Source organism: Onychostruthus taczanowskii, unplaced genomic scaffold (assembly GCF_017590055.1).
Source record: "Onychostruthus taczanowskii isolate IOZ18803 unplaced genomic scaffold, ASM1759005v1 scaffold2, whole genome shotgun sequence".
In the NCBI taxonomy this organism is placed as follows: domain Eukaryota; kingdom Metazoa; phylum Chordata; class Aves; order Passeriformes; family Passeridae; genus Onychostruthus; species Onychostruthus taczanowskii.
In genome coordinates, this window is record NW_024499239.1 from 21,873,443 (window position 1) to 21,934,390 (window position 60,948).

At 44.4% G+C, this 60,948-nt stretch overlaps 1 protein-coding gene across 3 annotated transcripts; it reads left to right on the plus strand.

Annotated features, from left to right (window-relative positions):
* Positions 1-20,050: 20,050 nt before the first annotated feature.
* Positions 20,051-58,374, plus strand: MXD4 (MAX dimerization protein 4). Of its 3 annotated transcripts, none has more exons than XM_041402682.1 (6): positions 20,051-20,189; positions 20,705-20,873; positions 30,182-30,211; positions 51,396-51,510; positions 54,519-54,678; positions 55,597-58,374. In XM_041402682.1, the coding sequence occupies exons 1-6, from the start codon at positions 20,126-20,128 to the stop codon at positions 55,743-55,745; spliced, it is 687 nt and encodes a 228-aa protein (XP_041258616.1). In that variant the 5' UTR covers positions 20,051-20,125; the 3' UTR covers positions 55,746-58,374. The 3 variants fall into 3 exon arrangements, with proteins under 3 accessions (XP_041258616.1, XP_041258617.1, XP_041258618.1); XM_041402683.1 differs by having other exon boundaries at positions 20,774-20,873; XM_041402684.1 differs by having other exon boundaries at positions 20,777-20,873.
* The last annotated feature ends 2,574 nt before the right edge of the window (positions 58,375-60,948 follow it).

Here is a 60,948-nt window from a genome sequence, read left to right on the forward strand (position 1 = left end):
TTGCATTAGCACGTCTGGATATCTGGCACTGGAAGGTCCTGCACATGCTTTTACAAAATAGCAGCATTCTTACAGCAGCAGCATTTCTTCCAAGCACCGTCACTGACGGGTGCAGCTGGGATGGGCAGCCCCTGCAGCTGGGTGAATCAGCAGGAAGTTTTCAGGTGACTGAGACCTGTTTTCCACTTGCCTTCCTGCAGCCAGGTTGCTTTTTTACCTGCTCACTTCTGCACGTTGCCAAGTGATTGCACCGTGACTCCCCGATGGAGCACTCGCTTGAGCGGGGGTGGATATAAGGGCAGCTGTCCCTGCCTGCGAGCTGGGGGCTCACAAAGGCAGGATTCCTGACTTCTCAAGTTATACTGGGGGGCTACTGGGCACACAGACATCATGTTGAACATACAAAATTACATCTGTAAGTAGGTTTGCTCTGCATAGGCTAAATAAATAACATCTGTGTTACAAGAACCCCCATGTGATCTCTATCCCATACTACTCCGTTACTCCATCAGCTAGTCTTGTATTTGCCTTGGAAGCAATACAAAATCCTCAAAGGAATTAATAGCCAGCAACTGCAGATCACCAGAGCAATTTATTTTTCGTTCTTTCCCCCAACAGACTGGAGAGATACGTGTCTCTCTTCTTCCTGAAACCTGGATTTGAAAAGCTCTGTGTTGCCTCATCTTCTCCTAACGTTGCAGAACAACAGCATTAGCAGTAATGAGCAAATCTCAGCAGTACCTCAGGACAAACACTGGGACAAATGGAAAGACCACCTGGGTGTAATGTTGTAAGAAGCAGATAGCAAATGGTACCTTTTTCTTATAACTATTACATTAGAAAGGATAAATTCAACACTTCAGGGTTTTCTTTAGGTTTTTGACATATACAAATAATTTCTTGTTCCTCTTCAAGAAATAAGTGATACCAGGAGGTATTCAATAATACTTAAAATACGGACCTTGGCTGTTTGTTTTTCTTTCTGTCTAAGCCTCTCTTACATGAGCTTACCTTTGCACAGAAGCAGTACAGAAATCTGTGGGGAAAAGAAAAATAGTGCTAGAGGCTGCCAAAAAGTGTGGGAACAAGTCAGTGATGAGTGAGGAACGCAGAAGGAAATGCATTTATGAAGCTGTTGTCCTGATTTCTCTATGCTTGAATTCATCTAAGAACAGGACTTCTTCCAAAAATACAGCTACTCTCAGCCTTTGACCCCCAAATACTGGAGCAGCAGGTCTGGGGTAGCAGCTATGAGCCCTGGCACCTTGATCCCAGCATCAAACCTTGTGGTCATGGACAAATTACTTCTGCCTTAAATTTCCAGCAACATCTTTTGTTTTCAGTAGCACATATTGGTGTTAAACTCTACAAAATCTGCTCTTACTATCTTGACCTCCTATATGGAAAATACACTTCTGAGAGCCATGGGATGTTGTTCAGTTGCCATAGCACAATGGCCAGAACTTTTCTGGCAGTGGTAAGTCCAAGCCAGTCTGTTTTTCACTGCCAACCTGCTCACACACCATGGTGACTTCACCCAAACTGGAGGGTGAAAAGAAACCAACACCTACCTTTGTTTTAAGACAGCCCTGATTAGAGCGTCTTGCAATGAGTTACTTAAACCAAGACAGGCAGAGACTTTTGGAGAGGAGGATGGAACCCCAACAGAAGCTGGAGCTGTGAAAGGTAATTAGGAAAAAGGCCTTTAAATACCACAGGTGGGCAATAGCTCAGCACCAGGAATACAGATCCTGCTCTTGGCCTCCAGAGCAGCAGAGATCCCAGGCTGTGACTCCCCACATTTAGGCTGTTGGGTCTGGTCAGGATATGGCTTGGATCTGCAGGTGAGGTCTGGACTGAGGTTTTGACTTGTTGCTATTCAGAAGAGTTCCCAGAGACAAATATCTTATGCTGAGTAACCTCCTCAGGTTTGGAGTCTGAATTTGTGTCCATGAGGAATGTGAAGTATTTAGCAGCTCAGTCATTAGCTGCTTCCAGGAGGATGTGTTGCTGGCCTCGCTCCACAAGGTCCCTGGGGATGGGCTGAGCTTTAACTTTGCTAAGTGTTTTAGAGAAACACTGGACACCCTGGGGCTGCAGAAAGCGCAGTTGGGGCAGAATCCTGCACTTCCTCATACAGAAAAGCCAAAATGGAAATTGATGCTAAAGGAAGAAGCTCTTGGAGCCAGTTCTGGGTTCTCATGAAGCAGGAAAGCCCCTCATGTTCCTGCCCTCACACATCCTCAGCACTACTTTCTAAAGGGATGCATTTCAACATTTTTTTCAGGCATCAGTGCTTTTTATACTATCGCCTGCATTGTTACATCTTTTCCTTCTTTCCAGTGTAACCTCTGTTTCAGAGAGTTTGAGCTGCTGCTCAGCCGGGACTGGAGAAATGGCCACAGAGACATACAGTTTGTGACAGGTAATTCTGATTTATGCCACTTGCTGCTATCACACAGGGCTTTGAAAACAACGTGTCCCAATGCAGCCACATGTATTTTCCTGTCTGCTGCTCTGTGAAGCCTGGAATGGCTTAAGGCTTTGTATGTATCCTACTCTGCCTGGAGCAGAGTATCCTGCTAATGCTAAAAGGCATTTTGACAACCTGTATTCAGCATTCTCCTTCCTGCAGGGGATCTCAGCAGCAAAATTGTCAGAGTCACTGGTCCAGGCTGAGTAGATATGGCTACAGACTGTGCTAAGGGAGTTGCATTTTCCCACTTCTGGTTTACTGGGGGAGCTGGGGCAGCTGGTTTTCCTTTCAGGTGGTGCCTGGAGCAGAAGCAACTGACCTGGGAGTGAAAGGCCTAAGATGTCACATGCTGTTCCCTCAGCTTGAAGAACAGTATCTCATTGCTTTAGTAAAGAACCAGTCCCAGATAATGCCCTGGCCTCATGATGGGAGAGCAGGAATCCCCGTGGTGTGATGGATCTGGCACTGCCCCCAGAAATGGCCCACGTGGATCCCACCAGGGAATGGGCATTGTACAGGAAGGGAAGTCTCAGAAATGCAGCTCCCTGGGAGATTAGAGAATCACCCAAGACAGCATTTTGAAGATAGTGTGGAAGAGCAAGAATGGTGGGAACTCCTCATGGCCAAGATCCTGGGAATGGGGCAAAAAGAGGGGAAAGAATGGGTGCAAGATGAGTCCTGCAAGGAGACCCAGAGCGGGGCTTCTGCATCCCCCTGCTTGCTGCACAACATGGCTGTGAGCAGCTGTACCTCAGGGGCAGGAGGGTGCCACGCTGACTCCAGGCACTGCTGTGCTCTTGGGGTGTTGTCCACTCCATGAAGAGGCTTTGGCAAGGCAGCAGATGCCATGTCCTCAATCCTGGGTGCAGAGGCAGGGACTCTGCCCTCCCAACATGCTGCACATGATGGCATCCAACCATCAGGGCACACATTCAGCTGTGGATGGGTGCCAGCTGTGAGGGCAGCCCCAGGAGGGGGACTCCCTGCTTTAGGGCAGGTCACCATGTTACCTGATTTGTCTCTTTCTGTGGTTTTGATAGTTTTGCACATATTTCCATTGTGCTGTGCTTTGCTTTTGCAGTCACGTGTCAAGAACAGTCAGGATACATAAAAACAGGAAAGATATTTAATCTTAGGGTCATGAGAATGACACTTGACTTAGCAAAGCTACTCATCCAGTTGCTTTTCTTCTAATATACTTGTTTTCTTTTTTCAGTACTGACAGTGTTTCAAGCATCTGGATTTCAGCCACAGCTCCTGATACAAACTTTTAGACAAGTGATAGGTCAAGGTACATTTTGAAGGGACTATGGTAAATTAACAAATTAAACCATCTCAGAAAAACTCAGGACTTGCTTTTGATATCTTTCCATTAATTTCTTCTTTTGTCTTGAAATACATCCTAGAGTCTCTTAAGCAAACTGGTGTGTTTTTGTTCATTGCACAATTTTGAATATTAATTCCCCTCTCGGATCACATAATTGGAATAATGCAAATATACCCAAATAACAGTTGCAAATTAAATGATGCCTAAGTACTTTACAATAAACAGATCAAGAAAAATGCATTCATTTTAACACCTGAATTCTTTGTATAAGCAGAATCAAGAGGCAGAAGACCTGAAGGAATGTTAAAAGTTGCAATAACCCTAAATCCCGGGTCATGCAATTTGAGCTCTGCCATTCGAAAACTATTGCATGTTCCACAAGCTGTGCTTTAAAAATGGAAGTCCCCAAACCTGGGCTGAACTTTGGTGCCTCTCCTTTAGAAATGCTTTCACTATCATTTACAGGGGGGATCACCCTCGTACAGCTCTCCCCACTTTGGCAGCAGACCAAGCCAGCTTGCATTTGTCACAAACAGGGAATGGCCCTGTCCCACTGAAATCTGAAAATGCCACTTGGCACCACATGGAGCTTTCCCAAAGCTGCATTGCAGGTGAGGAGCAGAACCCCCTTGTTTCAAACTCCTGCATTATCAGAAAACTTCTAGAGTTTCTCAGGCATTCATCACACCCCCACAATCTGTCCGGCTGAGTGAGAGCGCCTTGCAGCGGGATCGGGTTTTATCCGGCACCAGGTACACTGATAACCCTCCCTAATCAGGCGCTGATCTCTGCTCGGTGAAAGCTCTGCCTGTGGTATTTCTGCCGAAGCTATTTTTAAATGACAGTGTGATATTTTGTTTTCTTTCTCTCATTTGTCAATGAAGAACTGGCTGTGTTGTGCGTCTGCTCTGACAAGAAACTTCCAGTTATTTTTCAGCCCGTTCCAGCTGGGATGGAGGCAGGGCTGGAGAAAGTGCTGTCTGCAGGCAGGGTGAGCCCTCCAGGGAGCAGTGACCCTGCAGCCCTCTGCCTTTCAGGGTCCTCTGGGTCCAGCTGTGGGAAAAAAGCCTTCTAGGTTTCTTCTGACTCTGGTCCTGATGCTGCTTTAGGCTGGCTTTCACAATTAGGGTTACTTTATGTTTAGCTGAGTTGCTACTTTCATTAACGTTGGGGTTTTGTTTGGTTTGGTTTGGTTTTTTCTGTCACTTTAATTGCACTATGTTTTCAAAGAATTATGTTTTTAGGTTTAGGTCCTGAATGGCCTTAGAGCATGAGCACCTAAAAATTGAAAATTAAAAGCTGTCATATCCAAATGGTGTCACTGCATGGACAATTCACATTTCATCTCATCAAATGGCTTTCCCAAATGGAGATGTAGCAAGTTCCACCTCTTCATCCAAGCACCTGGACATCACTGCATGTTTCACAAAGGGCTGCATGTTTCACAGACCATTTCTCTCAAAAATGTATTATAGATTGGCATTAGCAACTTTCCATCCCTGTTGGTTTCTTCTGGATGAAGGAAATATAAAATACCTGCTGGAATTCTGCTGATTCCCAAGCCCTCCATCCTTAAGCACTGCTGGATGGCAGTTGTGCCACAGCTGTATACCAAGGTTTTCTAACCCATAAAATTCAGACACAAATGGCTCACAGAAGATAAAACCCTACTGAGAAATACAGGTTGTCTATGAGTGTGTGACTATCAGACAAAACATGCCTAATTAAGTCCTAAAAAATTACATTCACTGGTTTTGAGTCCTCTGTTTATACCTGGGCCCAAGATTTCTGTTTAATCCCAGGGATTCATAAGGATTCATTCCATCATCTTCCCTTACTTATAACATGTTCAACACTGGTTCCCTACAGAGCTAATCCCACAGACTTCATCAAGATTACTATTCAGGTAATTAATTCCATCTAAGAAAAAGTGTTTTGACTCAGTTGAGACCAAGTTTTCGGAGGAGAGCCAGTCCCTGGGATCAGTCCTTGGAGCAGAACTACATCTTAGTAAAGTTTGCTGCCCTGATTCAGCAGTTGGGGCATGAGGGAGAATTCCATCCCTTCTTAACCTGAGCTATGCCAATTCCCACCAGTTACCAAAACTGGTTTTTACACTGCAGAGTCCAGTAGAACTGGACTGAAACCAGTATGCTTTTTTTTTTCCCCACTGAGAATCTAATGATACTCTAAAATCCCGAATTTTCTAGTTTGTAATACAAAAGCCATTGGGAAGACCAGATACAGCCTGATTGGTTAGATTTTAAAGATATGTTGGAACCTAATAATTTCTGCTGCTTTTAGTTAAGATCCCTGAGGCAATAATAACGGAAGCTGTAAAAATATGTCCCTTATTCATCATGGCTTTACGTCAGAGGTTTACTGCTCTAATCATTAACTAGCCTGCTGCATTATCCATGAAAATTGCTTGGTAATATTTATGAAATGTGACCTTTGTTAATTCAATGTTACAAAGTGTTGGATTCATTCTGTTTGCAAGTGGAACAGATTTCCAAATCACTCTGCAATTAGTACAGTTTGATCTAACCAGCCTATCTCTGCATGGGGTAGGCTTCTACTGAAACAGCAGGATCGCTGTCAGAAATGAAATGTGCTTTCCGTACGGCTGGGACACCTGCTTGCACTACATCATCTTTGGCAAAGGTAAGTGCTGAATGAATATTCACAATAAGGGAAAACAGTAACCAGACTTAGAAAGATTTTTGTTGTGAGAAATACCTCAACAAAAATAAAAATGTTTGTGGCCAAAAATGATTACTATGTGTAAGGGGAAATAAAAGGAAAATGGGACAATGTTAGGCTGAAATAGGCATGATTACCCATTCCACAATGGATACAGATAAAGGAATTGCAAGAAACAACAGGAAGATTCAGGACCCTGATGGAGTCAAGATGCTTTGCTGCGCGATTCTCTAATCCACTCCCAAGGCCACCATTAGGCATGGACAGTAAGTCCTTCTCTACCTAAAAAGTCCACATTGCTGATCCTCCAATGCTACCATGAATTTCTGATTCTCACAGTCATACAGGACAACCTGCAATGCCTCAGCCTATGGGGTGTTTTGAAGGAACCAAATTTCACTGGAGCAACAAATGTGCCGGACAAGCACCACGCAGTGAAGCCATGTGGCACCACTCAGCAGCAGATCACTAGGAATGTGTAATATCTGCAGCATTAATGTCATATTCTTCCATTTCCCGAGCTCCACATGGTCTGTGTCCATTTTCAATTCTTTCAATGCTTACTCCAGCTGGGACTGTCTCATGTGACAACCACACTGGGAACAAACTGAGCATCTCCCTGTCTGCATTAGTCCCCTGAGCTTGTCCACTGGTGATATACAAAATTAGGGCTTGGTTTGATAAGCCAGGTTAAGCTCTGATGAAATCTCTATGCAGATGTGTAAAGTATACCAGTCTGGCAGTGTGTTTTATTTTCCTCTAGCATGACAGCTGACTGTGCTTTCCTTTGCAGGAAACAAACATCCTTTTGGTTAAAGCAGGAGCTGGAGAGCCACAGAGACACCTCCCTTATGTTCTCCTCCCAGTGTTGTGGAAACAGAAAGGAAGATTGGGACAGATTTGGGACAGGCTAGGCAGCAGCTCCTCATCCAGGGCAAGGTAGTGCAGCTGCCCTGCAGACAGCAAGGCTCTACCAGGCCAAGGCTTCTTAGGAGGAAGGTGCTCAGGTCCTCACAACAGTCCTGCCCTTCAAACTGATGTTTTAACACCTTTTCCTATATTTGAACTGGTAACCATATTAACGTACAGGACCTGAGTAATTTGATGTCAAAGCAGCAGCACAGGCTGCAGAAAACTCCACCCATGCCCTGCTCCAGTCAGTCTTCCAAGCCTGCATGCTGCCTGCAATCCTGGCCAGCAGTGCTTCATGAACCTGCCCTCTTCCTTTGCCCTTGACAATGTGCCAGAGAACAGAAGAGCTGCTAAGGAAACAAATGTTGCCTGTGAATGACATGGGTTTCTTGGCATCTGGCTGACAATTGTGGCCCTCATGGGCAGAACTTACCAGAATCAGGGATTCCTGCTTCCTCCATGTCACTCTGCTGTTTCCCAAGGAAAAAGAATACAGACACTGGAACAAGGAAATAGCAAGCGAGAAGCTAGAGACCTGTACAGGCTGTAATGATGTGGGAATTGGGGGAAAAAGGGCTCTGTAAGTACTGCTACCACGGGCTGCAGCATTCCCTGCTAGCAGCAGTGGGCTCCAACATGCTGCTCTCACCACCAGCCCACCTACCCTGCAGGTTCAGTTCTTTGGATGCCCTTCCCATTGCCCAAAATTGTTACCGAATGTGGGGAAATTTGGAAAGGGTTAAATCACGTGGTCTGAAGGAACTGGCAAGGAGAAGACTTGAGAGTGAACATATGAAACCAGGGAGAAGGGGAACAAGCAGCTGCACTGATGGGATGAACTCAGCCTCTCCAGGTGTCTCAGGAGCACAAACATGAGACAGCCAACAGACAGGCAGTGACTGTGGCACTCAGAAATCAGGGAGCAACAGCACAGCCATAGCTGCTCTCTGGCTTCTTGCTGGGGCTCCATTGCATGCACTTAGTGCAGTTGCATGTCCCCATGTTGGTGCAGAATGGATGAAGTCCTCGTTATCCCACAGCTCTGAGGCAGGCACAGATCCAAGGAAATAGGGAGGCTGGGAGAGAAGAAGTGGTCTGGCCAAAAACACGTCTAGAAATCCCCAGGGTCCTGCTGGAGAGCAGTGCTAGAGCCAGGTTCCTCCCCACTGAGCTGAGCAAGTTCCTCTCTGCAACAATCAACGCAATGTTTTCTCTTCTCAGAATCATGGATTGCTCCATCAGACAAAAGATTTTCCTCCTGCTGGGTCCTTCCTCAAAGATGGGGCTCTCTTTACCATCCACCGCTGTTCTGTTTCAGCAAAAACATGTGAGTGTTCTGTGAGCACACCCCTCATCTTTGTAATGTTTATGACATCCCAGTGTGAAATCCCCATTTGGTTTCAGGTCTCCTCTTTGCCTGTTTTTTCCAACCATGTCAGCATTTTTTGAGCTTCTGAAAGTTTAGGAGTTTCTACGTTTTTGCATCATTAGGAAATTGAAAGATGTGGTTTATCTACTTGTTTCCTGTGAAACACAAAGGGCCGAGAGCTTGGGGGAGTGTGTGGGTTGGGGTGGGGTGTGTAGATAAGACTCCTAGAGAGTACAAAAGTGAGTGTGCAGTATGAGGAGAGATTTTCTGCTGGGCCCACTGGGATAAAGTGAGGACTGCAACCACATTTGTCTGTGGAAATTGACTTCTTATCTGTGAAAATGACTTCTGGGAAGTACCCCTCACTTCCAAGGTGATTTGCTGCAGTTTGTTGCCGCTGCAGCTCTCAGGCTGCAGAGCAGTGGCCGTGGCAGTCCTCCTTTCTTGCCAAGGGCACTGCAGTGCTGCCCAAGCACCCTCTCCTGCAACATGTCACCAACAGCAGGGACATCTTCTGCTGTGCAAATTCTTTCCCACTTTGCAGTGTTTGCCACAGAAGGGTTTTGTTGACTAGGAGGTGCTTTGAACAGCTTGACAAGGAAGGGGCACGGCGTGTGAGGGATGGTCTGTCCATGAAGGCGTGGGCAGCACTGATGGAGAGTTTGGTGCTCCTCATCCAAGCTGCCCTTTCCCATCCTGTGTCAGCCCTGATGTGTGCTGGGACTGCTGGGCAGGGAGAGCAGGAGGAAAGCATGTTTTGATTCAGCAGTGCTCATTTCTACAACCAGCTTTCCATCTTCCAGAACAAGGCAAATTTCCTGTATGAAAATGTTTTCAGTTGAATATATCACAAAAAGTAATAATAGATATTTCAAGATGTAAACAGTAGCTCTTTTCCTCTAGAAAAAAAAAAGGCAATTACAGCCTTTGCGTGTTGTGTAGCTGTTTACTAACATGTAACATAACTCTAGGGATCAAAAGTGGGGGAAATAAACTGGATTAAAGGAAATAAGGCTTTTTTTTAACTGAAAGTGTTCTCCATAAAACTATTATGCTGAGAGGATGACTAATGTAACCAGTGTGTGTTTTGAAGCGTGTCATTAACACTTTTTATGCTTTCTGAACACACAAAGAGAAACCCCAGGAGAGAATTAATTTACAAATCTGATTAAGCATAGTGCCTAAGTGGCAAAAAGCATCATACAATAAATAGTAGACTCCACAGGTAAGCAAAGCTTTAAAAATGAAACAAACATACTCTCCAAAGAGCCTGGGTGTGTGCATTTTGGATAGTTTAATGTGTGTTTGATTAGATGTCAAAGGTACAGACAATTAAAACAGAGGTCACACTGAGGTAATAGTACTGACCTCTTTTTCCTTAAGCCATCATACTGCCTGCCTAGTGAAAAACATGTACCTGAACTTGGGAAGCAAAGGCAAGGATGCAAACAGAAGAATGAGACCAAAGATTCTACCTGCTGTCAAAAAAGATTTATGGATACCTTTTGTGTGGTTGTGTCAGCCTTTGCTCATGCACAGCTATAGTGTGGTTTGTGTCAGTGCTGCAGAACTGAGCAGTACTATTGCTCAGCAATCAGAGGTTACCTCTCTTCAGAGTTTCTGAGTTCACAGGACTTGGGATGCTAATTCAAATACCTTGTAGCTGTAGATCAGGGGTGTCTGCAAACTCCAGACAGATGGTTATTAGAAGTTAAAGATTTAAGTCTCATCAGAGCACCTCTGATTATTGTACCTATCATTTTAAATAGAAGAAATTACTACTAGTGGTCTTCTCATCCCCTGGATGACTGCCAATATACTTAGCACTTTTAAACAACCCTCAACATTTCATTTGAAAACAGAGAGGTGACAGAGTGACTTGGTGTAAGTTAGACTTTCCCACGTGAGGGACTGAGTGGTGAAATGCACTGTCGCAATACAGCTGTGTTGTTTGGTGCAGGTCCTACCTTCCACCATCCTTACCACATTTGAAAGGGTGAAAAAAGTAAAAATCCATCCCTGTGTTACCCTGATCTCAGTGAACAGGAGGACTATTTTATGGTGAAAGCCCTGAACTGGATGTGAGATATCCAAGTTATTACAGGTATCTCATTCCTCTAGTAATGAGATCCAGGGATTTTTCTGTGTTTCTACTTCCCTCTGCATAGGGAATGTTTATTCATAACAACTTTCTCATATCTTTATGTGTTTTCTCTGTGTTGACTGTAGGGTCTCCACATGAAGCAAAGCTCTCTTGCTTTGTGTAGATCATCTAGAGCAGTCTCCTGCAGATACCAAGAGACCAGCAACAATGAAGAAGAGGTGAAGAGCTGCCAGTATCCTGAGAAGGTAGAAAAAGGAAAATCCATTAAGTAATACCTTGAAACTTCTTTTCTGTGGGCTGATAAAACACACATTCACTTACACAATGCAGACGCTGTCAGAGAAGCAGGAAGTCATGTCCCTGGTGTTGAGACTTGTGCTGTAACTGCAGGGAGTCCAACACCTTGGATGGAGCTCAGGCAGAGAATCTGTGTCACACGAAAGGAGAGGAATGGAAACAGCGTGAAACCATCAGCAACAAAGGAAGGAGAACAAAAACAGGACAGAAGGGATCAGAGACATAGAGCCAAGAACAAGGTAAAAAAATAGACCTGTGGAAAGCTGGAAGGAAAACAAATAAACCAAGTAAGTTACATTCTCCATCCTGCCCTCTATTTTCTTCCATCTCACTAGCACCTTGTTACTGAAATTTTCTCTCAATGCTAGAATCAACACAAAGAACGTGGCACTCTACATGACACTTGAAGGGTAAACATCTGCCTGAGATTAAATCATAGAATCATAGAATATCCTGAGTTGAGAGAGACCCACAAGGATCATCAAAGTCCAGCTCCTGGGTCTGCACAGGACACTCCAAGAATCACACCATGGGCCTGAGAGAGTTGTCCAAATGCTTGTTGAGCTCTGTCAGGCTTGGTGCCGTGACCACTTCCTTAGGGAGCCTGTTCCAGTGCCCAACCACCCTCTGGGTAAAGAACCTTTCCCTAATATCCAACCTAAACTTCCCCTGACAAAACTTCAGGCCATTCTCTCAGGTCTTGTCACTGTTACCACAGAAAACAGATCAGTGTCTGTCCCTCCTCTTCCCCTCATAAGGAATTTGCATCTGCACTGAGGTCTCCCCTCAGTCTCCTCCAGGCTGAACAGACCAAGTGCCCTCTGCCTCTCCTTATACAGTTTCCCCTTGAGGCCCTTCACCATCTTTGTTGTCCTCCTTTGGATGCTCTGTAGTAGCTTTATATCCTGCTTATATTGTGACACCCAAAACTGCCTCCAGCCCTCGAGGTGAGGCCACCCTAGAGCAGAGCAGAGCAGGACAATCCCCTCCCTGTCCCCAGTGGCAATGCTGGACCTGATTCCCCCAGGACATAGCTGGCCCTCCTGGCTGCCAGGGCACTGCTGGCTCATATGAACTTTTGCATATATCACATTTTACAGACACAGTGCTGTATGGGTCCTGTAAGGCTGGGTCATGACCACTCCACACTACAACATCTGGTCCACAAACACACAGTGCAGTTTAAGTGGCGCTTTTTTTGGCATGCAACGTTGCTTTCAGCAAGTTGTGCCTTTTGTGGAGGCCATTTGTTTTCCCCTCCATGATGTCAAAGAAGTTTTTTGGGATTGTTGAACGAAGATCTTCCCTTTGCTGAGATTCAGTGCCTCATGCAATGCCTCAAACCAACACCCAGCTTGAAGGTTTAGCTGGGAAATATTACAGGGAAGCTGCACATAGGATCAGTAGCCCAGACCTATGCAGCCTTCCACCTATGATTCCTAAAGTGATCACTAGATCAGTCCTATCCACAAAGCTATAACTGGAGTCTGACAACATTTAGATACTTATTAGCATGATTGATTTCCCATTATCTAATTAATTGCAGATTTCACATTTTCACATTTCCTGCTTTGCCATGTGTCAAATAGAGTAAACAGCCCATCACCACAAAGTGATGGCACTGAATTTGTCTTTGTCCTGTACCTGGCATTTTTCCCCAAACTGTGGCAGAACTCCAACCAGGCACTGGCAACAGTGGCCCAGGAAGTCTCTGGGTGCTCCATCCCCTGCCTGGGCCTGGAGCTAAGCTGGAGGTGCCAAAGGCTCCCCAAGTATCCCAGCCCCATGCTCACTGTCCTCACCAACAGAACATTTTGCTGATACCCAACCTCCTTGTTGCAATTTAAATGCATTGTTTCTTCCTCTCTTGGTGCTGAAAGCCAATGATTTCCTGCTTGCAGTAGCTTTTTTTCTGTTGCATAAGGAAGTGAGCTTGTTACAGTCATTCCACTTGACTCTTCACTAAGTTTCCATATTCATACCAAGAAAAGAGTGGGAAATAGTCCTTGTTTTAGGTGGAATAAAAGACTTCAAGACAGTGTGAAATCAAGCCCATAATTTTTTATTCTAAACCATACGGTATAGATACGGTTCCTACAGAGTGCTCATCTAACATTGTTTCATTTCTCCATAGGAGTAATTAGTTGGCAATGAGAAAAATCATTTGATTAGGCCCACAAATGATTAGAGGCTAGTGCATAGCCTATTGAAATAAAGGAGAAGATACAAATTGATTTCAACATGTTTTGGGTCATCCCCAATCTTCCAAAGCAAATAGAGAGATAAGACAGCATCTGCTGAGTATTCACCTGCCAAGTCTTTGTGCTGATCTCTAATTTTAGGTCCTGCAGGCAAGTGTCCAGGTTATTTACCACCTGGGCTGTTTTGATCTTCTCTCAAATGTGTGTATTGATGGACGAGCTCTCTCATCTCCACCACGATAATACTGGCCCAACTATACCAGCAGCATGAGGCCCAGGATCAATACTGATTCCTCCCTCAATCAGCTGAACAGCATTTTATTTGCCTAATTATTAATATCTATTAAATGCCTGAACTGGAAAATCTTGACTAAGCAGCCTAAAATGAGTGAGTTGGACATGCTATAGAAATGCAGGGTATTACCATTACTGTGCAATATGGGATGTGCCTGCAATCTTCCCATCACAGATTCACTTGGTCCCATCACAGCTGATACAAATGATAGGATCCTATGGCAGCAGATTTGCATCAGCCACATTAGGTATGATATTTTCCCTACTGGGAACAGAACTCAACAATTTCCATATATAATTGCTGCAGCCCTATTAATATGTTACAGATATCTGTCCTCTGATAAAACCTGTTCTCCCATATAGGTATGCACGCACTTGGTTCCTGGAGAATGGGTTTATGGAAAGACATCTCAGGTAGAGCTCTAATTGCCTTCTCATTTCATTAACTGATTCACCCAGATTAAAACTCAGTAGATTTTGCATGTCCAAGCACCCAGGTGAGAAATCTCCATGCTTAAATTTGTAAATTTAACTTTTTCTTTCTTGATTCCTTCTCTGTAACGAATATGCTATAAATTAATGGCTGCTAACTACTTTGTTGGTCTCCATAGGATACATGAACTCATTCTTCCATATCTGGATGGATTTCCACACCAAAAACCAATAGAAATTCATTGGGGCTTCTTCCTACAACTCAGAAGTTATGACTGACAGATACACAGGATGAAGGTACCTTGGGTAAGAAAATGCTGGTTTTTTGCATTCAGAGGATAGATGTAATTGAGACTGTGTTACCACTGCCTGATTTTATTCATAAAGCTCACAGCTTCCTCCCTCCTTTAGTGAACATTCTGTTTGCTAAAGGCTGCCTGGTTTCAGCTCCATTTGGTAGCACAAATGCACACCCTTGCTCTGTTTCTCTGTCTGTCCTGGACTGCAGTAGGGTGCTAAGCATCAAGGCAGCTTAGAAGATGATCACAGTGAGGTAGAATATTCTTTTACTTCTATATGATGTTCTTGTGTCAAAGTTACCCAACAAGAAAGCCTGATTTTATCAGCTAAAGGAGAAATGTTTAATTTGCCAGCCCATTCAAGCAGTGACCTCAGGCAGATGCCCATGCCCCCCAAAAGCACTCGAACAAAGTGGGTCTGAGCCATGATTTCTTCAAAGCCTTTCTGTACTGCACTAGTCTCTATATTTTGTGGAAGCTTAATGCAATACAAGTGTACACAAGGCCCCTTGTGGAAGATTAATGCAATACAAAGCCTTTTTCCTACACCAAGGGAATGTAATAAGGCCACGACATCTCTGAGATTCAGATCTGAAATAACATAACAAATCCTTACTCTGCAGTATATCAATGCCATACACACCAGATTGGCCACTGGGATGCCCAGCCATCCTCCCAACCCTTGCCCTGCCTTTGCTGAGTGGTACTGGCCAGGTTTTTTTTCCCCATCTCATTTCTTTTTTTGTCTTTTAAAATGAAAGCAGCAATACCACTGCCTCCTGTAAAGCACTTTCAGCGTGGCAGTGTCAGAGGGAATTTTTGGGATGACGCTATTTAAAATTGCCAGGCATGTTTTAGACAGAGCAGGATGATGGAGTAAAGCAGTGTCTCTCAAGCTTTTCAATCTATGCTTCACTTCAATCAGTTAAGAATAATTTCATGGCTGCTCGCAGGAATGGCTGCAGGGCCTGGCGTCAGGGCACTGCACGTCTCGCTGCTCGGGGAGCGCTGCCGCAGAGGGGCATGCGAGCTCCCTGCAGCCAAACTCTCAAGGACACTAAGATACAAATGTTGTCTTTCATAATAACAGCAATTAACATGAAAAGACTGTTACAAGGGACTGGCATTCAGTTTGAAGTACTTTTCCTTTTTAGATTTGGCTTTCAAGCATGTGTGTACCACAGCAGTACGTAAGCCTGTGCAAAATCCCAAGCAAAATCAGGAAAAATTCAATTGCTTTGGGAAAGCTGGTGGTTCAAACATTGCAGCAAACAACTGGTCAAGGCCAGGCAGCAAGCTGGACTAGTGAGCTTCACGTAGAGAGCCCACCAAATGCACGGAAGCCACTCAGGTCCCCAGGAATCCACAGTATCCATACTATTTGTTGTTGTGACCCTTGGACCAAGCTCTTCTCCAAGCCAACGCCTGGGTGCAACTGAAGGGGTATGACAGGTCGAGGACCAACCCAGAAAGCTCACGGGGTGAGGTTGCACAGACATGACTCCTCCACAGGACACAGTCCCTCAACACTGCAGCAGCAACTCATTAACCCTGACACCCCACATATCTTCACGTGATGTAACCTCAGCTTCAAGGTGCGAAAGGAGCTCTCTGATGGGCTGCTCCTATCTTCAGGCACTTTGAACTTAGAGAAACCACCCCAAATTTAAAGTAAGCCACACATAAGGTGATGACTAAAAGCCACACGTGCACCAGTAGCAGTCTAGATACAGGGCCAAGCAGATGCAGTGGCACCTGCCATTGGAGATCAGGGGTGGAGAACTGCTTTACTTGGCAGAGTAAACAGAATCAGTGTCTCAAACTGGGCTGGGGCACCGACAAAGTTGTTACTTTTGAAACTTCCTCCAAAAGTTCCACCTTCAACTTTCAGGTGTTTTGGTTTCTGTATCCAGGAAACAGAGTTCATTATCTGAATCACAGGTAAGATGAGGAATAAATGGAATTTGAGATACTGAGTCAGGGAGATGAAACTTGTCAGTGCCAGCCCTGAGGGCAGATCCCCTCCTATGTGGGCAGATGAGTTAGTCTTTGCTAATTACTTAAACCTTGCAACATCCAAGAAAACAGAGGGATGGAGTCCAAGGCACAGTAAAGGGCTTATCTCTGGACACAGGGATATGATGTAGTATGGAATTTTAAAAGATAAAAGAAAGAAACATGCAGTAGATACAATGAGCCAAATCTGAGAAGCAGGGTAGGTCTAATTATTTCTTTAAGGCCATATGTGGGAAATAGTGAATGAAGTTTTTTGAATTATTGATCATCAGCTTCAGATCTCTGCCCTCACCAGAGCTTGGGGCAGTCAACAGCTCTGATGTCACTGATCTTACATGCCAAGTCATGCCACAGGACAGATTTTGGAAAAGAAAGACACTGTGACATTTAAAATTGTAAATATTACCATTCCAATCACCAAGTGCAGATGGCAAAGAAACTGCAAAACAGCTCAGCTTTTAGGGTGTGGCTGCTGATGGCTCTCCCTTCTGCTTCTAAATACAAACTTTTTCAAACTTCACCATGAAGTGACAGCTACCCCTTATCACTGAAGGCCAGCTGTTCCTTTTGCACACAGCTGTTCCTGCTGCTTGCTCATAGAAATGGAAGAAAGCTATTTAGAGACCCAAATCTGCAAAGCCTTCCAGCACACATCTATCTTAGAGCCTGTCCTTAAGTTCTTAAAGTAATTTGGTTGATCTTTCACACCCATTTTACACCTCTGATGAACCCATGCTGACAACACCAAAACTAGTCCTGGTTCCCTGGTACAAATAAAACCAGATCCAGAATGCGTTCTTAAAGTAATTTGGTTGATCTTCTTTCACACCCATTTTACACCTCTGAACCCATGCTGACAACACCAAAACTAGTCCTGGTTCCCTGGTACAAATAAAACCAGATCCAGAATGATTCCTTCTAGGTATTTTAAAAGCTTTTGTGGTGCCTTCTGAGAAGGGCTCAGTTGAGTTCACCCTTAGGAGAAATAATTTTGATAAAACTTCTCAGCACGAGCATGTTGTTGCTGTGTTGCTTCTTCAATGCAGCTCTGGGTAAATGTGTGTGAGTGGTTGTCAGGCATGAGCCAACCCTGTCCTTCCCAAATGTGTGTGGATTTACCCTGGATTTCATCAGCAGGGGCTCTGTGGGTGTGTGGGGTTACATACACACTTACAGTTCCAGCAGACTAATGCAGTTCATGACTCCTGAGGCTGAGAGCCACCATCATCAGAGACCAGGTGCCTTTTGTGATGGCACTGGCCCCTTTTTGCACAACACTTTCTCCTGCACCTAGTCCAGCTGGCTTCCTCACTTACCAAAGCAGCCCTTCCATGCAGGGAAGCGTGGAGGCACAAGGCCCTGGAAAGTGCCAATATCAATGTGAAATTGTGCTCCATCTCCTTAAAACAACTGCTCAGCTCGGGCTGTGTACCCTCCTGAAGCACAATCTTGTGCAGTGTTTGTTATACCCCTGTGTTTCCAGAGCCTTTTTTCCAGGTAAAATGGTGTGCTCACAGTGTGGTGGGGCAGAGCTTTTGGCATTCAGAGCCTCAGTAAATCCATACCTGAATCCTGGGCTTTCACACAAGCACCTACATACCTGGCACACTCATCTGCCTTTCTCATGTATGACTGATTGCACAGCATGTGTACAAAGCAGTGTAAGATCATTTAGAACTGTACACTAATATAAAAATATAGGCATTCTGAAGACCTGAGCTACTGCTGTGGATGCAGTGGAGGGCAATGATGCCTTAGCTGTGCATCTTTGCATCTTCCTCACTGAGTGCCCTACGCATGTGTCAGGCAAAGGGAGCTTTCTTTCCTGTGTGGACAGAGCAGACCTGTGCATGTATGGTTTCATGCTGTTTCGTAACAGAAGGCAATGTCAAATTGTGTCTAAACCTACTTCCAGTTAACAGCAAAACTGCCATGAGGTTCAATGGCTTTACAGTAAAAACTGTACTGTCTCACCCACATGCAGCAGGATTTCAACAGTTCAAGCAGCAAGTGGAAAATGTTACAGCAATTTTTTTTTTTTACCTTTGCAATCTATGCCCTAAATTCCCTTTTGCCTTGTAATTTACAGTCCCTCAGACTTTTCCTAAACATATACAAAATTCTCTTAAACTACAATCACAATGCTGCTTTCTTCACTGCCTTGTATTTTCTCCTATCCTTGTGCCTGGACCAAATGGCAGTAAAATGTGATCTGTGTTTCAGCAATGTTCAAGAGCCACATTACACTTGTGCATCTGGGGCAACAAGATACAGAATAATACAAGCTCAGGTGTAATGTATATGTTGCTTTACCACAATGCTGTAGAAACAGTAAACCATAATCCTTATTTTAATCTGAACTGCTATTATCCACTTAAAAGGAAACTCTGGATGACGTCTTTTGCCAAGGAAAAAGGACAACACTGCATTCATCCTATATGCTGGGTAGCTCTTACCTAAACAGTTCAATTAAAACCAATGGGTTTTTGTGTGCCCAAGTGCAATCCTGCAGGATGACTGATTACATCCTTCAGCACTTTTGGCCTGAAGATGTACCAATGTGTGATCACAGCACAGCTTAAAACATGCCTATTTTAAAACTACACTCGCTCGTGTTAACACCAAGCACTTCTAGGCAGCAGCTGTGCGGCAGCCATGCGAGATAAGGATGCGGCGTTAGCAGCGCGAAGGGATGGCGCGGACAGGAGAGGTGCCGAGCTCTCCGTGCGGCCCGGGCGCCGGGAGCCGGGCTATGCCGGCACACGGCTTCCGTGTGTCCCGGTGACGAAAGGCAGCTGGCAAGGGCTGCCGGGCTGGCAGGAACCCTGGCTGCGCTTCCGAGGGCTTCCCACTGTTTCTCTTTTGCAGCAGGTTAGGCCATTGCGCGGAGTTCAGTAACTCTCCTGCGTCCCTGGGCGTGTTTTCACAGCGCCGCCGCCTCCCTCTCTCGCCTCAGCACCGCAAGGGGCCACGGATGCGCGTGCCGGGCACATTCGCACAGCCGCTCCGGCGTCCCGTTTGTATGGTCCTTTTCGTTCCCGTCCATTCCCTGCCACACTGTCCCTGGCGGGCTCCGCCGCCTCACGTCACCCTGTTCCCTCTTCCCTTTTTCCCGTTTTCCCTCACGCTTGCCCCGTGCCCGCCCGGCGCGTCCCACCCGCACGTGTGAGGGGGCGGAGCCTCCTGCGGCCCCGCCCTCCGCCTACCTCTTCCTCACGGCAACGCCACGCCCCCTCCCGCCCATTGGCTGCTCGCGCCCCTCTCCCCGCCTCCCGCCGCGCGGCACGCGCCTCCCGCCCCTTCTCCGACCTCATTTGCATGATGCCCCGCGCACCAATGGGCGGCTTCGGCCTTCTTAACATGCAAGGAAGTAGCCAATGAGCGAGCGAGGGGGCCGGGCCACCACGTGCTGTTGCTAAGCTTCGGCTTCTAAATTGTTACTACAGGGGTAGCCAATGAGCGCGGGCGGCGGGGATCTGTCAACATCCCCTGCCCCGACGGGGGGGGGACTCTGGCCGCCGATTGGTCCGGCCGCATCCTTACGTCCCGCCCTGCGCCCGTGCGCCGCTCGCCATTGGCTGCGCGGGCTGCCCGTCCGCTGTGTGTCAAATGTAGGTTGAGCGAGGTGCCTTAAAACCGGGGGCTCGGGAGTCCCCGCGCGTGAACTCGGCGCGGGGGGCTCGGGACGGGCAGCCATGGAATTGAACTCCCTGTTAATCCTCCTGGAAGCGGCCGAGTACTTGGAGCGAAGAGACCGAGGTACAGGGCGCAGGCGGGCAGTCGGTCAGGCACCCGCAGGCGCTCCCAGCCGCTCTCGGCCTTTGTTGTGCGGCGGCCGGGCCGGGGCAGCGGCCCCGAGCCCGCACCTGCCCGGGGGGGACCCGGGCTGCGCCAGCGGCACCGCGCTGGGGGAGCATCGCTGCTCGGATCTTGGCCTTTTTTTTATATATAACCCCCCAAGCAAAGCAGAAGGGGGTTGTTTGTGCCGCCCTGGATGGGGACGGTGCGTGTGGCAGGATCCCTCTCGCCGCTCCGTGTGTGGCAGTCGGTGATTGTATGGCAGCTCCCCTCCCCCAGCGCAGCGTGACAAGGGTTTGCATGATCCGCCTCGTTTTTAATGTGCACTCCAATAATCCTCCTAATTTCGACACTTCGGGGTTGTTTTTTTTCCCCTTTGGTTTACCGAGTTATGGTTTTTTTGTCTCGCTTCTTTAAGAGATGCCAGAATAAAATCCCAACAAATCAACCGGAAAAAATTCTGTTCTTTACCCTAGCGTTCCTGCAAAGGAGGAAAAAATTGCATGGAAAAAATATATTGCCACTAATGCTGACTTTGTCCCTAGAAGCAGAACATGGCTATGCATCAGTGTTACCCTTCGATAGTGACTATTCCAGAAAGAAAACAAAGGCAGGCACCATGGCCAGAAAATCCCAGAATAACAGGTAATAGACGCACCGCTTTTTCAGAATGAATCGTCAGCTTTTCCAATGTGTCTAGCTTATGTGCAGTGCATACATTTATGAAAAATAATAACTAATCCAGTGTCTCAGTTTTCCCCATCCCGGTAGTCGCCATTTTTCCCCTGGATGGGCTTGGCTCTGTTTTGATCTCTCATATAAACACTGCCACGCGTACACCATCTCCTTAGTACTCACTGCACTTCAGACCCATCCGCCCTCATCGCTCCTTCTGCTCCGCGCTCGCCGACAGCGGCTTTTGCTGCAGACCTAAGCACCATAATCGCCACCCAGATTTCTCTTTGCATGGCACCTAATTTCCCCCCCGGCATTCATTTATAAACCACAGGCAGCGAGCCGGCCGCCTCCCCCATGGCAGCCCGAGCAGATGCAGCCTCCGCTTGCGGCGGCGCTGGGCTCCGGGGCGGGAGCGTGTGCGGGGCGGCGGGGGGGACACTCCGCCCGCCCTCCGGCCTCTCCGCCGGAGAGCTGCGGGGTGACAAGGTGCCGGAGCGAGCCTGACCTGCCCGCGGGCTGTGCTGCAGCGCCGGCTCGCCAGCCCTTCCGCCCGGCCGCCGCACGGATGGGCCGGGCTGCGGGTCGCCGGGTGTTTGTCCCGCGTGTCGCTCGGCCGCCGCGGTTCCGTGGCTGCCCCGCAGCCGCTACCTGCGCTGCGATGGCACGAGCCGAGCGCGGCTGTGCGCAGGCTCCGCAGCTTTGTTTGCCGCTCGGGCAGCGGCTGTGTACGTGCGGCAGGCCGGCTGTCTTACGGGGACGCTGCCGGCCCCTGCCCAGGAGCGAGCCCGGCCCTGGGCTCTGCCTGCTCTGCTCTGCTCTGCTCTGCTCTTCCAGGGCTGCTCCGCACAGGACCGAGGACCGTGCCCTGCTGGGCCTGCTTCGTCCCGGGGCAGCGATGCTCTCTGCACGGTCATGCTGGATGGTGGCTCCTGTAGAATAGCCTAAAATGAACTTGCTTTGCACGTGACTTGTTTTCCAAAGGAGCAGGGAGTCTCGGCGGGCCCGCTCTCGCTGCTCCAGCGGGCATCCCGCGGCCGGGTCGGACGCTGCTGGGGAGGTGCCCGGCAGGCGGCCAGGAGCTGCTCGTGGGGCACCGGAGGTGCAAACCGAAATCAAAAGCTGACGAACTCCCTCCTTGGGCAAAAACACGGGCTGCTGAGCGCCCTGGTGGTGCCTGCTGCGGCCGAGCAGTGTGTCTCCAGGATTACTGAGGGAGCAAATTGTGTCCCCGTGCCCCTGCTCCGAGCAAGGCAACCATTTTGGGGGCTGTTAATTGCAGTACTCCTGCTTTGGTTGTAGTTTTAGTTGAATTCTTTGTCTCATCATGGAGCGTGAGAAGACAGTTCATTTTAAAAGAGAAAGTCATAAGGAGTGGGAGGAGTGTCTTGTGTCCTGAGACACTTTGCTCCTTGAGATTTTTAATTATTTTCATATAAAGTATGCTCACTGCCTTTAAAAAATTCAAAACACATTTCATAAGTTTTCCAGCTGTAAATTGCTCCTTGAGTTCTACAGATTTCTTGTGTGTCTCTTGCATTCAAGAAATCTGTGTTACTTACAGAGCTATTATTCCATCGTTTCCGTTCTTAGGGCTCTTGTCATCCGCTGCAAAATAGTTATTTGTCTGAATTGTAAGCTACTTTCAGGAGTTTTTAGGAGAGGATTTGTAATCTATCAAATACGGCAGAATTAAAAGATTTCTGGTTACAGATTTGCTAGTGTTATTGAAGTTGAGGCACACGCATCCACTTGCAGTTGCCTTCCTGCTTTTTTTTCTGCCTGCAGATTTGTATTTATTTATCTGTTTAGCGTGTTGTTCTGATTCTCACTCCATAGCAGTGGCAACCTTGAAAAATGCCACGCTGCAATGTGTACATTTACTCACACTTTCTTTTCTTCTAGCTGCAGTGATGAGATGAGGGATGGGTCATCCGTGTGACAGGACAGGACAGTGCTTGTCAGGGAATGGTTTCCAGTGCGGACACTGCGGGACAGTGGCTGGTTTGGTTCAGCACAGGTACCACGCTTGCTGGCCAGTGTGGAAAGCAGAGGGACATTGCTTTAATGCACCTCCCTGCTCCTTCAGGGGCAGAGGGGCAGCAGCAGGGCCCCGTGGGTACCTCTGCATTGTCCTTACAGGCTTTATACCCATATCCAGCAATCGCTGCTCACGTTTGCCTGCACGCTTAGGTTTGCAGGGGAGAAATTACCCCCACGTTTAAATATGCAGGGCAAAATACATGATGTACACCAGCATCACTGTTTTATTATTATTTGGAGCTTAGAGGCTGTAGGGGTCGAGCCCCAGACTTGAGTGGATTTTTGGAAACACGGTTAATTCTTCCTAAGCGACTCAGAGATTAACAGAGGGAGACGACTGGCCAAAGTTCAGAGGATCTGGAGTGGTCCTGGGTGATGTGAACCACCGAGCAAAGTGTTTGTCCATATTGTTCCACTTCAACCATTTTCCAGACTCATTGGGTTTGGAGCATTAGATGCAGGGAGGCATCTGATTGCATACAGGGGATTGCATACATGTCTGAAATTCATGCCTTATTATTTCATTGTTTTTCTGGATTAAAAATACATACTTAAGGTTGGAGGAGTAGGAAAGGAGCAGCTAACTGCACATTTCAGATCTGCAGGGGCATTGTTGTTTCCATTATCTATTTTTGTATCCTGCTGCTTGCAGCATCTGATCAGATTAAAAAGTGAGACATGTATATATGTACATACATTGTGTTTTTTTCATGCCTTATGAGGAATACATATAGAAAAGCATGAAAAAACATCTCTTTATTCTTGGAAAATCAGAAAAGAGGGGAGGAGGAGAAAAACTGTCAGATGTGAGGAAGCCTGGCATGCTGTACTCCTCTTTGTTCTGTGTTTCCCCCCGTGTGCCTGCCTGTGGGGGGAAGAGCATACCCTGTGTGGCACAGGTGTGCTGCCCAGGGCAGGGATGGGTTCCAGCTGCCCTGGGCTTCAGCAAGGGCGCTGATGGATCCTCCTTGCTCTGCCGAGGTGCTGGTGATGTTCACATAAGAAATGCAGGATGAGACCTCCATCCCTTGTGGATGGCTGGCGAGGCCCAGACCCGCAGGAGAAGGAGCAGGAGGCTGCCAGCCCTTCGGACAGGATGCTGGGGTCTGGGCTAAAAGCTTGCTGGCCTCTCACTGCAATTGAGTGAGAAGTAATTTTGGCAGGTTTCGATTCGTGCAGGGAAAAATACCAGCAGAATTACATTTAATTAACCAAAATCTATAAGCTTTCTGTCCACTGTAGGAATTCAACAGTTTTGCTTTGTTCACTGTTAGCTTTGAATCAAAATTGAAAGTGGTTGTTAGCAGTTTGTTGATAAACAATAATCTCGGTAGCAATCAGACACAGCTTTTAGCCATTTCTGTTTCACTTGCACATTAAAATGTCTTGATCTTACATGTTTTCTTCTCAGTTTCCTGTGATGTGCCCTTTCCCATGTCACACAAACCAAACTGCTTTGTTTTCTTTCTGGTTTGCTGTTCGTACCATGTCCTCAGCTGAGATTCAGACTTGTTTCCCCCCAGTAATTTTGACCAAAATCCTCTGGCAAATGAAACTGGATTCTTGTTTTGCAAAGAGGACAGGAGATTAGAGAAAGCCACAATATTATCTTTTGCAGGGAGATAAACCTAGGTCACATCTTGTTACAATAATACTTATCAGGTACTTGACTATAGTATAATAAATGTCACCGCAGAGCAGTGGCTGTATGTAGTTCCTAAAGCAGTGCCATGCAGTGTAATAATTCTTGTTAAGGTGTACTTAGAATTAAAAAAGACATAAAACAAAGAGCTGGATTTATTGCTGTTGTACCTTGGAAATGTTAATAGCAAATATTCAAAAGTCAAGCTTGGTTTTTGCTCCAAAGAAACAGACAGGTGACACGTGTGCGATGTGCCGAGGAGGAATGCGACACAAATCTGAAATTTGGTGACGTTTGCTCACAAGGCAAAGCACTCTTACAGAGGAACATGCAATCCTGCAGATAACTGGGCTTTCTTCTGCCCTGGCTGCAGTGACACTGGCCAGGTGTTGGGTACCCTGAGCTGTGTGTGGGTTTGAGGTGTGTGTCTGCCCATACACCAGGGAGCTCAGGCAGCTGCTTCGCTGTGAAAGGGTCAGAAATAAGGTAAAATGAAAAGCCAAATCTTAGTGTTAGATGCCAGTCTACTGAGGTCACAGTTAAATTTACTTTCAGAGAAAGGAATTGAATGTCGGTGATGCAGTGTGTTTGGCCTGTTAATTTAGGAGCTGGTTTATTGAAGGAGAGGGAGCAAAATAAATGCCGGGTTATAAATATATCTTCTGTGTCTATTAATTAATTAATATTTTTTGCTCATATGTTATATAAATAGACATGTACTTCGTGCTGTGTTCTGGCAAAGGGTTATATGCAGAAAAAGATGAAAGCAGCATTTGGATTTTCAAATAAAAACAGAGCCTAATGTCCAAATTCCTCTGTTGATGTTGGCTCATGGTGAGGGTGAACCTGTGGCCCGCAGAGCGAGCCCCTTGCTCTCTGCAGATGTTTTTCTGTGCCCACACTAAGCAGCTTAGGGATCGGGGCCTGATTTTTGTTTTATTTTCCTTAATTTTTTTTTTTTTTTTTTTTTTTTTTTTTTTTTTTTTTTTTTTTTTTTTTTTGTGAGAGGCCAAGAATAAAACACTGCAAAGCAGACTGTGCAAACACAGCTCCTCTGAATTTTCACCTGGATTTCTGAATTCGATAGATCTTTCTCAGTTTGCCTTCCTGAAGCTAGGACAGCGATTGATATTGCCACATTTGCTTTCAAAATAATGCATTTTAGTCCCAGTACAACAGACTTTACCCATGGACCTGTCCCCCTGAGGAACTGCAGTAGGTCTGCAATGTTTGGGAGCTGCACTGCTTGTGCAGTTGAGGAAAACAAATCGCCACCGTATTAGCAGCACGTTCAGACCTGGCCACTGCAAACATGTGGCAGCACCAACTTGAATGTGATCCCAGAGCCAGAGCTCTGCATCAAGGCTGTGCCAGTGTGCCTGGTTCCCAGATCCCAGCTGAATCTGCAAAACAGGTTAAATTTTGCTATGAGGAGAATGCAAAATTAATTTTTAGTGGATTAATTTGGTACAGGCTGTTTCTTTGACAGGCTGTAAGCAATGTGTCCAGTTTGAAACAAATGGGAAAAAACCAACAACCAGAAGCAATGAATAATAGGCAGAATGTGTGCTTATGTTCAGGTTCGCATGTGCTTCGTGGAGTGAACTGTAGTATTTTCAGGTGCATTCCACAGCAGGTTAGGTATGTGGACAGGGAATTTCCTGGAAGTGAATTTGGATCCTTTCAATGAAAAGCTGCACAGCAGTCGTATTCACACAAGACTGCAGGTGTAAACTTTGTGCTTTTACACACGTGCACTTCTGGGAGTGGGAACTGGGTGCAGACACTTAAGGTGTAGCACCTTGTAAAGCTTCCTGTTCTGTTTGTTCTTACTTTTTTGGCCTGGACAAAAGGTGAAGTGCTTGCAGTGTAGTTCCCATGGCTGCATGACCTGAGGTGGAGTTGTATGCTGCACATGGGCTGTATCACAGCCTGGCACTCCTGCCTGCACCAGAAAGCCCTGGCACTGGTAAGGTGCTGCCACTGTTTCAAGCACTCTGTAAACTGCCCTGCTTTGCTCCCTGTAGTGCTTTAAAGCGTGTTGGCAACTGGAAGTGTACTGGTGAGTCATGGTCTAGACCTGATCCCATTAGCACAGGGCAACATTGCCATACATCCCTGCTTTTGCCAGGAGCTGCTGGCTTCCTGCTGAGCAGGTGCCCCTCTGGTGGGGTAAGTGGGTGGATGGATGGATGGATGGAGGAGTAGGGAAGCTGTCTGAATACTGAAACAGGCCGTGCGTCCCGCATACAGTGAAATCTCAGTCTAGCCTGCATGTGACCAGATCCTGCTGGCTCACCCATAAACTGGCAGCAGTGGCTGTGGAGGGGCCCTTGCCTTTCCTGTGTTAGTCTTGCCATCTCAATTAGCACCTGTCCAAATTTCTTAGGTGTGTCTGCTGACTGTTGAATCAACCAAAAGCTGAAATCCAATACCTAGAATTCTCGTTTGAGGAAAGGAAGGTGATGGATGGGGATGGCTCTGGGGGTGTGCTGTGGGAAGTAGCACAGCATCTTGCAGAGCAGTGGCTGCATTTGCTTGGTTCCTCCTTGTTCTTTCAAATCTTCTTTTGACAATTTCTTCACATATAAAATTTATAGTCAGTGAACTGCTTGGCATTTGCTAAAGGGATATTAGAGCTGTTTCAGATCAGAAGTGTAGTCTAAGCACCAGCGTCGTTATCCCTTTCTTGTGAATCTGTGATTTTGCAGATTTTATTTGTTGTTGGCTTTTTCCCTTTATTTTTATCTGAACCTTTATCTTTTTTCCCCCCTCACTGCTACCCCCAACTTCCCCAAGCTTTTTCTGTAGATACAAACTCAGTGGAGTGAACCTAAGTTAAACACCAGAAGTCTTTCTTCTCTTGAAGCCATTTTTGAAAGGCTCCACAGACCATTTGCCTGCAAACCACAGTCATATATCTGTCTCTCTCTTATGAATACATATATACATATATCTTATCTTTACTAAAGTAGTAAAAGACTCCATTTTGAAACAGGGTACTGGGTTGTGTGGAGTCCAGTTCTTACATTTTTTTCCCTCACTTTAGGTTGCATAAACAGCAGGAGATGGATATTCTTGCAATATACTGTGCTGTAGACATTGAAGGAAATAAAAACTAGTATTTCAAGAGAGGTTCATCTCTTCTGAAAACAAACCCAACAAAGAAATCCCTGTCATGCTTTGTAACAGGGTATTATTTAACTTGCTCTGTAGATGCAGAAATTCTCAGGTAAATGGACTCTTGGGTTTGGTTCCTGCCTAGAGTCTGATACTTGGGGCATTAGTTGGCCCCTGACACCTCCAGAAATGTGTGGCTGGTGCCCATGTTTGCACACTGCAGGAGTCGCTGAGGCTTTTGTGTCCCCCAGAGCTCTGCCAAGAGGCACATGGTCGCTGCTGCTGCGTTTGGCAGCTGGCACACCCACGGCTGTGTGCTCCAGAGCTGCCCTGGCAGGACATAGCTCAGGAGAATGCCAGGGTCATCCTCCCTGTGCCACAGGTGCCCCATAGGTGTGCTGTGTGCAGGACTGCCAGCTGCTCACAGCATCCTCTCAGCCCAGCAGAATACTCCGTGCAGGCTGAATTTCTTGGCCAGTGGTTCCCGTGCTGTCCCCGTGTGCTCGCCAGAGCTGCTGGGAGCTCAGAATGGGCAAGTGGGAGTGATTTGTTCACCTTTGTGTCTAATTGCCAGAAATGTCAAGGAGTTCTTGTCATAGGGATGAATCCAGGCTGGCCTGTATTTCCTCTCTGGTTGCAAAGTTCCCTACAAACAGTGCCTTTGACAGGCCTGTTGAGGGTGTTTGGGGACAATGGTTCCCCACTGAACTTCTTTTTTCCATGTGTTTGCATAAACACGGGCGGATTTAGCATGGTCTTAGTCAATTTTTGTGAACATTGGTGTGGAGAAATGACTGTGGAGAAAGTCTGATCTCTGTGTAGAGAGTAGGAGTAGAATGTAAAAACAAAATAATCTTAAGATAGCCAAATGACCAAGCCCACCTTGCCCTATTAATGTAGCACAGAAAATGTTTAACTCTTGCAGTGTTGCTGCATTGGTCAGGAGCACTTAAATGGCATTGTAGAAATACACACATTACTTGATCATGGCTCACTTGGTGCAAGAAAAATACATAAAGAATTCATAGGCTTTTGAGAAAAAGATGCCAGGTAATGGTTGACATAATGGATGTGTTGGTACCAACACTGAGATGCTTTCTGGTGAGAGTGGATTAGCATCAGTGCTGAACCTTGTGTGCATTTCAGTTTTACTTGCAGAGGGTTTGTTCACTGGACGTTTTTTGTGTGAGCTTTGCTTTCTTTTTCCCTCTCTATGGCCGGAGTGATGTTCTGCCATCGGTCGCAGTTCACTTGGCTCCTTGCAGGATCAGGAGCTGCCCTGGCCTGAGATCAGTTGCTCGTGGGTTTGTTCACTGGACGTTTCTTGTGTGGGCTTTGCTTTCTTTTTCCCTCTCTATGGCCGGAGTGATGTTCTGCCATCGGTCCCACCCAGGAGCAGCATCCAGCAGCTCGGTGTGTGCAGGGAGAGCAGGACAGCTCAGCACCGGGCAGCATTTGTGCAGGAGGGCTCCCTAATCCCCCTGGGATGGCTCTGCTCCCTGGAGGGACCGTGCTCTTGCCCTGCACAGACACCTCGCTGCACCCCGTGCCCAGCTGCAGGCTGGGGTTGCAGCAGGCTCCAGCAGAGCTGCTCTGACATAATCTGCCAGCCCTAAAAGCTGCCACCGCCTCTGCATCTTTTGATCCTGACGTGCTGGGCATGTTTTCAGTGGGACAAAACTGAAAGTACGGAAAATTGCTCGTTCTGAAGAGGCAACAGTAACTTCATTTTAGGAATGTTTTTAATCTGAGCTGTGTAAATAAATAAAATGAATATTTTTAGCTGAATCAGTTTAAAAAATATCCTCCCAAGAATTTAGGGCTGCCTTCTAATGGCAAAGAAACCGAGGCATCAGTTGGAAAAGAAAAAAAATCTTTAATCCAAGTAGATAGGAAAAGGATAACATGCTGCTGTGGTCAGTACAGGGGCTATGATTTTTTTGGGTTTTATTTTCTCTTTGTAGACTGAGAAGAATTAAGAGGATTCCTCTTTTGTTGCGATCAAGATGTCAACAACAACAGCAGTGATTAGCTGCTGATTTTTCTTTCTGCTTTTCCATGGGCTTTGAAAACTGGCTTTTTGGGTGCTTTTTGCTCTTACCTGTTACCATTTCGATCTTCAAACACTTTCTGCCCCCTTGTAATTTTTCTTCACTGATAAAAATCTTGTGGGCTGTTGTTATTACTAACCTGCTCAGTTTTTAATGTTCATTTCTGTCTCCGAATGTATAGAACACTAATAAATGCAAATATATTATAATTCCCCCCAAACCTACAGTTTACTCATGGAAATTAAGTTGATACCCTGAAGAATCTAAAAGTGAACCAATTTAAAAGAAAAGCTGTTTCATAATCCATGTTAAATACGTATTTTAGAGAACTCTTTTGCAATTTATGCAGGTATTTGCTTTTAAATATTATAAATCTTGGTTTATTTATCCTTTCTCTAATATTTCTTTTCTCTTTTTAATAGGTCATCACACAACGAACTAGAAAAACATAGGTAAGTCTTGGAAAAAAAGCTAATTAAAAGATGTATGGCTGACCTATGAATTACTGTGTTTATTGAAGAACATTTTGTTGAAATTGTTTCGATTCTCACTGAATAATTTATTAAGCTGGTTTTGGCTTTTTTATCAACTAAAATCTAATAGTTACAGTATTATGTGGCTTTTTTTCCTCCGTTGTTTGGTATGCTCTTTTGGAAACATCCCTAATAGTTAGCTTCGGACTGATTAATGCTTTAACTGGTTAACCGAATTGTTACTAACAAAAAATCTGTTTGCAGCTAGAGCTGTTAAATGCTGTAAGTACTAAGTATTTTTGTGATTAAGGTGAATGATTTTCGGGAACAATGTGTCACACAGGGTTATTTCACGTTTCTTTTAAAGTATGCCTAAAGTGCAGTTAATTTTCATTCTGCATATAAGTACCTAGAGATCCGATTTTCCCTCCGCCTCTTTCCTTGCGGGTGCGTGTCCTGTCCGGAGAGCCGAGTGAGAGCTGGGAACAGCAGCGGGCACCTCCTGAGCCCAGCCTGCTCCGCGGTGCAGCGCCGGGAAAAGCCGGGCTTAGCCAGGACAGGCTTGGAGCCTGCAGCCGCGCCTGGCGCGGAGCTCTGCTGTGCCCGTGCTGCGGGCAGCGTTCGGTGTGTGTGTGTATTTATTTTCCCCGTTCTGGAGGCGGTGTTCAGCGGGTGCTGTGCCGTGTCAGTGTGTGCGGCCGGTCCCCGGGCTGCAGGCGGGCTCCGGGCGCTGCTCTGAGGGAGCGCAGGCCGTGCGGGCTGTGGCGCCCTCGCTGCGGGGCCGCTGCCTTTGGCTCACCCTGCAGGCAGCGGGATAAACGCCCGCTCGGGTGGCTTTTGTTCTTTCTTTGTGCGGCTTGCGGCCTTTCGGTTTTCACGCATCCAGAGAAAGTGAGGGGGGTGTGTGTGGATACGATTTAAAGCTGTTTGCGTGCTCCTAAATACGTGGAACGTGGTTGATGGCACAAGAAGATACTCGTGGGGGGTTTTTTGTGTGTTGTTCTGTGGCTGCAGTTATGTAGCAGCTAGACCATCACTTCCCTTGCATGCTTACATGCTTTCCTGTAGTTTAATTGTAATCTGAGTAAACTAAAGCTCTGCCTAATAGCCACGTGGTCATCCTAGAGATGAGAGGAACCGGGGAAGGCTCAAGCTCACAAACACAGGCCTGGCCAGTGCAGAGCACGGGCTAAGGCAGGGACATCGGCAGGGCAGAAGTTCTGCTGACAGAGTCTTCAGGAAAATAACTGCATGTAAAATTCTGTCCTTCGGTCACACTTTCTTAAAAGAAAAGAAAAAAAAATGGGCCCCAATTATGATTCTTTCTCATTCTGTTCAATTTCTTCCTCTACTCCTGCCTTCATCATTAAGAAATTACTTTCATCTGCATATTCCTTTTCTTTTTCTTTCAGTTATTTTCCTCTTCTTCCTTTTGCTCTGCCTTAACGTGTTTAAGCAGCACAGTAAATGAGGCACAGCAGCATTTGCAGCAGATGCAGGGCCAGAAGGAGAATCTATTAATTGTTCAGTCACTGATCTCACTTTCACTTCTGTGTTGTATCTTTGTAGTAGATGGACCATATAGTACCTGCCTTGCTACCTTTTCTTCCTTTGCCATCTCAAGGTCAAAATAGGTAAACTGCACAGTATGTCTTGTGATTATACAACTAATGTTTCTAACTGCTGCTGCTTGCTGTGCCTCCTGCAGTTAAACTATACTTGAAGCCAGATTTTTATTATTCCTGGTGAGAACCTGCAAATTAGTGCAAGATCCTCGTATGTGCAAATGGGTGTTCACAAAAGCAGATGAGGTGTGTACAGTTCTAGCTGCCTGATGTATTGGTGTGAAGGACTCCTGCAATTTCTATTTTCTTCTTTTTAACAACCCCCTCCTCCAGCACTGTGGGTGTATGAGCAGATAATACCGATCATAGTGTTTCTCACTATGTTTAACTAAAATTACATTAAGATCTATGAAGTGTCTTGCACGGTTTAATGGAAGATTCACACAGTGCTGTGTCCCTGTAGCAGCTGGTCCCTGCAGCAGAGCCTGCCTTCCCCAGCCCTGCCCTGCCAGCTGGGAAGCACTGGATGTTGATTTTGGAGGTGTCCCCTTTCCAGGGCCAGCGCTTTGACTCAGCACTGCCATGATGCTGCTCTGGCAAGGCTCACCCGCTTATCTCACAGGAGCCTGTCGAGGAGGAGGAGAGGAATGGCTGCGTGTCCTCCTCCGTGCCCAGTCCCTCACGTGGTGTCTGAGGGCAGGGAAATGGCTTCCTCATTTACACAGCCCCGTGTCCTGCGTCAGGGTGGCCAGAGATTCTGGTAACTGGAAAGCCACGGTAGCCATTCACGTACGTGGTGCAGTTTTGGGTTCTGCACTGCTGTTGCACATCAGAGGTTTTATCTCCGGATTTGATGTCGGTGGGAAGAGCAGTGGTTGACCTCTGTGTGTGCTGCCTTGGCCATTTGGCACTACCACGTGTTCTGTACTGCTGGGTCTCTTTTCTGTGTGCTTTTGAGAAGGTGCTCAGAGGAAGTTTATTTTGTGTTCTGTGCTGCTGGGTCTCTTTTCTGTGTGCTTTTGAGAAGGTGCTCAGAGGAAGGCAAAAGCAGAAATGTAATTCCAAGAAAAAAAAAAATTCATTATATGATAGAATTCAGATTACATTTATGGTAAAGTGTATCTCAGCGATTCATACATGAAATTCCTTTTTCTCTGCTTTAAGTCTCCCTAGAATACCCTGCTCAGAACTTTAGTGTGGGTTTGTTACAGGGAAACTGTAAGGACTTATCCCTCTAATGGCAGTCTTGTTTGGTCCTGTGCATTTAAAGTGTGCATCTTGGAGCCATGAAACAGGAAATCCCCTAAATAAAAAGCAGGAAGGCAAGAAATCTTCTATCCTAGGGACAGCTGAGATCCTAGAAGATATTTTAATAATTGCAGACAGATTAGTCAGAGTGACACTTGGATGTAACTAGTTCCTAATGACAAATGTGTATATTGATGTAGGTATTTTTTGTTGTTTCCAGCCAGACCATGAGGTCTGTAGGCTTTCACAGAGCAATATAAATAGTAAGTAAATTAGTAATCATGACTTTTTGCAAGGAAATTTTTAAATCGACCTGACAGCTGTATAGAGGAATTCAGCTTCCATAGTGTAAAAAAACACCCAAGAATTCATGAGAGACGTATGCTTCTTTAGAAGACACAGCATAATCTCATTTATTTGCATCAATTTATACTAGTTCTCCATTAGAAGGTAAAAGCCAAGGTGTATCCTCCTGAAGATTGTGCTGAGATCTCCACACTGCTCTGTGAAGGCAGAAGAACCTGCCCTTGGCTGTCACCTGTGGTCTTCTCACCAGCTTGTGCAGGGCTGTGCAAGGAAGACACCTCCTGTCAAAGCACATGGAGCCCTGACAGAGGATACTGGGATCAGCCCATCAGAACTTCTTTGGTGCCATTCAGTCCTGCCTGGCCATGAGGAGCTCTGCTGCAGGAGGGGTTCAAGGTCTCGCCCTTTCCCTGGGAAAGTCTTTGGAAACAGCTCGTGGAACTTGATGATTTTAAAGAACAGCTTTAGTGAGAATTAGTGAGGAAATGAATAGGTGTACCTCAAACTCAGCAAGCCACGTGCTGCTGTCCCCAGACTGGCACCATATGAGCTGAAGAAGTGCTGTGTGACCCTGGTGTGGCTTGATCTGGGTCCCAGGTCCTTAGGCTTGGATATGACAAAAGCTGGTGAGCTGAGCCAGATGGAGGTAAAAACCAGGCATTGCTGTTCAAGCTGAGACTGCTGCAGAGTTGGCCTGGATCAGCTGAGTGAGACAGCCCCGGACTTGCAGAAGTACAAGAAGAGAACAGGGAATACATGAGACACAGTGATTTGCAAAACCTTAAAGATGAAAAAAACCCCAAACCTTTCTTTCTTCCCAAAGGAGCTTAATATGTTGTTGTGTAGGGTGCTGACTGGGGGAGGCTGAAAGTGTTCCCTTGTGCACAGAAGGTAATACTCATGCAAGTTTTGTGCAGTCCTTAAACTAAAATCTTGCCAGAACAAAGTTTCTATATTGCGTCATCATGTGCATGAATGGGTATCTCTACAGAGATTTTGATATATCAACACAGACTTTGATATATCATTATATTGTATTATATTTGATATATATAAATATATATTGCTTTGAGCAATATATATGTTTTGGTGGGAGCATTATTATGTACAACATTAGCTGATACAGAAAACAGAGCAGGTGCCTCTGAAGTTAGGTCCTGATACGTGGTTTTCTCATGGAGGAATTGCACATTCAAGAGCACACTTCCATTCATTGGTACATCAGTTTCACCCACCAGAGTTGCTTGGTGTTTGAAGTTTATATAAGCTGAGAGAATGCCTAGATGGATGTCCTGAAATCTTCTCTGTGGCTCTTCATGTTAGTAAACTGTAGGGTTAATGAAAAGCATGTAATTGCCAGTTTGTGATACACTTAGAAGTTTTGAAACAGAACTGAAAGGTCATTGAAATAATAGCATACCAAAACAATGCTTAATGTTTATTTTTATTATGGGCTGCCTTTTCAGAATCACAAATTGCCATTGTGGTTAGCAGTGCTGTGCAGCATAAAGCTGTAACTGCATTGATCCATCACGGCAATGGTGCCACCGCTGACTGAGGAAACCCCTGAACTGGTGCTGGAGGTAAAGTCCTTCCAGGGAAGGGTCACCCAGTGTCTCACTGCTCTGCTTCCATCAGGAATTTAACCCGGCCCTGGCTGCACACTGGTGCTCCTGGGTCCTGCTTCCTGCCACCACAGCAGGAGGGGAGAAGCTTCCTCCTTCGGCCAGGTCACCTTCCTGAGCCAGCTCACTGTCACAGGCACACCCTGATGTGTCACGGGCAGAGGGTGGGATGGCTTCTTTGAGTGACAGTGTGAATTTACAGTGTTAATTTACAGTACAGAGCAGTTACAGTTCACTTCTCTGTCAGTTTAATGTTTTTCCTAAGCATCCAGTTTTGGCTGCTGTTTCCTGGAAAGTGCTGTGCTGGATGGGTCTTGCTGACCTGGGAAAGATCTCATTGTTATAATGGGTCTATAAAAATTGCTGCCATTTCTAGGATCTGTCCAAACTGTACATAAACCATTCAGATAATGTGGCTGCTGTGTTAGTGATGGGAACCATGTTGTCTTGCTAGCAGAATCTAACCTCTGTACTAGGTCTTTCTTCTGGTTTTCTTGTCAAGAAAATAACTTTTTTTACACCATCTGCTTGTGAAGTGGTTTATTACAATCCCAGTGAATTGCAATAAACATACATTTGCACTCCTTAAGCAAGGTGGTGTCTTAGGAGTGTGATTTGACTTTTGTGAGCTGAAAGCTCCCCTGGTTTGGAATCTGCTTCCCCTCCCCAGCTTCTCTGAAGGTTCCAGCTGTAGTGAGCAGGTGACTGGTATTGCCTCAGCGAGTGCAAGGCTGAATCTCAGCTTACAGCCCCTCTTCCAGGCATTAAAAATCTCTGTAATTTTTTTTTTTTTTGCAGAGCTTGTTTAGCAAAGTCTATAAAGAACTGGACTTGCAGAACTGAGATTTAATACTGTGCTTTTGCTCAAGTCATCCATGCTTCTGAGTCTGACAGATCTGTGGAATTAAAGAAGTTGGGAGGTTTAAAGCTTTGTACTTAAATGCTGTTCTTTCCTCACTGTTGCCCCATCTCTGGGCATTCAGCAAGTGTCTGGACCTTTGGCTTGTCCTGCAGTACCTGCTGCAATAGCTGCTGTGGATACTTATGCACTGAACTGTTGTCTTTTCAGTGCACAGAGCAGCTCACCTGATGATGCACTCCCAACAAAAGTGTCTTCCTACCTACCCTGCTGGTTTGGAAAGGGGGAGTGTATTAAGCAGACAAAGCTTGAAAATTATTCTGCTCAGGAAGTTATATTACAGGTATCAGAGATGTACACATACTCATGCTTTGGACAAAGCTGCTATTTTTGCAACGAAAGATGGGACTAAAATGCAGTTGGACTCAATTATTATGTCCTTTTTCCTGCTGAAGTCAGCTTTGGACTGTGGAGCATGAGTGGAGTCCTGGGTCTGGGCTCCAGAAAGCTCTGTGCTTCCTGGCCAGCCAAGCAGCCAGCAGGGAGCAGATGGGTGAGAAACCAAGTGTATGCATTTTTTTTCACTTGAATTTGTTCATCCCTCTCTTCAAACATAAGTCCATTGTGTGTCAGCCTCTAATGGGCTATGCAGAAGGTGGTTTATGTTTTCAGCATCTGCTAATTGACCTGGCTTGTTCTCGTCCAGCATGGCAGAGAGAGTGGGCAGGACTTGTATAAAGTAGAGATGGATGGGCCAGACTTTCTGGTACTTTCAGGACAGGTAGGTGCTGACTCCCTGCATACAGGGGAGGAGAGGCCTGATGGTGACTGCTCTCCCAACTGGAGGAGAAAAAAGTAAGTTGAATTAGGTATTTTGAAAAAGAGGGTTTTTTTAAGCTTGCTTAGCTACATTTGGACAAGTGAGCTGGAATTTGATTTTTGTTTTTTTAAAGGTATTTAGGCAGCTAATGGACTTTAAGAAGCTGGCCTCTGAAATGGGTCTTACATAATGCAATGGGAATCCTTGGCTGAATCCCAGCCAGTCAGGTCTGTGGAAGCCCACAGACCAATGTACAGAAGTGGTACCTGCTGTGGTTTGAAGAAGCAGCAATGTGCCTGAAAGTCAGCAGTGCAGCTCCAGCTCCTTAAGGCAAGGTTGGCTCTGCTCTCAGGATTCACACCAGATCTGCAGGAGGCTGGCTTACTTTCTCCCAAGTATGTCACGAGCACTCCCGTCCCTGTGTCCCTGCTTGGAGTAGACAAAAAGGAATCAACCTCAGCTGGAGGAGGTGGGTGTGCTCTGTGAGTTGTCCCTGCCTCCATGCTGTATTGGCATCTGTAGCTCTATTTTTAGCACTCCTTTCCCTGGAGTGACTACCCCACTTGGGTATTGGATATACCATGGCCTGGTCCCAAATTGAAAATGTCTCTTTCTGAATGGAACGGTGTGTACTTCCCTGGTGTAGCTCATGCTCCTTTTCCCTCGTGGTCTCTGTCAGCAGACACTTGTGCTTAGATTTACTGCATAGAATTCCTTTGCAGGTCAAGTAGTTTTTAATCTGTGTTTTTTCCCCTTGGTACACTGGCAGACTGTGGGCCCAACTCTGCCTCGTGTCCAGGGAATTTCAGTAGGAGCTGTGTCTGCCTGCAGGCTGAAACCTGCATCGCATCTGGGCAGCTGCAGAGGATGCAGAAAAGGTTCCAGAAACTGTGCTGAGCATGAGCATTTAGACAGCAAATCATAAATGTGAAAAAGCATAATGCTGTTCCTTCACAGAAGTTTAATTTGGGCCTTCTTCGGAAAAACAAAACCAAAACCAACTTCCACCCATCCCCTTCCTTGTGCATGGGATCCAGTTAAAAACAGACTCCTCTTGTCCTAAAGAACTGTGCAGTCCACAAGAATGGATAAGATATTCCTTCTACCTACCCCTCCCTGTGTTGGGAAGCAGAGAGTTGTTTTGGGACTTTGATAGAGTGCTGTCTTTCGAGATGGAAATACATATGCTGAGCTATGTACACATCCTTCTAGGTTAGAGCAGAGTGACAGGACTTGTCAGAGGATGTCAACTGGCTAATATTATTGTTTAATGCTAGTTTATGTTGCACAAGCCTTTTTCTACACAAATTAGTGTGACTAATTTTGTAGCACGCGGAGATTGGCACAGCCGACACGGCAGAGGTGTGGGCTTGGCTGTATGTACATGAGGTCATGTTGCAATGCTTCTACCTTGAAAAACTAATAACTCTGGTTGCAGGCTACATGCCCTACATGAAGAAAGCCTTTATTGGGTTCTACCTTATTGCAACAAAGCAGATTTGTGTAACAGTCAAAGACTACATCTGAAGGTGGTAAAACGCCTGTAAAAGGCTGGAGTAGTGGTGAGTCCTCTCCTCCCAGCTGCCTCCCTGGGATTGATGCCTAACAGATTTATCTGCTTTTCTTTCCTTGATGGTTCAATTTGGGTAACTAAATGAAGATACAAGGTGCTAAATAAGGGGCCTGCCTGGCATGTAATTGCTGCCAGGACTCAGCAGCTCCTATTGAAGTTAGGAATACCATCAGTGTTTGCAAATACCAGCTGCACAGACACTCTGTGTCTTAGTGTCTTACATAGCACATTAGCTGGTATTTACAAAACATAAAGGTAGCAAACCCTGTAATTCCCCAAGAAAGCTGACTTAATCCCGATTGGTAAGTGCTGTTGTGTTGACTGCTGCAATGAACAACATGGGTGGAGCAAATAATTTCTGCTAGGGAAATTTGGGAGCTTGTTGTGTATGTTTGCTAGAAGCAGTTATTGGGTGTAGGTGCTAAGAGGTGTTTTAAATAGACTGTTGGGTGTCTTGGTTCCCACTGCCTGACTTTACATACTCACATGGCAAGTGAGTCCCAACTTCTGGCACTTCCTTCCATTGCCAGATAACCTCAGGACACTGCACTTAAAAAATATGAGTTGAGTTTTGCAGGGAAGAAAGAAGGAGAGAGCGGGGGGAGAGTTTTGAAAGATGTTCCATACCTTATCATCCCCAGATGGATCATTTTCAGATTCTGCTCAACTGCACCTTATCTGGCTCAGACACAACTAGTTTTGTACTGTTCAATGGAAAGGGAAGTAGGTTGGAAACTAAATTATAAACGAGGCACTGCTGGTGTTGTGGCAAGCTATATCTAAACTTGGAGGCAGGACTGTCAGATATCTGCAAGTCTCCACTGTCCCTTGATGCCAGATTTTTTCTTTTTTTGTTTGGGGAGGGGATGGGAGGGATGGTGGCAGAAATAGGTGTTATTCAGCTTTTAATTCACCTGAAAGTAAAAGTACCCATTGCAGCCTTGGAAATGACCATCTTTAATTACAGTCAGTGCATTTAATCCTGCCCCTAAATTTGTTTATACATACACCTCACTGTCTTCCATTCACCTCTAATTACAAGGTTTAAAGGAGGGAGTTGGAGACATACAGCAAGACATTTGGGGACATGTATTCTTAATTACTTCAGTGTGATTTCTTTTCTTCTCTTCCTTTGTTGTTCTCACTTGGGGTCTGAACCAGCCTTCAGCTGGCTGGAGCAGGCACCCTGCTGTTGTCCCAGGGCACCTCAGCTGTCTCACTGGAACACATCTCAAGTATCTGCACTTGTTGGTAAAAGCAACACCCACCATTTCCTTCCCCAATAAAGTCAATTCATTTGTGCATGCTCAAGCTGCCATCATTAGCTGCTCCCTCTAAGATGGCCACGAGGCTTTGGTAGGTGCATGTGCCGAGGAAGTAATAGCAGAAGCAAAAATGAAAGTAACACATAACACTAAATATCTCTTTCTGATAGTTTCCTGATCAGAGCTTAAAACTTCCTACCACTGTGAAGGAGCAAGTAATTGTTTAGATGCTGAACTGGAGACAGAGTTGCCTTAACTCTGATGAGGTTTTAAAACTGTGGTGTAAATTGCTGTCTTTCTTTCGCTGCCTTGTGCATGTGGGAGTGTGGAGTCCCTACAGCATTTGTCAGGCTACTTAAACTGGATACTTGGTATTTGGATCTCAAGGTACAGTAGACAATAAAGCCACAGTCACAGGTATCCAGTATTGCAAATATTAATGCTTCACACTCATTTAAGTTGATGCAGGAAAAGGCTGCTTAATCCTGGCTGTCTGCTATCCGTAGGCCTCGTGCTCAGTGTGTGACAGCAATGCATGTTTTTAATTTAGCTAAAATAATTCAACTTGACTTGCCTCTCCTTTAATTTGGCATCATAAAGTGGTATTAAAAAAAAATAAATCTTGAACACATTTCTCCCCTCATTTGACATATGTACAAAATAACTAGGTCTATAGGGAGGTTTAAAATTAGGCAGAAAAAGCTCACTAGGCCCAGTAGTGTGCTCTCTTGGCTTAGTGCTGTGCTGCAGCTCAACTTCTCTAGGCTTATTTAAGCATTGTAGTCTCCCCCACACTTTTTTTTAAGATCCTTCCTGTTGGCAGCTGTCCTGAGACACAATGTTCTTGCTTAGCATTTTGATGTGGGGAAACAGTCTGATAATTAAAGCCGGTTTCAAGCCATGAGCTGATTTGTAAGCAGTGACTTGCTCTGGGGTGTTGTCGGTCGATAAACGTGTAGCTCATGTGCACAGAGCTGAGCTGCACCTTGCTCCTGAAGCCCCATGTGAGAGGGACATGCAGCTCCCAGGAGCCACTTCTGGGGGAGACAGACTGCATCCTCTCCAGCCACCTGGTGGTGGATGGTTAATTGGTGAAAAATTACCACTATCATCCTGTTCCCCTCTGTGTGTAAACCCAGTGCAAACCTGTCGTTGTTACACAGCTTTTCCTTGTTTAAATGAATGTCATTTTCTTTAACCCTCTCTGCAGTCCTTGACAAACTCCTTACAAGAGTACTGTGAGAGGTGGCGAAAGCCAACACACGTGTTGCAGGTCTGCAGACTCACACCATGGCTTTGGATGTGCTGTGAAAATTTGCTTTGTGGTGCTCCACTACCAGCAAAAGCCAAAGTTGTACTGCTGCACATCTTAACCCACTGCTGGGTTCCATGGGCAGCGTGTGTGAGTACGTGTGAGCCTCCATGTCACGTCAAGTGGGAATTACAACTGCTTGATCCTGTAATGGCATGATCTCGTGGCAGCACTTTTCCTTATCTAATTGGGTCTGACACTATTCTGAGGTAGCAGACAAACTTGAGTCTCCCTGCAGTGTAATCTAAGAAACTTGAGTGCCAGTAAGACAGATGGGTTTGAGAGGTCTAATTTAGGAGGACTACTAAACTGCAATGTACACATTTTAATGTGCAAAACAAATGGGTGGCTGGCTCAACAAAGTATTAAATAAGTTTATTAAAAGCATGGCTGACTAGTTTTTTTGGACTGTTTTCAGTATGTGCAATGGTATTTCCATCATTCATGTACTTCTCTGTAAGGCACTATTGTTCTTCTGCCTGGTTTAGGTAGGTACTGTGTGATGCTGAGCTCGTGGTACCAGGTGACACCTCCCTCACTATTGCTTAAAAGTGTTAGAGAGGTAAATGCTAAAGACAATCAGTAAATAACAGGGCTAAAAATAGAAGACACCTGGAAAAGAAATTCCTTTTCTATAGCTCTAATAATTGCTCCTATTTGTCTGACATTGACTTTGAACGTTTAAAATACAGAAAACTCTTCTTTATAGATAAGCACAACCTAAAGACTGAAGTGCTAGAATATAGGTTGGTATCTCCTTTTTTTCCCCTCTTTGCAGAAGAAAAGAAATCCATACAAGGGCAAAAATATACTGCAATGGGTTTCAGCTGTTTGCATAATGTTTGATTTCTGTTGCCTCAGATTCTTGCAAGGTCAGAGATTTATTGCCTATGGTCAAAGGATGTAGAATCTCATACATGTAAATTTATGATGGATACCATCCAGGAAAGACAAATGATATCCAGCTGCCATTACTTTTGCTTGTGATGCTTTTGAGAATCCCTGTATAGCTTGTAAATTCCTGTTGACATTTCCCATGAAGTACATCTCAGATTTCTGTGTGTTGCTGTTAGTTATTGCCGAGATCCAAGAACAATGAAGGGCTTTTAAACCTTTCATGGCTGCTCTTCAAATAAGAGCAGCTTAAGACAGTGGGATGGCTGAAGCTGTGAGGAAAAGCCTGCCTGCAGGGAAGAGTCTAGAAAAAACCAAGGAGAGGAGATGAGAGTGGTCAGATGATGGTCCTGCAGCTCTTAGTGCTGCAGAGGCTAAAGCTCTGGTTCTCCAGTGGGTCAAACAGGTACCAGTCAGAGCTGCTGGTGCTCCCTCTGCACTGGAGTCCTTGCAGAGGTGGCCCTGCCTGTGCCCTGCCTTGCCCAATGCTCCTCCGAGCCCCTCCTGCGCAGCTCTGCGGGCGCTGCAGGGACGTGGGTGCGCGTGCACCGTCGTGTGACACATCTCTGTCACACCTCGCACGCTTCTGACAGCTCCTGCTCACTTTGCAGGCAGGAGAGCTCGAGTGGGAGAAGGTTGGGGAGCAGTGCAGCAACAGGCACTGTGCCACAGGGCTTTTGTTTCTTCTGGTGGCTCAAGTCAGATGTGACTCTGGGACACCCATCAGTCTGTCTGGTTCTGCTGCCGGGTGGGTTCCTGAAGGGACAGCACGTGGGCAGCATGGCAGGCACCAGCTGCTGAGGCTCTGGTGCTGCTGTTGTCCACGTTGCTTTGCAGGGTCATTCCAGCCCAAAGCAAGCCTTGGGAGCTGCTGTCATATGCTCATTTCAGCTGATGTCCCTGGCTTATGGCAGCACATGGGTAACCACAGCTCACCTTCTGGTGGGAACCAGAGCATAAAGTGCATCAAAGTGTCCTTGTGGAAATTTTGAGAGATGGGGAGATGTTGATGTAGCCCAGTGCTTGTAACTTAGGACAGGCAACTGTCACTGCATTCAGCAAGGAGCTGCTGAAGGGATGGGTAATGGTGGGAGAGAAAAAGGAGGCAACATGGGCAGCAAGGTCTGCCAGCTTTTAGGAGTCAGCAGTTTCCCTCTTACAGACCAGCTACTACCTGTTCCCAGTTTGCATCCCAGCTAGCTTTCTGTGCACTGCTGCCAAGAGACTTAACTGGCCAAAAATGCATGCATTTGTGGCACTGTAGATGCTTCCATTAACCTATGTGTACTGAAAGATGCAGGAGTTAAGTTCTGGTTCCATACATATGTTCTAAATCAAGTGGTATCTTTTGGAAGGTGAGAAGGTAAAGGTCAAGTGGAGTCTAGACTCAGCTCGTGGGCTGAAGTGGCACTAGGGAAAGTAAATAAAATGCACTGTAACTGCTGTAGTGTGCATTTAGATATAGTGTAAAAGAACCAAAATATTTTTCAGAGTGATAAAATGCGCAAAACATGGAAATCATAGGCTGTGTTAACAGGCAGCAGAGGTTTTCTTCTGTTTCCTTAGTATTAGGAACAGCACCAGACATTGCTGAGCAGTATTAATGTGAAAACTTGCAGATAAGTCCAGAGCAGCACTGACTCTGAAAGCTTGTGATGGCAAGGGGCACTTGCAGCAGTTGTTATCCCATGTTTGGACACTTCCAGGGTGGCTGCTTTCAGTTCAGCAGAGCAGATGCACACAAGTATTCAGCATGCTGGAAATGCATATTGAGGATGAAATTCCCAGTTAATACCACAGTAAATAAAGAGGGTGGTTGCAGGGCTGTTGCATTTAATTCACTAACAATCACTGCAATTAGGCATTTGCTGCTCTTCGTCCCTGTTAGTTTCCATGTGGACTTTACTGCTGAATTTAGTTGCAGAGGCCCTGTGAGGTGTTAGACCCAAACAAAAAATGCCTTGGATGAATCTTCACCAGTGGGCAAACTTCAGCATTTGTTTTTAACATGAAAAAGACCCTCAGCTTCCTGGTGTTTGGTTTATCTCTCCTTGGATAATAAAAAGCCAAGAGGTTTGCTGTAAGAGCAAGACTGCGTTTTCTGGGTTTCACTCCAAGGCACTCAGCTGTGAGCAAGCTTTTCACACATCTCGGAGCAATCTGCACACTGGGTGCCTTGCTATGGTACAGTGCTTTAATACTAAGAGGTTTTCTTTCCTTTTCACTAAAGCATATTTGTTGTGTAGTCGAAATAGATTGTGCAGCTCAAGTGTGAGCTAGAGCATCCTTCAGAAAAATAGAAGTGTTTGAGGTATCCTTTGTAGAGGAGAAAGTATTAAAAGTGTTTCTGAGTGAAATAAATCTGAAAGAAACAGGATTTTTTATTGCAGTGGAGGGTCGTTATCTTCCATTATGTTTACTATTTTGCTGGAGATATGCTAAATACTGTCTGAATCATTAATAAATAGGTTTCTTTAGAACCATTTATCTGATTGAATTTCTGTGATTTCGTAAGCTGGAAGCTTATAAATAATCTCTTTAAATGCCTTTGTAAACAAATGTGTTTTAATTAGTACAGTCATCTTTGGTAGCTTACAAAGTCTTGTAGAGCTGTAAATATGTAATTCCTGACACTTTAATAAAAGTGTTAGCTTAAAGAGGAGTGAGGCAAGTCTACTTGAGTACCAGCTTCTAAGCAGCATTGGGTATATAATTACATGATTACCAACATTGCATATGTGGCCATGATATCCAGGACTACACAAAATAATATGAATATATTAAATTTTCAGTACCATTAAAACAATTTGCAGCAAAATTCTGTCACTTTAGGATGTGACAGAGCACAGAATAAAAAGAGCTGCAGCCCTTCAAAGATGTTGCCTTGTTGTGTTATGCTCCAGTAAGAAGGGATTGAAGCTGGTATCAGGAGGCAGGCAGAGTTTCTCACCCTCGTTTTACCTTGGTGGCAGGTGAGTCCTGAAGTCACACTGGGGAAGTTTTTACTGCTACATTTCTGCATTTTTAAAAAACTTTGAAATGAGTAATGATGCTGTCAGTGTTCATCCTGACCCAGTGCATGTCACAAAGTATCCTGAGCTTCTCTTTGCTGATTCTGCCTAAAACTCGAGTGTTCCCTGTACGCAGGTATTTGCATTTCATAAATAAATCTGTGAAGAGTCTTCCTGTAAAAATATGACTGTCTTACAATTGCAGTTAGCTCACTTCTGTATTTTATGCTGAATTTCATGTCTGGCAGGGAGATAAAATCACCTTGCTTTAAGGAGGGAGCACAACTGCTGTTGTCTTGGGCCAGACCATTTTGGTTCATAGTGTATCTGGATAACATTGGACTCCAGAAATGAAATTTTGGGGCAGAGATTCTTCTCTGACTCTGCCAACTATGTACATTATTAAGCCAGATTACACAGTCCTTATGCAACAATGAAATGCAGAGATTCTTATCTTGAGTTTACCCTATGTACATTATTAAGCCAGATTACACAGTCCTTATGCAACAATGAAAAATTTAGTAACTGCTCTTTAAACCTTTGTGTATTAATTTCATTGCACAGCAATGATAGGTTTGAATGTGGAAAAAAAAAGTGAAACATTAGAGAAGGAATCTGAAATGCTTAGGTAACTCTGTCCAGTTTGTAATAATGTGTCCTCTAGATTAATTTCAAATATGTTTCTATTCTTTGAAGTGGAGGTTTAGTTTTGTTATGTTTGTACTGAATTTGTCTTGTGATAGGGTCTGATGCTGTCTGGTTTTTGGACCAAAATGGTTAATGTACAGAAATGACATTTTTCATTTTTACATCTATTTCAAATCTATTGCTTATTCTCACTGGTGTGGCTTGTAGTCATTGCATTTCTTGAGTTTGATCTACAGTGTCCTTTTCTTTTCAGAAGAGCACCAAACAAATACATCTAGCAGTTGATTTGAGGGTATGCCAACCTCCTGTACACAGAGCTGGTTTAGTGGAGTAAAATTGGAACATCTGAAACACAGACACATGTTCAGTCACACAAGTGTTTCTAGCACTAAGGTGCCCTACAGGAAGCGCAGTTAGAGCCTGCTTGTGAAGCCAGCATTGTTTCATGCCTGCTTCAGTGGTGCGCTGTGGGGAGAGGTACGATGGGCTGTGCACGTGGAAGCAACATCGTGTTTAACCCTGCCAAGTGCTGCAGCCAGCATGAAGGGAGAATCAGGGCATGCAGTGTGGGAACACAGACATTTAGTGGCTTTTTGGCCATTTCCTAACCTTCCAGATCCTTCCTCCATCATGTGGAGATGCTGTGTATCTAAGATGCCAGTATGGCCAGGACAGCTCCATTGCCAGACTGGGCAATCTGCTAAGAGCAGGGAGCAGGTGTGGACCAGACAGAACTGTTCTGGGATTCCCACAGGATGACAGACTGCTGATAGAGTTGCTTCTTCCTTTCCACAGCCAGCTCTGGGTGAGCAGAGAATTGGGTACATGTGAGAGTCATTCTTGTGCTCCGCGGGGGCGGTGGAGTGAGACCTGGAGGATGTGCAAGGTGAACACTTGTCATCAATTTGACTTCTCTGTAGTGAGTTTTATGCTCTTGCTCACAATTGCTCAGAAACAGATGAGCATGGCCCTTCTGACACTTTCAGCAAGTGACCTCTGGCAGTCAGGAACACAATGCCAGCAGTGGGAACTGTTTATCTTTGGATGCAGCTTCCAGGAAATGCCCACCCCGTGCTACCTACCATGAACACGTGGAGAGCTGTTGGAAGCTTGTGTGCAGGGAGTGCCCAGCTGGGGTGGCAGGATGGACAGGCACACATTTCACAGGAACTCAGTAATGTCACCCTGTATCATGAGTGTCTGTGGCCATTTGATGTCACCAGGGCCTTGCTGAGGCATGCCATGCTGAGGACTGAGCAGCTCATTTGGGATATGCACCTTGCCTTTGCAGCTGGCTTTGTGCAGCTCAGTGGCCTCTAAATAAAGCCTGTAGATTTATACTTGAATGGTGTAGGAAACATACCTTTGCTGCTGTCAAAAAACTGTGCAGCTGCTGCTTGAGCAGCTATCTGCTGTCTGACTGGCTGCAGGCCATTTCTCTCTGCTGTGCTGGACCTGACAAAGCCCTGGAGAGCCCCTGTGGAAAGGCTGCAGTGGATCAGGTCACTCCACAAACCTACCAGCAGTCTGTCAATCAGAGTGGCACAGGTTTGAGCCACACAGCTGTGCATGTTTTGCTGGTACATGAATGGGAGCAATCTTGTGAGTCAAATGCTGAGGGGTTACAGGCAGTCTTGGATTTACACGTTCATAGACATGGATGTGTGTCTGTGAATGTTTCTGGCTCTGTCTGGGTAAATCTTTAAGAACCTCCAAGGATTGCCTTTCTGGGCAACTTATTCTGGTTGTGCACCACTGCCCCAATAAAAAATTTGTTTCCCAGTGTCCACCCTGAACCTCTGAATCCACTGCCATTGCCTTTGGTTGTATTATTTAGCCCTACAGAGAAGTATTTTGTTCCCATTGCAACCGCCTGTCAAGTAGTTGTAGGAATTTCTTGGAGTTGTTGCAGTTTCCTTGGAATGAAGATAATCCAGGGTGAACAATGGACTTTCTTGTTTCTTTCTTTTTTTTCTGCATCTTAGTATTCCTTTTCTTGGTGTGCTGCTTGGATTTCCATCTGGGATTTCATGTATGCAGCAAAGCTTATTGACTATTATTTAATAGACTAATTTAACACAATTATGAAATTGATTAGGGTCAAAGATCTTAATATACCTTTGTATGGCAACCCTTTCTTTGAGAAGTGGTGAATCTGCCTTTTCACAGCCAAACACTTGAGCAAACTGGAGTGTCCAAGGACTGGAGTCAGTGAGTGGTCTTCCTGTGATGGTCTTCTGGTGGATGTCCTTGTTCTATATGAAAAGTCTTAATACCACCTTTCTGCTTCTTTTCCCTCCATGCTGTGGGCTCCAGGGTTCATTCTGCCATGGGCTCTGAAAGCCCTGCCTCTGCTGCCCATCATGGCTTACGTGGATTCACAACCAGTTAAAGGCAGTTCCTGCTGGTAGCCTTTGGGTCAGTTGTCAGCAGGTGGCTTTGTCCTTCATGTGAACGTGAGGAACCACCAGACAGCTGCTAGACATGGCCCCTGCCCTGGAATGCTGACCAGCCTGGGCTTATCAAGCATTAGAAAGAGCTGTAAAGCAGACTGAGAGGACCCTGCTGTGAACCTGCTTATGGGGAAACACTGGAGTCTTGAACATCTGAAAGCCCTTTATCATGTGGCACAAGGGACAATGTGATAAATCAGACACCCATGCACCTCTCCGTATGTGGGGCTACACCCAAAACAGATTGCTGCAGGCTTGATTTGGATTTTGGGCAGCATTTTTTAGATCCCTGCCTTCCCAGATGAAATCAGTATCAGTGATGAGCGGGATATTTCTGTGCATCCACCTGAGATGAGGAAATTGCTCTTTTCTATCAGCTCTGGTGTCCAGGCCTGGTACCACACCGGGGTTGGAAGCTGTAGCAGAGCATAATAACCCAACTTCAACCATGTTTCATGCACAGAGACTGTTACCCTGTTGCTCTGACAGGCTGCTTCCCCCCCCCCCCCCCCCCCCCATTTTTTTAGGTGGAATTTAAGGCGTGAGCTGCAAAACACAAAGCAGCTCTGGCTGTGATTACCTCTGTGAGTGCCTTTCTCTCCTCCTGTGGTCACAGGCAGCCGAGGAAAAGCAAAAGCTGTCAGGTCCCTGCAGAAAAAGAGAGAAATTAGTGCTGGCAGAGTCTGTACAAGACAACTTATCTGCTGTGAAGTTTGAGTCCCTTGTTCCTGCTGGTGTGATCTGTTAATGTAACATGCCTGAAATGTTTTCTTACATTCTTACAGTTTTTTTCTAAGACATGCAAGATGAAAAACGTGGGGATATTTACTCCAGTACTAGAGGAGTTGTGGTGGGCTCGTTTTCTTTTTGTGCATTCACAATCTATGTTATTGATTATAATACACAGATTAGTCACATAAACATGTCTGCATTTCTGTAAAGATCTGTGTAAAGCTTATGGTTTAAAATCTGTAATGGATTCATAGGTGTTGAGTAATTAGATGAAACAAAAACTCCTTTTAAGAAAAAAAAAGTGAAGTTAGAGGAGGTCTTTCAGCAAGTGTGTTTATTACATTTACTGCTATCAGTATCAACTGGTAGTACTGAAAAAGCCTTAAAGCAGTTTTGTCAATATTCAGCCCTTTTAATTCTTCTCACTGGTCAATTAAAAATATTCTTCTTAAATTCAGTCCCATGTTCTTTGTGGCACTTCTGTAAAGTCCTGCCCTACTGGGCTGGCAGGTAACATAAAAGAGTTTGTGCTTTAAAAAGGCACACAGCCATGCCCCTGAACCTTGGTGATATTTCTGTGAACTCCCCAGTTGATGGTAAGGAAGTGCACTAAAGCCTTGCTTTCTTCTCCCTGTGGTAAGCAGACTTTCCTTAAATAGCAAGAGGCAAATAAGTTTAGTATGTAGTCTGGTTTCATTAATGTTTTCCAGAATTAATACTAAGTAAATCTCAATCAACAGTTCTGTATATTCCTTATCAGACTCCTAATGGCTCCAAGTATATTGCTCATTACGTTTCTAGGTGTTTACCTTTCTATTTACGATTTGGTGCCATCCTTCTCCTCTTCCTTCCCATATGCTATTTTATCTTCAGTCCCCACTTTCTTGTCATCAGTCTAAGTACAGTTGCATCCAGGTTGGGCTGAGTAAAACAGGCTCATGTAGGAATGTTCAGAGGCCATCTAGAAAACAAGAAGATTATTTGAATTTAGTCCCTGACACAAGGTTTTGTATTTAAAATGCAACTACCCCAGGTAGTTGTTAGAGATTACAGATGTAGGAATAAAAATTTGCCTCATTAAGATTTTCTGTATAAATATCAGTAGTCCCTAATTTGGGTATTTCACTATTTTAAAGATTAATATCCCACTTTAAGGTAGCAGCCTGATGATCTGATTGGGCTATTTTTGTGAATACTTTGGTCAACCTTTTTTGGTGTTGTTTAAATAAAAGCATTTAGATGCTTAAGTTTAGAACGTTGTATTTAAAAGCAAACCCCTGACCTAAACAAAAAGTCTGTCATCAATTTTCTCTTGTGAATCACATTTTTTACCAAAAATCCTTTTTCCCTAAGTGTCTTGAAGAAAAAATTTAAAATTTTATGGAAATGCTTTGTGGTTTCTTAGCTAGTACACTGCTGATTTATAGGCAGACAGAACTAAATGTGTGAGTATGTAGTCATTACTGTTCTGTATTAGTTCTGTTTTGCTTTGGGTTTTTTCACCATTAATTCTCAGGTTGTTTTCACATTGCACTAATCATTCCAATTACAAATGTTTAATTTGTCATTTGGTGCATATTAAATCCTGCTGAAGAGTGTTTGTGCCCCAGAGTGTTTGTCCATTTCAAGCACTGATGCTGGACTGTGGTTCTGAGCTCATTGTTCAAAAGAAAGTTCGTTCCTGACCAGAAGTATTGAATTCCCTGCAGTGTTTGTTTCCTTCATGCAGAATCGAGCAAATTTGAAAAAGATGATTATTCACCTCACACTTGGGATCTGCTTCAGTTCCTCTTATGGCTGTGAGGGCAGTGTCAGCTCCAGGTCATGGCTTTGCTCAGCCTGTAACAGACTGGCAGAAAGGAGCAAGCACTTCCACATCCATTTCTCATTGCAGAACCGTGTGGATTCCTGTTCAAGGGCTGTGAATTAAAACCAGGAGAGGTTTTCTTCAGAATGTAACTGCAGAAACACACTCCCATGCAGTTCTTTGGTTGGCCTCTGCCTTGTTTTGGATAGGTCAAGCAACTCTTTCATGGACTGTTGTATTGCCAGCTGCTTTCTAGTTTGGAAAACATTTGTAGAAATAGTTCTTTGTTCATCCTCTTTTTACTGATAGATGTGGCAGTAGTACAGGAGAGATTGTTGAGAGCAGCAATGGTGATACTTGCAACGGAGTAACGGAGAAAGCAGGAGCCTGTTGTTGAGGAATATGGCTGGAAGTGTTTCATCTTGTGTGTTTATAATAAACACAGTGCAGTGTGAGGAAGAATGCCTCCTTCTGGGAGGACTGTGGGTCAGTAGAAGGGAGGAGAGGGGCATCAGGACTTCCCTGTTAAAATACATTGATGAACCATGGCTGGAAACAGCTCTGAGCTGTGAAGAGGATGCCCTTGGCTTGCATAGCTGCAGCGTGTCCTATTGCAGCAGGCAGGGATGGGAATGGGAGAGGGGGATCAGGGTCTGCAGCTGCCCACAGCTCTGTCTGTGCCTGCAGAAATCACTGTGCTGGAGCAAAATCCCAGGTTTTTTTCCTTACCCAGCCACAGGTTGAATGTGCAGCCTTGTCTGGATGTCTCAGATCTCTGAGCATACTCCCTTTTGGCTAAGATGGGACTGACCAGGCTGAGCAAACTGCTCTGACATACAGGTATGAGCCTCCTGTGTGAGTGTGCCAAGCAGCATTACTGCATTTCAAGTGACCTTTCGGTCTGAAACTTTGCCAAAGGGAGGGGAAAGGAAGCCACAGTTGACTCGAGTTCTGCACAGAGATCCTGCAAACAGATGGTGTTTGCATATAGGAGATTCTGTTCGGGTGCAACTCCACTACAACTCTTGGTTTTTAATGATTGCAGGCGGGCTAAACTCCGGCTATATTTGGAACAGCTAAAACAGCTTGTGCCTCTCGGGCCGGACAGCACCAGACACACCACTCTAAGTCTGTTGAAAAGAGCTAAGATGCATATCAAGGTAAAAACACTCATCCATGTTTTTATTTCTTTCAAGCGAGAATCTTCCAGAATGTGTATCCATAGAGAGAAAACAAATTTTCGCACAAAATCCATATCCATATGTCCAATCTTCTGGATTTGTTGGCCTTTATTACTTGCAGGGATATCAGTCACAGTGTCAAAGTTTAGTGCTTTGCAGTTTAGCATCTCAGATACATAAAACAGTGGTTTTGTGATTTCTTAGTTGCTAACTAGTGTATTTAATGATTTACTCTATAATTTTAAAACATCTGTAAAAGCTGTTCTTTGATTAATATATTTAAGAAATGAGCAAAGTAGCATTGTACTGCATTTGCTAAAATGTAAGAAGCCAGATCCATTAATGATTAAAAAAAAGGAATAAAAAATACCATATCTATTAGTCAGCCTTACCCCATCAACGTTTTATTGACCAGGTTCTCATTTAAATGAAACAAAAAATTAAATGCAATCTCCTGTTAGTTGCTGCACCCCTTGTTACAAGTTTAAAACAAAAAAAACAGCCTCAAATCTCATCTGATCCAACAGCAGTGCAGGTTCTACATTTGCACAGGTAATTCAAAGGAAATTATTCCTCAGGCCTTCTCTCTCTAAAGACACCTTCACTCCCATTTTCACTGTCATTGTTTTCAGGGAACAGGGTTATATGCAGAAATAAGACAAAGAGGTATTCAAATGTAAAAGTTAAAGAACAGGTTTCTGCTGCTGTGTCCAGGACTGTAATTACTCATCTGGCATTTTTTCAGTGTTACAGAGAAACAGGTCAGGAAAAGTGTCAGGCAAAATTGAACACTGCCAGTAATCTTGGAATATTTTGGAGAACATCCTGCTGAAGCACAGCTTTAAGATTCACTGCTGTTACAGAAGTGTGTGTGATTCATATGAAGAAATAAAGATTAATTTAAGCAAAACCATTCTTATTAACAAGTTTACAGAGCTACTTTTTCAGCACTTCTAAGCACATTTACTCCAGCTGGGCAACCCCTGTTTTTACCATTGGAGATTTTGGCCTCTTGTTTATAATTCAGGCTAACATGCATGAAAGGCACTGCATGTGGTTTTTGTCTTGGGCTGCCCCCCTATGATGGGCTTATGCATACAAATTGAAAAAGTGTTTTTACAAGTGGCGAGTGTGCGAGATTAGCCCTGTAGTTACCATTTCAGCTGCTGATAAAAAAAGCTGGGAACAGATTCTTTCCAGATCTGTCTTGCACAGCACCAAGTACTCATCTTCTGAAAACCGAAGTTTAACTTTCTTTTTAAGATTTTAACTGAACCTGCCCAAAGTGTGTTAGCACTTAATGCTGCCCTTTGCCAGGTCAGCTCCCTCCCCTGCCCTGGCAGAGCTTGCCCGTGCCTGGCTGGCATTTGGAACACAACCATTAGTTCTCAACTTTTCACACATGCACGCCCCCCATATATTGAGATCTGCTCTGAAAGACTGGATGGTTTTGAGTCTCCTGGATATGAATCACTGAGTTCTTTCCTAAAATAGTTGTTAAGAGTTCGGGATTGCAGCCAGGAAAATACAGGAAAAGGAAGTCTGATCAATTGGGCACATTTGGTTTGTTGTGTACATGGATGTACCAACCCCTTTTCCTATTCTAACATTGTGTATCCACCTATGATGATTATCTGCAGAGTGTATTGCCTGGGAGGGGGCTTAAAATGTGGCGGAAGAAGGTGGATTTCATTGAGCCAGGAAACTGCCCCATTCAAGGGTGTCAATTATTTTTTCAAACACTTTTACTTCAGGCTTGCATGGGAACAGCAAGATCTCTGAAAGGTTTTTGCTTGTGCTTTGCTGTGCACTGTCCCAGCCTGCTCTCCTCAGAAAGCCAAGCTTAGGTTCAGTCAGACGGCAGGGAGGAGACTTCAGCAGCTGTATTCACTCCCTGCACATCTCCTAAATCTCAGTGATCATGTAAACACAGCTCACAGAGAAATCTGCTCACTCTTACAAGTGCTTTTACTGCTACAACCTGTAATTTACTGCATCAGATAGATCATTTTTTTAATAATAAAAGGTGTTTAGATTTGTGTATTCTTCATGCTTTTAATCCCATCATACTCTTACAAATTTTTGCCTATCTATGCAGTCAGTTATTTTAAATGGCTAGCACCAATTTGGAGAAGGGCTCAGTTCAAATACAAAAAGGCACTTTATTCCTGTTACTGTATTTGGACCAACAGTGCAGCACATTTCACCGGTGTGAAGCATTCTTTTTATTTGCAAAATTAATTCCTGCTTTTATTCTGTCAGAGGGGAGATTTTAAGGAGATATGTGAAGGATCCTTTCACAGTCTCTTTGCTGAGAAATTCTGAATTAATACCACTGACTTTGTAGATGATATCATAGAATTATCATACTTGCTCTGGAGAAGTTCAAGGAAAAAATAAAGCGAGAATAAAGAGAGTTGTTAGTAAATTGCTCCTTCTATATATAATTAATTCTGCTTATTGTTAATGAAGCTTTTTAAATGCTAAAATTTTCCATGGCCTGCAGTAGGAGGGAGGACATTCAGAGGCTCACGATGGTTCCTTTATGGTGATAAGTGAAGTAAGAGACTGATCTAAAGATGCATTATGTTCTCACTGAAACCTGAGCTGTGCTCCAGTTATCAAAGATGATGCTGGTTTCACCTGATAAAATGATTTAAATATTCCCCACAACCAAGGCAACAATAATTTGGTCTTAGCCAATGAATGTCTGCTAGTGGCAAGAGAGTCTCTGAGAGGTTTTTTTATTATAATTTTTTTCCCCTGTAACCATATATCTTACACTGAAACAAATTCAACCTGCTAAAATTGTACTGACCTCTACATAATGCTAACTAAAAAATTGAAATTTTAAATTTAATTTGAACTTTATATTAATTAATTAAAATTCTTAAATTGCTTTCAAATTACTGTTTACAAGAAAACCTTAAGCTACTTACGCTTTATGGGTACAAACTGTCAGCTCACTCTGTTTCTCTCCCTTTAAGAAATTGGAAGAACAGGACCGAAAAGCTCTAAATATTAAAGAACAATTACAGCGGGAGCACCGCTACCTCAAGCGCAGATTGGAGCAGCTATCCGTGCAGGGCATGGAGAGAATCCGCACTGACAGCATGGGATCAACAATATCCACTGACTCTGAACAAGGTAACTCAGCCAGAGGGGAGCAGGGAAACAAGGAAATGTCATTTAGAGCTAACATCAAGCTTTCAGCAAAACCCAGACAAAATTATAACATAATGCGATTTGAGGAGTAAAAAATTAAGGCATCTTTTTCACATTCTTTGAAAAATGTTTTTTTTCTAATCAGTTTTGATGCTGTTAATATTGTGTGTATTTTTAAAGCTATTTATCCTGCATGTATTTTTGCCAGTTTTTTTAACAATTACCATTTGATGTTTGGAATTTTTAGTTAAATTATTGGTAAGGCTGGCATAATGTTTTCTCATGGAAAAGCAAATCTTATTTGGCTTAATTCATTTAATTAATAATTTGCATGAGTAAATTATTTCCACATCATTTATTGTGAAATTTTAAAACATTTTCTGTGCAACGATCACCAAGGGTTCTCTGCATTTGGTTCTCATTTAAGACAGCTTGTCAAGCCGGCTGTTGCCATTTCTTATTTTCCCATTTGGAAGTTTTTCTGGGCAGAACAGTCGCCCAGGCTGGCTGTTTCAGGGCCCAGGGGGGTTGAGTGGTCAGTCTTGGGGCACTTACCTGGGGACAGGTGATCACACCACGGGCAGCCAACACCTGCATGGATGGAATTACCGTGGACAGTACTGCAGTACAGCAGCCTCTGAGGGGCAGCTTTTTAATAAATCAGTGTCTCTGTGCAGGTTGGAGCAGTTCTGGGAAAGCATTTGCTATTGATTTCATGCAGTATATTTACGTGGCTGAGGACAGAAGGGATTTTAATTCTCAGGTGGACAAGACAATCCTTTCCTCAGGAATTACTGTGCCAGTTGTTACTCTTTTAAAATCATTGCAACTGAAGTGTGACATGGCCCATGACCAGTTGCTACAACTTTCTGAAAATGTGCCTTCTTATGTTTTCTTTAGAAGTAGACATTGAAGGAATGGAGTTTACTCCAGGTGAAATGGACAGTGTTGGAAGTGCCAGTGATGCTGAAGACCACTACAGTTTGCAGAGCGGCTCGAGTGACGGAGGTTACACACATTCCCGCAGACTGAATGCCAGGCTCTCATAGTGCCTGAGCGAGCCGCTCGACTCAGGACCATCTGACTGAAGCACTTATATATGAATATTCCAGAGGTGTCAACTGCCACTCTTCCGGGAAACCCCAACCACAATGCTCTGACATGGAGGTTTCTTACCCACGGTTCCCTGCACTCTAACCACAATATTAGATATTGTAAATCATGGGTTTGCTGCAGAGAACTGTGGTTAGGTACAGTTGTGACTTAAAGCTAGCTTGATGTAGCCATCCTGCAAATTAAAGGAAATAAATTATGTCGTTCCATTCAAGAAGTATTGAATTCAAACTGTTGGAAGCATGGTGTAAGGGAGTTTGACAGTTTATTTTGATTTTTCAGAAACCATTTTCAAACATGGAAGAATAAATGAAATCTACAATGTGTTAGTGATTCAGAGATACAAAAACCTAAAACTACTTTTTGTGGTATTTTTTCCTGAAAAAAACCCCAAACCCAAAACATTTTGAATGCTGTATAGTGGGCTCCATAGAGTAAATTCTTTCAGCAGTTGTTTGGTGAAGCAGGCAGATAAACCTTCAAATCTCAAATGATCTTTAGAAAAGGTCGTATTTACAAGTCACTACTGTACTTCAAAATGGGGGAAAAGCCAGCTCTAATAATGACTTCATGTGGGATGATCTCAACTTTCTTTTGCTTTTTGTATTCAATATCCAACCAGCAGCAAATCATTCTATCCATGTTAACGGGAGCAGTAGAAAGCATCGTGGCAGTTTTAACCTGTTACCGTGGAATGGATGACATTTGAAGCATTTCAGTGGTTTTATGGGTTGTTGTTTTCATTTCTTTCTCTGAAGAATACAGAACTCAAGTGATCCAGTTTGTGATAGTTAACCTTTCCTTGCAAGGAAATGAAATCTCTGTTTGCTTGTATTTTTTTTTCTTCTCTTCTATTTACACATGTCAATACATTTTTATGGAAGGCATGGCTTAAAATTACAGTATTCAGCTAGAAGATAATTAATTTTTTTTCTTTTGCACACTATAATTGCATTTTCTATTCTTAAAAAAGTGCAAAAAAATTAAAATGTATGCTGTAAAACAGCAAAGTTTATTTAGTACTCATCAAGCTGTTCAGAACATATTTACCCAAATTGTAGCAATACTATGAAGATGTATTTTAATACAACTTCTGCTTAGTGAAGTCATTAGAGCTTGGCTTGCCGGGTAAGAAAAAAATGGACCAGTCTTTGCATTATCTGTTTAAAGAAGGTCTTTTAAAAAAAAAAAAAAAAAAGAAAAAAGCTATAAACACTTTTAGGGAAGTGATTTTAGCAAGTGTAGTCTATATTTCCTGTAAGAGATTTTGTATTATATTTTCCTAAATGTTCTCATTTACTTGTATAAGGAGGGGAATGGTACAGACCCAGACCAGAGTCTCAGGGACTCTTCACCTTTGTCATATTGTGCCTTGGTGACCATTTATGTATGCCTCTCCTTCTCATTGTTTAAAGGACAACTAAGCTTTGTTTCAAGACCCTCTGTTCAAATGGTCAGTTGTCCACCTTCTTACGGATGAAGCAGAGAGGTGTATTTATATCTTCACCCTCTCACAACTGATTCAGTGTGGCTTTAAGTAAAATCATGAAATTAGGTTTTGGTGCGAGGGTTAATTGTCTTTGTATGAGCCCTCCCTTGGATTCTTCAGCACCCAAATCTATTTTTTGTTAGCTTATAAAGTCAGGGTCTCTGTGAGACCAGCGCTCAGTGGCTTGGGAAACACAAACGTACTGTGTAAGGCTATGGGATGTCCAAGTGTGGTGCCATTTTTAGAATTCAGATACAAGACCTCATGACAGACTGACCATAATGATCAAAAGCAAAGGTTCAGTTGTTCTTTCAACATCTGACATACGTGTCCTCCCTTTGGCTCTTACAACACGGAGTAGAAATATGAATACATTTTGTGGCAGCTTACAGATCCTTGTTTGCACTCTCGCTTACTGCTTGGAACTTGCCAACAAGGAAACGTATACATTTAATTTACATAACCTAATGGATGGCCACCCCTACTTTGGCTCTGGGGAGGGGCCTAAGGTTATCAACTCTGGCAGCTGAATAAGAAAACAATTAACCTTTTCTGTGATGCAGGTTTTGGTATTACATTCTATACACCTTGCATATTACTAAAATCCTCATTGTTGGGGAAAGCACACAGCAATATACTCATTGTGTGTAGCTGACAAGCAGCAGAAATTACTAGCTCCTTTGGTGCATATGTAACTAATTTCCAAATCATGGAAAAAAAAAAAATAAGAGTTTACTTTAACACACGACTGTTAACAGGAAAAAAACAAAAAAAGAGGCTAGTATATTGTTGCTGTTCATTTATTATATAATGAACACATTCATGGATTGTAAAGTGTTTCCTTTCATGACAAGCAGCTCTTGCACAGAACCTCCTAATGAAAAGAGATTTGAAACTTACAGAAGGAAAAACAAGACTTTAAATTGAACATTATTGTACCTTAGGTCAACCTGAAATTTTCCTTTTAAAGATGAATGTGCTAACTTAATGAGTTCTTCCACGCTGGGTATCCATGGCTTTGTAGATCTTATATTTTCAATAAAAATTACTCGAATAATCTTGAGTGGAAATAAAAAGGGTTTATTTGTTTTTACTTTTTCAGTTGTTACAGCTGGGAGCTATTAACGCTGGTAAAGAAAAATGACACCATACTGCCTGTGTCATTCTCCCTCGAGCACAGCCCAATTTAAGGTGGAATTTTCAGGCACAGCCCCCCTGCAGCAGCAGCCCCGTTAGAGGCAATGGCACAGCAGTTCTAGGGTCAGGTTTGGGTGCTGGCCTGTCCCCAGCAGAGCTGCAGTCACTGGGGACAGTCGGGGCTCTGACGTTCTTTCAGGTTCTGCTGCTGAGCAGCCAGCGCAGCACTGCCTCTGGCCACAGCACCTTGGGATACAAACTGTGTTATTTTTATTCTTTTTTTTCTCACCTGGACACTTGTGTGTGTGCCCTGTGTGTGTGCACAAGTGTACCTGTGCCCACAGTGGGACTGCAAAAAGCAAACTGTTTGCTGCAAGATGAAATCCTGCCACCACCTTGGCAGCTCTGCCGTGTTGTTGTGGCCACGCTTTTAGCAGGCGAGGAGGTGCTGCTGCTCAGTTCATCCATTTCCTCTGCAGTTAGCACACTGGAAAAGGAGTAGGGACAAGATTACAGGGCTGCTAGGTCTTTTTCTCTGTGGAAGGGGCTCTGGAGAGATGAAGTCATCGCAGAGTTCTTTTTCTGGAGATGTAGAGGTTTGGCCTGTTTCCTGGGGGAGAAGAAAGGAAGGGCTTTCCCTTGCAGCACGCAGGTGTCGGAGGATGCACGCCTCTGCATTGCTCCTGGATTACTGCTTCCTCCAGCTCCCTGCCTGCACTCTGGCATCACCAGAGGGAGGCACAAAAAAAAACCAGCCTAAAATTGTTTGTTCTTTCTGCATGTTCTCCGCTGCAATTCAGAGGATGAATCCTCCTTCACATCCGTCCTTTCTCTGCCCAGCTTGTACCCTGCCAGGCCCATTGCAGCTGATTTATTTATCTTCTGAAAAGAGCAGGTTTGGCAGTAGAAGCTCTGCAACACATTATTAACCAGAGATTGGATCCTCTATTGTCTTCTGCAAAGAACAGACTTGGTTCAGAGTGAGTTTTAGCAGGTTAAAAGAGAAATAAAAAAGCCTCCCAAAATCCATGAGAAGGACAGTTTTCCATGTGCTGTTAATAGATGAGTTTCAATCCAAATTTATTAGTATAAGATTTAGAGTTGAAAAAAACAACGTAAAATCTAACACATCTAACTTGATCTAACTTACAGACTTCAGTGGTGTTATATTTTTGATATGGATGAGTATGGGTTCAACTATACCACATGCATATAATTACAGAAGTAGAAAAAAAGTTACTCGTTGATCTACAAATAAGTTAAAGTGACAAATACCAGTATTCTGAGCATCTGACTGTACACTTTGCATGACCCATTTCAGTGGGTGAACTTAAAATGCCAAAAGAGGTGAATGGGGCAACAGAAAGAGGTGAAGTTACAAGTCTGGGCTCTGCCTGCAAACCTGCAGTGGTACTTCTGCTCTTCCTGGAGGTACTTACAGCAGTCTCTCCTCCTGGACAAGTGATTATTTCACCATTTTGCTAACTTTTTGGCAGACTGGTAATTAGTGGTGAAATTTTTCATCCTTGTGGATCAGCCATGTGGAAAGAAACACATTTTTGAAAAGAACCACATCATCACAGCTTTTAATTAAGTAATATTAATTTTGTATATTTAATTTTATGATGCTGCTGATAAAGGAATGTCTTCAAATTACTCTTTCATAAATCTGTTAAATTTGTTTTTAAATGGTAGAGGGCATCGGCTGTGTGTGGTATGAGCCAGTAACAGTGCTGATATTTAATCCATTAACTTACACTTTCCAAAATTGATGGAAGAATAATTGAGACCCTTTAGGAACCTGTTAAGGAAGAGCTGTACTCCCTACAAATACTAATGGGGCAAACACATCAGAAATTAATTTTGCCAGCAATGAAATGAGCCAATTTGCTTAAGTGACTGTCTAAATGCATCGTTATTAATTGGCAGCTGTAAAGAAAACATCCAAGTAGCTACCCAGAATTAAAATGCAGGGGGTATATGAAACAGAAAAAACCATTTGGTCACCTTGGCTGTTCTCTCTGCCTGAAGTATTGTAAATAAGCCCAGGAAAGGATTCCTGGGGAGGCATGGCCGGCCAGAGGCTTGCCTCTTGGCAAAGCAGAGTGAAGGTGCCAAGTTCAGAATTCCTTTCTTTCATTTTGCACGAGAGGCATAAACTGTGGTTACACAGGATTTGTGGCATTGGAAGGGTCTGTGCAGGATGGATGTTTAAGATGAAATTTTGGTGCAGGTGAAGCACTGACTGAGAGCCTTCTGCTGCTTACTAGTGAAATTGTTACCTAAAGGTGTCAGTGAGTGGGTTCTGTGCCAGAGCCTCTGGGTCCCAGAGCCAAAGGAATGGTTCATAGTCTGTGAGATGCATTTTACTGTATTATACAGATCCATTTGTACACACGTACATGGCGCTCGCTACGTTCTGTAGCACACGGAGTATTGTGTTGTATCATTATCTCGTCATAATATAAATACAAATTTTTATACCTTTTTGTTGTCTTACTCAGGTTTTTTTT

Coding starts and splice junctions, on each gene's coding strand:
- MXD4 (XM_041402682.1), top strand. CDS start 20,126: ATGGAATTGAACTCCCTGTTAATCCTCCTGGAAGCGGCCGAGTACTTG. Junction 20,874..30,181: donor AGAAAATCCCAGAATAACAG/GTAATAGACGCA, acceptor TCTTTTTAATAG/GTCATCACACAACGAACTAG. Junction 30,212..51,395: donor AACGAACTAGAAAAACATAG/GTAAGTCTTGGA, acceptor TAATGATTGCAG/GCGGGCTAAACTCCGGCTAT.